The sequence below is a fragment of the Manis pentadactyla genome, chromosome 2 (genome assembly GCF_030020395.1).
Source record: "Manis pentadactyla isolate mManPen7 chromosome 2, mManPen7.hap1, whole genome shotgun sequence".
Lineage (NCBI taxonomy): Eukaryota > Metazoa > Chordata > Mammalia > Pholidota > Manidae > Manis > Manis pentadactyla.
The window spans coordinates 8,109,501-8,168,327 of NC_080020.1; the positions used below are offsets into that span (position 1 = coordinate 8,109,501).

A 58,827-nucleotide genomic window follows, 5' to 3' on the forward strand; every position below is an offset into this window, starting at 1 on the left:
ACGCCCCTGGTGTGACCTGATTCTCCACCTCCCCCATGCCTGACCCACAGGAAATGAGGCTGGACACAAACCACACGAGCGTGCTGAGTGGTCTGACTTCAGATCCAGGACCACAAACCACAGACAGTTCTTAATGCTTCCCGGCAGCCTCCCCTCACGTCCCACTCTCCGGGATCATTTTACACTTCCTCCTTTCTCTGAAAATCTCCAGTGCCTCCTTCCCAAGTCCCATCTCAGAAAAGAGCTTGCTTCCTAATTCACCAAGAAAATGGAAGCCCTCAAAAGAGACCATACCCCACCACATATGCGCACGCTCAGATGCCCTGGGCCTGGACCCCCACTCAGTCTTCTCTTGGGTCCCCCTTCTCGCGGAGGCCAGCCCTCCGTGTGTGCATGGGATCCTGTCCCCTCTTGCCTACCCAAGGCTGTTCTTCATTATTCCTCGCTTTTTTCTCCTCCATCATCAGTGTTCTCCATCATTCCAGTCGGCACACAAACATGCTCTTATTTCTCTCATTGGGGAAAGTAAAAAAGACTTGTCTGGATCCTCTTGCCTCTCCAACTTCCACCTCGTTTTTCTCCTTCCCTCTACAGAAGTTACTTGAGAGAGGGGTTCATACTGTCGCCTTCATCTCTGTCTTCCTATTCCCACGTGAAAGCATTCCCATCAGCCGTTGGCCCCACCTTGCACAAAACCGCAGTGACCTCCAGTGGAAATTCTGCAGCGGCGATTCTGCGTCCTCATCTTCCTGCAGCTGTGCTTGACCCGAGTCACCCCGGGCTCGAGCACCCAGGACTCAGCCCTCGCTGCCTGCCCGTGTGCCACTGGCCAGCGTGTCCATCAGCCTCAGCCTCACTTTACCCCTACCTCTTTATGCTGGTGACTCGACTCCTGCTAACACACATTGACCACCTCACATTTTGGAAGCCTATTCCTGGTATCTTGTTTCTTCATGTATCACTTTCTAACATCCCTCGTAATCATACAGCACATTAGATGTTTACTGTCTAGACACCAGGCTCCCCCAGGGCAGGGCTGTTTGCCTATTTTATTTGCTGACATATCCCCAGAGCCGAGAACAGTGTCGGGCCCATAACGATCTACGCTGATCTTTGTGGTTGAAGCACTCATACACTGCCAGGCTGCCCACACCAAGCTGCCTGCACACGCCAGGCATTGCCTGGATGCTCTGTGACTCACGTTCTTCCTTCGAGTCCCCACTGCAGCGGTGCCTGGAGAGCTCTGCCCTGACCTGCACCCACAGGCATCCCAGTCCCATCTGTACTCTACTTGACCTCCTTTGCTCTTATTCCCCAGCCTACTGATTTTGCCTATTGCATGTCTCGTGGAGGTTCCCTGGGAACACATGGTCCATTCCCTTCACTGCTGTATTTCCCTGGCTCCCAAAACAGTGCCTGGCACACAGTGGAGGGAGGGACTTACTCAGAAAGCATCCTTGCTGGAGTTCTCTGTGACCGGCATCCACATTCATCCTCAGGTGGTAGACCGGCAGGCAGGCCAGCTGGATGCAGAGTGTCCGGCCCTCCCTCTGTACCCAGGCTTCCCAGGGGGCCCTTGCTCACCCTTGGCTGCTCGGCCTCCCAGCCTCATGCCATGACCAGCCTCAGTCAATGGCACAGCCTGTCCTGGAGGCCACAGGGCTCCCCTCTTGGGCCCAGTGCTCTCACTATGCATGCCCCACTGTGTGTGGCCTCCTTGATTTCTAAGCCTGTCCCCACCCAGCCAAACTCAGGCAGTGCCCTCGCCTCCTGTGGCCTTTGTCCCCCAGTTGAATGAATGTTGGTGTCTAGCATAGCATCTGTTACAGTCCACACATGCTGCCAATCCATTCATTCTTTCACTCTTTAAATATTTAGCCAATATATGCCATGTGCTCAGACTGATGGGATATAGGAGATAGAATCTTGCCTTCATGGAGCTTATATTCTAATGGGGGGCAGATAATAAACAACCAAATAAATGTATGTCAGATGGCAATAATTGCTTTGGAGATAAATAAAGCAGGTTATGGGCAGCAAGAATCCTGGGGGGCAGGGTGAGGTGGAGAGTACATTTCATGTAGGGGGGTCAGAAAGGCATCACTGAGCAGCAGATAATGGATTGAGCCACGTGATGTCAGAAGGGAGGGACACAAGGAGACAGAGGTGCATGCAAAGGCCCTGAGGTGCGATTGTGCTTGGAGGGTGAGCGAGGATCTGGCGGCCTGGAGCAGAGTGAGCAAGCAGGAGGGGTGGAGTAGGGATAGGGTGGCGTGGAGGATGCATAAAGGGAGGAGGATTTCCTCCCAAACCAGAAGAGAGCCTCCCTAGGCTGGGGGAGGAGGAGGAAAAGGAAGAGGACCACAGGGAGGTGGACAAAGAGCGGGTTGGGCCCCAGCAGTGGGTGTCGAGGCCCAGCCTCCAGGAAGGGCTGTCCCGGGAGCAGTTCGGCAGGAGACATGAGAGAGGGCCGAGTGGAGCTTCAGTGGCCGGTGCCACTGGCAGCCTTGTGCAGACAGCAGGCGCCACGGGGCCTGAAGGGGCCTTGCTGACAGCTTCCCACCAGTGGGCTCCCAAACAGTGCCATGGTGGTGTCAGTGGGGGAAACCCTGAAGTGGCAGATCGATAGGTGGTGGGAGCTCAAAATAGAACTGATCTCCAGTTTTGGAAAATCAAGTAACATATTTCCTGCACATCCAAAGTTACAGACTGAGATTCACACTTATCACGTCATTCTAAGGACATTAAAATAAGGAGAAACATGCGTGATCACGTCTCTGGCTTATCTTTCACAAATCTTTGCCCCTGGATATTGGCATATTTTTCTTACAACAAGACTGTTGCAAAATGGAAAGAGTTGCCTCACGTGACGATCTCGGCTCTGCGGCTGCTTCCTCGGAAAGGAGCCCTCGAGGCTGCCCCAGAGCCTGAAATCACTAACTTCTCTAAGAGAGAGAGACTCCAGTCGTATTTCTGCCAAAAAGATCCCAGAAATGCATCCATCCCAAGAATCAGAGCCCAGAAATTATTCATAGCATTCTGCAGCTCTGGCAAGAGACCAGATTCCTGGAATTCGTGCAGCTAAAACATCTCACTGTGCCACAGTAGCGGCAATACGCGGGGGCGATCATCTAGAAGGAGCGAGATTTTCAGAGAAGCTATCTTTGATTTCTTTTTAAGAGGCAAAGAGGACTGATTTTGGACTGATCATTTCCTGCCTCCTTCAGAAATCTCTCTATCTAACCTGTACTTTAAGCTCAGTAGAGGAAGCCAAGTCTCTCATCCCATTTGGGAGGCAGGGGTAACAAAGGGGAGTTTTATCCAGCCAGCTGCGGCTCAGGGACTCACGAGAGCATTTTCTCACATGCAATAACCTGAAGCTTTCATACAGGGCTTAGGACAGAGCCCCAGACCCACGGCAAGCTCAGCAGTCTGGGCCGCTGCAAGAACACAGGAGCCAGGTAGCAGGAAGTACCCGGGTACCCGGCAGTGTCTGGACTGGCTCCAGATTTCGTTTCTTTGAACTTCCCTCAATCTCAAAGCATTTTGATAAGCGAGTCAATTCTGGACAACTTTTGGTATTCTACATTGAAATGCTCTCACCATCTCCATTTGTTTTCTCTCCGGAATGCAGTAGGATAAAGTACTGAACCAATCACCTAGTTTTCCCCTTCAAAATGGAGAGAATCTCTGACTCCCAGTTCAGAAAGGTGACATGAGAGATTGAGACTAATGTCAGCTGATCACAAGGGGCCAATCAGGGCCTTTTTTTAGGCGGCAAAATAGAGGAAGACCAGTTAGATAACAGATCACACTGGACGTGTCTCCAGTTACTGACTCTTCTCCTCTGGCCTTCCAGAAATAAAGCAAATGGATCCTCAATTCATAACTCAGCTAAGGGAATAATGCAGGCCATTTTTACCCAGTGCTTGTTTGATCTGAACTAAATTGATTATACCAAGGCATGGAAGGGTAGCTGGGATTCTGTTATTATGTGAGCAGGCTCATGTGGGGCATCAAGGGGGTTGCTATTATGGGATGAACTGTGTCTTGGGGGAGCCAGCCAATGTCTTAATGTCAACTTGGATGAAAACCAATAAACAATGGTGTTGCTGACGATGTGGTACCTCAAGGAAGCTGGGAGGGAGTGAGGATCACATGACTACAAGAGCTGTCCAGAAAGGCCTTGACCTACTGGGATAGTGGCCAAATGCCCGTGAGATTTGTTAGGGGCTGTGAGCAGAGTATAATCAAATCCGAGCTTGTGGGCCAAGCTGCAGAGGAGAGACTGGAGGGAGTGAGCCAATCAACTAGAACATGGGAGAACTTGTGGGGACCCACCACAGGGCAGTGACTACAGAAAAGAGGGAGAAAGGGACAAGAATTGGACATAACCAGAAGAGGAAGGTGAGTAGGAGAAGCAAATGTAGAGAATTTCAAGGTTTGCCATTTGAAGGAGGCTGTCATCAAGACAGAAAACACAGGAAATGACGACGCAGAACTTGGGGGTGCAGTGGAGCAGGGGGCATAGTTGTATTTTGACACTTTAAGTTCCAAAGGCCTTAGGATATTCCCACAGCAATGCAGCACTTCGAATCTAGCATGTAGAGGGTCCTTGTCAAGAAGTAGGTTTTAAATCACGGACAGGGCCATAAAAAGGAAAGACAATGCTTCAAGAGGGAAAGTAGTACAAGGAGCAGGCCAAGGGGAGCACACAGGGCCTCTCAGCAGGTTAGAGGCGCCAAGAAGGGAGCAGGGGGTGCTGTTAGGGCAGGAGGTCCAGGAAGAGGGCACTGTCGCCAAAGCCCAGGAAGAGACATGGTTCACGTCACAGAGTTTGATATGATGAGGACCCAGAAGAAGAAAGGGATTTGCTTCTTAGGAGGTCACTGCGTTAGGTCCAGTGAGAAGCAGTGAGGCTGCAAAGCCTGACAGCAGTGGTGTTGTGGGTACACAGCGGAGCACCGGGAACAGGATGCTTTGCTCTGAGTGCATGGGGTGGGGTGGGGGGTGCATGTCCCACTTCAGGCCTTTGTTGCAGCTGTTCCTCTGGGCTGCTCTTTGGCTTCCTTGATCCGTCCCTCGCTTCATTTGAATCTTAGTTTGAAGGTCACCTTCTCACAGGAGCCCTACCCTAACCACCTACTTAATACTGCACCTGACAGCCCTTCCCCCATTCCCCGCACCCCCCCCCCCACATCGCTGGCATTACTTTCTTTTTGTCCATGGCATTTTTCACTTTTCTAGCACACTGTATCATTTGTCTATTTATAATACTTATTATTTCTTGTCAATCTCCCCCTGCTCTAATGAACAGTCCTTGAAGGCAGAAAATCTTATTTGTTTTGTACGTTGAAGGATTCCTTGTATCCAGAACAGTATTTACTGAGTGAATGAACAGACTAGAGAGCCCGCACACGCACATGCATGCAGGTATGGTCAACTGATCTTCAAAAAGGGTGCCAAGAACATACAATGGGGAAGGGACAGTCTCTTCAATCAATGGTGCTGGGAAAACTGAATATGTAAAAGAATAAAATGGAACGCCTATCTTAACATCACATGCAAATCAACTTGAAATAGAATAAAGACTTAGATGTAAGGCCTGAAACTATAAAACTCCTAGAATAAAATGTAGGAAAAAAACCTTAGTGACATTGGTTTTGGCAATGATTCCACGGGTATGACACCAAAAGCTAAGGCAACAAAAGCCTTAGACTCAGTGAATTAAGCCAGAGAAAGACAAATATACATGGTTCCACTTAAGTGAGGTACTTAAAATGGTCAGATTCATAGATTTAAAGAGCAGAATGGTGGCTGCCAGGAGCTGGGAAGAGGGGGGAATGGTAATTTACTAATCAACAGGGAAGCAGAGGAGTAAGTTCTAGAGACCTGCTGACCAACATTGCACCTGTAGACAACGGGAACATGTCCTATACCAGAAAACTCGTTAAGAAGGTAGATTGCATGTTGTGTTCTTGCAATAATAAAATAAAATAAATTTTCAAAAGATAATGCAAATTTCCTAAGCCTGTCATCCAAAATTACCCCCAAAGAGCCTTTCTAAATCAGGCAAGCAAAGTCAGCATTAAACAAAAGGTCAAAAACACGTTTGAGCTAATACATTGCTTGTGGCCCAATTTATAACCTACCAACCTTCTGTTTTTGCGAGCTCATGTATATTTTATATACAATAGGTTTAATGATGAAAAAATTGCCATTATTTGACCATTTTGGACCTATAAAAATAAAAACACAATGCTGGTTTATAATGTTCTCTTTCTTTGACTAAGACAGAATAGAAGTCAACTACTAAATGTTTATTTACATAAAATAAAATCCACGTAAAGTTTAGGATGCAAGACAGAGTCCTTATCAGGGCATACATCACCCCTCATTAGCAAATCTCGTCTGTCTTTCTTTTAAAGATGTTGTTCATTCCAGAGTACGTTAGTTTCTCCAAAGGATTCAACAGCTCCCATTCCTCTCCCCACCTGTGCTCACCCTGGTCTCATGGATGGATGGTCCCTTCTGCCTACAGTAGGTAGTAAAGCCTGGCACTGCCTGCTTGTCCTCCAGCCCGAAAGTCACTTCCTTGTGAAACCTTTGTCACTCAGCCCCCATCACTTCCCAGTCTGAAAAGGTGGGACCCCTGCCTGGGCCCCTTCATACCTAGTGCACATCTGTGCCTAGTACTTCCTTCTCATGTTGTAAAGGTTGTTTGCTTGGCTTATCTACCTCCCCCGCTAGGGTGCAAACATGAGAAAGGAGTGTTTTTTAAAAACCTATGCTTTAGAGCTCATTTCATGGGAAAGTAGTATCAAGGCACAAACACCCTTTTTACACGTAACAAGAATGTCTCTAATTTAAGAAGTAAAGCCAATTTCTATTTGGTCTTTTACTGGTAGACAGTTTTAACAGAAGACTCTAAAAACTTAAGTTTTTCTTCCACAGAGAAACATATATTCCATAGTAAAGTGGCTTTTTTTCTTCTTCTTCTTCTGTTATTGTTAGTTTATTTTATGTTCAAAGAGGGCAACGTCTGCCCTAGGTCAGCAGACAAATTAACAGTAGATCAGACTGGGATAAAAAATACTTATTTTTATGTGCTTATTTGTTTAGTCAAAAAATAGCTTTTGAATGTCTTCTATGATCCAAGCATTCTATTAGGCAGATACATTTATTTATCACTCATCAAAGATATTTCTCCTGCCTTCTTGTATTTTTATTATCTAACATATTTGAGGCTGAGCCATACCTAAGAGTGTGTCTATGGTGGTGTGAAGGCATCAAAATAGAAGTATTGTAGGTGAAATTGTATATTGAAGGTAATGATAGAGTGAGCTCCATACATGGCAATTAGTTTACAATGTGCTCCCACAAATGCACTCAGACATGGTGATTAATGCTCCCTGGAGTATCCAGCCCCTGTAACTAGCTATCACTGTGCTTACTAGACCTTACTTTCCCAGGAAATTATAAATACCATGTTGGTTCTAATATTGCTCTAAGTGATTAGCTCTGGGTGTGACAGGGGATGGTCAGATGAAATTGAGATAAAATGCAAAGTTTATGCTCTGATGGTTTAGCTAGAAATCTGTAAGGAACCAAGTCAACCATCCTCACGTGAGATTTTAGACATCCCATGCCTCCCTACCCTACCCACACATGCCCAGTCTGCGGGGGTTACCATGGGTTAGAAGTGCAGTTTCAAATCGGTTTTCTGTCGGGTATGTCTGTAAACTAAACATCAGAAGGTGAATGAGAGAAAGAGAAAACTAGTCTCCACATCAGAGGAACAGAGAAGCATCCAGAACCTCACTCCTAGTGCCTTGGGACAGCCCCCAACAGAGGAGGAGCCATCAGACAATGACATCATCCACAGACGGTCCCATTGGTTGATGGGACTGGTATGTGGCCAATACCACCGGCTCTATCCCAGATAACTCCCCAGCAAGGGAGGGGCCACAAGGATAGAGTGTACCACCCATGTCAGTAAATATTCACTGCGTGGACTGAATGCCTGTGTCCCCCTGACCCAAATTCACATGTTGAAGTCCGACCCCACAGTGAGGTGGTATTTGGAGATGGGGCCTTTGGGAAGTAATTAGCATTGATGGGGTCATGGGGATGGGGCTTTCATGATTGGATTACTGTCTTTGTAAGAAGAGACACCAACAGCTCTCTCCTTACACACCAACGAAAGGCCACGTGAGGACACAGTGAGAAGGTGGCTGCCTGCAAGCCACGCAGAGAATGGCCCTGCACATTGGCCTTGGACTTCTAGCCTCCAGAACTGTGAGCAAATCAATTTCTGTGGAAGCCACCCAGTCTGTGGCATTTTGCTATGGCTGTAAGCAGAGTAACATTCACAGTCACCACAGTGTGCTCCCGGAAGGCTAGGTGTCCTCTGTGTTTTGTGTTCTGAATCCCTACCCCATAGCAAAGGGCCACCTCACATGCACATAACACAGCTACAAGTCCCAGGAGTCCTGGGGCAGAACAAGGTGCTCATCACTTCCGGGGATCGCAGTGATCCCAGAACCTTTATTAATTTGGGGCGTTCTCCATTCAGCCCTCCTCTGTCAAGAGCTCATCCAGTCATGGTGATAATGGAAATCAGCATCTATAGGGCCCTTTCTGTGCGCCAGGCAAGAACTTGACAAATACTATCCTCCCAGTGAGGGGGGTACCACTTTCATTTACCAATTTTACAGACAAGGGAACTGAGGCACAAGACTTCTGATAAACTGCCAGGAACCCTGTGAGACTGGACATCAGCATCTAAGTTTTTGATTGCTTATTCATTTAAAAAACATTTATAAAAATTGAAGAGCTATTATGTTCCATGCCCCGTGATAGGTCTTCGGTTTACGGTGGGGAACAGACAGACGTGGCCCCGTCCGCCCAGTGTAATGGACAGAATTCACCATGTATACTCGTAGCCCATGACACACGCAATGAAGAAAATGAACAGGGTCGTGTGACATAGATAGAGAAGGCCATTAGGAAAGGACCATCAGAGGAGGTGAGACTGATTGAAAACGGAAGGAAAAGGTGGGTGTGGAGGGGGGCGTGGTGGTTCAGGCAGAGGTAACAGCAGGTGCACCGGCCCTGAAATGGGAGAGGGCGGAGCGAGTCTGAGGAGCTGAATGAGGCCAGAGAGGCTGGTCCCGGAGAGTCAGGGAGGCAGTGGAATGGGAGGGGTCTGAGAGCTCGGAAGGGACAGAAGCCCTGAGTGCCACCAAGCAGTGTCCCTGCTGCTCACAGCATGCTGGGGTCAAAGGAGGAAGGGAATTCAGTGTATGCAGCAGCCGCTCCGTGGGCGCTGTGTTCGGGCCTTTATCTGTGGTAGGCATTTCATCTCCAGCAGGGACCCATGAAGTTAAGTCTTATCTCCAGTTGTGGGCGGGCCACCCGAGGTGGAGAATGAAGACGTGGCTTGCCTGGATCCCAGAGAGGAGTTAAGGCGCTGAGATCTGAGCCCACCGGCCTGCCCTGCCTTCCCCGGCTGCACTGCTGGGTGCCTAGGTCTGGGGGTGGGAGGAGGGCAGGAGCATGCACGGCGGGCTGAGCTGCACTCCCTTTGCTGGGCACGAATGAGTCTTCCTGGAGGACATGTGTCTTTTTCTGTTCTCATCAAAGAGGTCTTTCTTGAAAGCAGTGATAACTCAGTGTATCATTATCAGGAAACTGTGAAGATGCCTTAAGTATAAGGCAATGAATTGTCCCAGAACTCAATCATGAGCCGCCCTCAGGGGGCCAGTCTGAGTGCCAGGGCCCCCTTAGTGCAAGGAAGGCCCCAGCGCCACCCGGGCCATCCTCGGAGCGCAGGCGGACACCGTGGCCTGGAGAGGAGCCGCCCCCCGGTGGGCTGCGGGCAGGAGGGACAGCACCGGGGAAGGGGCTGTGGTCTGCTTGTCTCTCCCCTGCTTTGTGCTATGGGAGCCCATTTGGTGACACGTTTGCTTCTCTTCTAAATCCATCAACTTTCTCTATATTTTTCAATATACAAGATAATGGGTAGAAGAGAACTGAATGAAGGACATTCTGCTGAAATTGTTGAGTAAGCTATACGTCTTCCATCTCATAAAGAGGAGAAGTAAAAGGAAGGGGGAGAGAAGGAAAAGGCAGAATAAAACTGGAGCCTCCTTTTACCCACTTAAACAAGAGGTTTCTCACTTGCTCATTCAACAAACGTTTCTTGAGAGCCTGCTATGTGCAGGTGGTGTGGTGTCAGAGAGCACACCGCAAAGACTTAGACTTGGTGGTGCCACCAGCGAGTTACTCAGGACCGGCCCCTGAGTGACATGCAGGACTGTCACAGCAAAGGCTGCGCAAGATTCCAGGGGGACTTTGGCTTCTGGGAATGAAGGAGATTCAGGGGACTCCATGCAGACAGCACTGGGGCTGTGAAGAATGGAAGGACTTCAGCAGGAACCAGCCCCCCAGTGAGACTGCGAGTGCCACTGGACACCATGTCTTATTCATGTGTGTGTCCCCATTTACAGTGACACTGGGGACATAGTAGGTGCTCAGCAGACATGGTGGGGTGGATGGACAGGGAAGGGTGCAGCCTCAGGAGTGGTGTGGCCTGCCCAGGGGTTAGGGATCTCTGTTTAGTGAGGTTAGCGTTTGGGAGGCCTCAAGATTCTGTGGGGATGAAGGCGGGAAAGGCAGGCGTGGGAAAGGATGGATATTATTGTGGAGGGGATTAGCCACCATTAAAAAGCAAAGTAACCTGTTTGGAGCTGAGTTTCAGGAAAACTAACCCAGTCACATTTAAAACCTAGATGAATTCACAATCAATCTCACCATTAAAAGTCATTTCACCTCTCTGGGCTTCACTTTCCTCGATGGTGCAGGAAGGCCATTCCTTTCTGGGCACTACTGTGGTACGTGACACAGACATGGCACAGTATGGGAGCCCCGACATCCTCTGATCGGACACAGCTGGATGTGATTGCCCAAGGAGAGCAGAAGGAAGTTTCTGGTGCTCAGACGGGAGGTGTCCACGAGGCCTCCCTGGCTCTGGCCCAGCTCTTACCTGCAGTCCAGTTTCAGAGGGACAGCTTCCAGGCCGCCAATCTGACAGTAAGGCTCCATGTTGGAGAGTTCATACAGCTGGATTTCACGGTTTCTGTTCAAAGATGAAGCATACTTGGAGTAAACTTAAGCTCCCCCCTTCACTTCTATAGAATTTGTTTATATTACACGGATTCTACGAAACAGAGGCACGCACCCAATGGAAAGCCTGCCCGACTGAGCAGCCCCTCCAGATGAGTCGGAGGTCTCCCTCACCAGCTCCACTGCGTGGGGACGTCTCTTCTGCCTGGTCTAAGCTGGCTGTGGGGCCATCCTTCTCCACCAAGAGGCTGGCACGGTTTTCCACAACTGGGCAGCAGATGGGGCATCAGACCCCAGTTACCATTCAGTTCCCACATCTGTAGAATGGGGATCCTATCGGCTCCCATCTTACTAAAGGGGAACTACAAGGATTAAATGACTGGACTTGGGAAAAAGTGATTGTCCAGCGCTTGGGACTCACTATGTGCTCAAACGTGTGAGCTGCTTGCTGCTGGGAATAAAGATGGCTAGAGCTGCACAGAGGAGGGGTGAGCCTCTTTCTGTACATGGTGGGGTCAACAGTGTGCTCCCCTAATTTCCCAGCTTCCTGACCTGTACTCTTGACCCCCCTTCCTCCTGTTAGCTTGTCTACCTTTGAGCTGATTTGAGAGGGAAACGAATAGGTGGTGGCATAAGACAGAAAACTTCCTGCTTCAACCTGCTCGCCTGGAACACAGGGGTCACTCTCAATTCCGAAGCCTCGCCTTTCACTCACCATTCAATGTCTTTTTTCTCCTTTTTCACCTGCCGTGAAGTGTGAGCGGTTCCCTGCCTTCGGGGTCCTATGCCTGCCTCGTCCGTCGTCTGATTCGTTACCTCAGAGAGTTTCTGATAAGTTACTGTTCAGTCTCCGAACTTGTGTGTAAAAGACACGACAAAGGTCCTGAGCATGGTTTTTAAAATCAAACTGGGCTGAACTTATAAATCCAAATCGGTTTCTTTCTAATAGTATTCATTATATGAATACATGCTAATATATTAATAAATATATTTTAATTACTAAACGTAACATTACATTTAATCGTATTTAAGAGCCTGGATGACCGAGGTCGGATGACCTGTTTGTCCATTAGGGCGGTTGGAGCCTAGGGACCCCGGGGCTGCTGGAGCAGACCGCTTGCAGAGGGAAATCTTAGCTCTGCGTTTGGGAGGAGGCAGGCGGGGGCGTGGGAACCCCCTTCAAGCTCCGCCCCCTGCCCTTAGCAACGCCCCTCGAGTCCCGCGCTAAGCTTCCTACTCCCCAGCCCCCACCCCTGGGTCACAGACCACCCTCGTTCAGGGTGGAACTCGTTTTTGCTTTAAGCTTGAGTGAAAATTTTCCAAGTTTCCTTCCCACCAGGCCACACCCCCTTCTCCCTCGCCCATCGCTGACGTTCATCAAGCCGCGCCAGGGCGCTGCGCGGTCATTTCCACTAGGTTGCTGTCGACCAAACCCTTTGGGGTCTTCTGAGACCAGCCTGAAGCCCATTCTTCTGAAGTTCTTCTGCAGTGAATATCACCATCTTTTTATTGTGGATTTTATTTTTTTGCATCAGTCCAAAGCACTTTGGACTGAATTTTGGTGGATAATAAAATAAGGAATATTATTTTGAATTTAAAATGAAGTGTACTACAAGGCCTTAAGACTGATTTCTTTTTTTCTCATTTGGCCCAGGAGAGAAATATTCCATTCTGGAAGTATGCCAAAAGAGGGCTTCCGTCTGTGTTGGAGGCAATGACATCATTATAACAGGCCCAACAAAGCCATTACTTGGCATAGTAGCTTTGACTGATATATAAGTTCTAGGATTTTTTTAAAAGGGTGATTTTTAAATGGCTTGAGCCTCGCACTACAAATGTGTATGTGTCTGTGTAAACTCACGCATGGAAGTGAGTTTCCTAACACAGTTGTTCACTTCCCGGTTAAAGGACGGCAGGTACTCACCCAGTCCCTATGACCAGTTTGTTGTGCTGTGGCTTGCTGATGACATCCGTCACCCACCTGGGTTTCCGAGTGGTGCACTTTTCCTAAAACGTTGAAGAGTGAAACAAACAAATACATGTCTTGTTAATGATCAGACGGTTTCAGTGGCCTCAAGCCATCCTTGTCCATAATAAGCATGCTTAGCATTATAGAATTGTCCGTAGCTGGCTTTCTCCTTCAAGTATAAAGAACTGGCTACTAGATCTGAAAAGTCAACTTTATTCCCTCTCTCTAGGGAGGGGTTATTTGGCAGCTTAGGGGGTTTAGGATGACTGTAACTTCCAGCATAGAGAATAAATATCCTGAAGACAGAGGTGGGTTCCTGTTCTGTTTCCCCAGTACCCAGCAATAAGCCTGGACTGTGTCAGAGGCTCGACTATGTGTTGCATATATTAACAAAAGAATGGCTTTGAAGGTAGAGTATATTCTGGAATGGGTCACAGTTTTATTCCTATCCTAAGTCTGCTTTTAATTCCACTCCTAAGTGCACACAAAAAAATGCTTTTTGCCTTCTGAATTTCTGATTCTGTGCTTCAGTAAATTCTGTGAAGAGAAACCCTAGCATAACTACCTGAACCGAAATAACCATTAACGGGAAAAAATGGAAAATTCCTTTCCATTTGTCAGTCATTAAGACACACGATAAATTACATGATGGAATCATATGTAATTCATCACTCCATCTGATTTCAGAAACAAAATGAAGCCTTATCCTGTCCTACATATAGAGATGGTATTTTATTTGCATTCTATAGGCTAGCAAAATCCAACATGCATATATCATATTCAAGGACACAATTTCTGTAATCATGCCACTTGAGGAGCAGTTTAAAATAGCAAATAAAATCAAACTGGAGCACTCAGCATCCTTATCAAATGAAAATCACGTACAAAAACCCTCTTTCTTCTTTTCAACTTCAGCTGCAGGGACCAGAAATAAATTGCTCCGTCTTCTCTGATCATGATGAAGGTGTCGTCGGGCATAGAGAGAATGCGCTTCATGGGACTCCTGTATGGCAGCCCCTGCAGCTCAGCAGGGAGCTGGAAGGAAACCTTGTTCCGTCCGGCCAAGGCGTCCACTTGCTCTGAATACTGTAGCTGCAGGTATGTGCAGAAACCATCCTGGAGAAAAAAGAGAAATTCATTCAACATCTACTGTCTTTCTGGCTTTCAGAAATTCTCTTTATCTTCAGGGCAAGGATGAGTCCCTTCTTGGATGCAGCGTATGAACTAGTTCATTAGTATGAACTTGGTTGCCCAAACCTCGGAGCTAATAACTGAGGTGTGGCTGTTCAGCTGGGGCTGGAAATCTGCTTCCTCACTGCTGGGGTCCTTCTCTCCTGGTCTCCCTCATTAAGGTGAAAGTGATGTTGAGGAGGACTGGATGGAGTGTGTGCACGTTCCATGCGAGGAGGACCTTCATCTCGATTCTGCCGATAACTGTGTTAGATATGAACTATTGTTCTTCCCATTTTACAAATTGGGAAACTCAAGCTTAGAAAAGTTAATCGGCCTAAGATCAAACAACTACTAAGTGGCTGGCTGGAGATTCAAGCCCCCATTGGTCTGCCTGCGGGTCCCTGCCCACCAGGACATATGTCTCATTTAGTCTCAGCGGTGTACCAGGGAAAAGAAATCTGGTCAGAGGGGTGGGGAGGGCTGCAGGGCCTGGAAATGTTTCTTTTCTCTCCACTTTCTTCAAAGCCCCACTTCACTAGAGTTGTGCCTTCTCTTCCCTGGAATCTGGAGTGTTCCTTTTCAAATCAGATGACAATGAAAACATATGTATTTGATTGGTTGGGGAATTGGCCCAAGGTCTGAAAAGAGGTGTCTTATGCTCAGTTTGTCATTTTAGAACTGAATTCATTCTAGAACAATAGAAGGACACTGAGAGACACAATGGCCAGAGGATGTTAAACGCAGGTGTCTCAGCTCCTCATCACTATACAACCCAAATGGGTAATGTTAATAGTAACAATGGTAATAATTGTTGAGAATTTAATCATCAGATGTCAGTTGCTCACTGGGTCTTCATTTTTGCTTTTGGGTAAGGTGGTAGAGATATCTTTCATTCCCTGGTTTTAGAAAACTGTTCTTACTACTTGCCTTAGCTCCTGAAATCCCTACACCATTCCAAGTATAATGCGACATTACAAGAATTTGAAAACTGTGAACGTGCAGGTCCCCTTGATTCAACCTCAAGTTGGCAGGGGTACTGAACCTACTCCAGAAAGAACCAGGCTCACAAACAAACATTTTATACATTTTCCTTACTACAGATTTGATTCACAAAACATAACCCAACTCACCCACTGGATTCTGCCCACTGCTTCATAGTCTATTTTCATGAACAGTTGTTCTATTTGTTCAATACTCTAGAAAGGAAAAAAAATACACCAGCTCCTAGGCTTCACAAGGATAAACTATTCACTAGATTGTTGGGGGAGGAGAAAGAGGAGGGAAAGATCTTAATTTTTCCAATTTATGAATTTCATGACCAAAAGTGCACAATACTCAAAAATCTTTGGAATGTATGCCCCAAAACATTAATAAGACTGTTAACTGGAATTCAGCACACTGACACCAAAACTCTTCCCCAATGGGAGCCTGGATCTCCTAGAACTTCAGTTTTTGAAATAAAGCCCTATTTTGCAGGAGCTGTATTCCAGTCATTTCCAGCCAAAGGCTGGACAGTGTCAAGGGGCCCCACTTTGAGATAACAGCAAAGCAAGTTCTGAGGACCCCCTGGGATGGTGAGGGGCTCACCTGGATGGAACCTAAGACAAAAATATGTGTAAGTCATGATAATTATCTTCAAGTAAATTTCTTCTGTGTAGCCCGGCTTCATGAGTGTTTTCCTTCATCCCTCAAAGGTCAGTCCAAGGCTCATCTCCTCCCACAGGCCTTCCTGGCCCCCAGTGTGGTTTAGATGTTCACATACACCCATGCTTAATTCTAGTGTGCTTCTGATCTCAAGGGCAGAGACCACATCTTGGCTGACTTTGCGTGCCACAGGGGCTAGCACAAAACCTTAGTAAATACTTACTAAATTGAATATTGCCCCAGGAAATATTTATTGAATGAATGAACGAGTGAATGAATGAGAGAGTGAAGGAATGAGCAGATGGCTAGGCAGGCAGGCATGCTAAAAATATTGACTGCTTTGGTTAAAAAGACCTGGGATATAGTAAAAATGCCTAATAATTTATCCATGTAAAACACTCCTGTCTCTTCCAAGCAGAAGTTCGTTGTTTAGTAGTACACAAACAAAGGGGAGACTTTTCAAAAATAGGTGCAATTTAATGATCATTTCTCACAGTAGTTGAAACTTTGAACACATCTTAACTTTCTCCATAGCCATCAAAACTGAGGGCTCTGCACTCGGAAGCGACAGTTCGGGGACCTCATCAAACTACAGCGTGTCAAGAGCATGTTTTTGTTAAAATCCCAGGGCCAAGATCATTACTTTGAATAATTTTTTATCTACAATGTAAGATGCAATCTTGAAACCTTAGCAAGTAGAGCTTAAGCAGCATCTCCTGTTATAATACATATTTTTACCTTAGGAATATGACCTTACTCATTGCTGTGATCTGAATGTTGGTGTCCCTCCCAAATTCATCTGTTGAAATCCTAATACCTGATGTGAGGGCATTAGGAGGTGGGGACTTTGGAAGGTGATTAGGTCATGAGGGTGGAGCCTTTGTGAATATGACTCGTACCCTTCTACAGGAGACCCTACAGAGCTCCAAGTCCCTTCTGCCATGTGAGAACACAATCAGAGGTCTGTGACCTGGAGGTGGGCCCTCCTCCGACCCTGGTTTCAAATGTCAAGCCTCTAGAACGGGGAGGAATTTTTGTTGTTAATAAGCCACCGAGCTTGTGGTATTTTGCAGCTCAAATAGTCTGACATTCATTAAGATTTCATATTCTGAGCTAACAGCTGGGATAAGCAAGATGTCAGAGAATGTTTGAAATACTTAAATCCAGCAGATCAGGGGTGGGAGATGGGTCCAAAATCTTTGGGAACAACACATAGAGAAATAATCAGCACCTAATAAGAGACTTTTCTCCTTTCAAAAAAAGTCCCTATATATTTTGGTGATCTAGTATGCTCAGTAATTTAAAAATCTTTTCCCATGTAAGCTTCAGTAAATTGGATAGGTCTCAGCAGAAATCACAGTTCAGAGCTGAGAGCGATCTTATAGATAGAACATCAGCGTAATTGGTTCATATGGTTAGTTTTTAACTGTGGTTTCAATGGTCCAACATTTATAAAATCCATTTACTTTATTCTGTGACCTCATACTCTGCTTCATTATGGATTTGAAAGTTTCCATATCCAGCAGCTCTCTTCCTCTCCTTTCATACTCCTAGGAGGGAAAAGGAATAATTAGCTATGAACATGGTTGCATTTTGTTTAGTCTAAGAGCTTAGGATCCAAAGAACTGAATGTCCAGTAAGACTTCCTAAACTCTATCACCTCAACTTTCAACACCTTATTCCTTTTGTTTATTTCTTTGATGCATTCACAATTTGTTTCTAATTCCATTAAGAAGTGACAACTAAAGAAGAATTTGTTCTTTATTGCTATTGGGTAAGAATTAAAAGGATTGTACTTTTCCTTGGAAAATCAGCCATCAAAGAGAGAATCAAATTACCCAGATGAATATTGGAAAGCTCACCTGGCCAATTCCTACCTGAAAGAGTGCATTTAAGTTTTGTAGCTCTTCCAGGGTCACTTGATGTTCAATCTCATCAAAACAAAAAGAAAATGAATTAAAAGCACATAATGTGAACAGTGATGCCCATGAAACGCAGTTTCTGGAAACCCATGATTTCTCTCTTTCTGAGAGCCAATGAGATAGCTGAGCCTCTGAGCAACACTTAGGATATTCCAGCCCTCGTTTTTCCTGGTCTCTACTCCAGTTCAACTGATTCCTCAGCCCCAAGTTCTCAGGTAGGGTTGGCTCAACTGGGCTGGGAGGTAGGAAGCGATGGTGTCGTAGGAGGAAGAGAGGAGAGGAGAGGTGTTGACTTGGGAGAGAGAAGATCAGGCACTGGACTGAAATGAGACAAAGGGAGACTGAAAATACTTTGCCTCATCAGGTCCTGAAGACTCTCTCTTCCCTGTCAGGGTCCTGAGCATTGCAGCTGCCTTCAGCTCTAGCCTCTGCTCCCTGCTCCATCTAACCCAGGCTGAACGAGCAGCAGGCCTTGGGGAAACTGATCTGTGATCTCTCTTTCTAGGGTACATTTTCTGAAGCTCTGGCCAGAGGTTCTGGTACTCTTGGTGTTCAGGAAACTGGTTATCTCTCAGTTACCTGTCCTTAGCTCAATAAACAGATCCCCAGAGGATGCCTCCTTCTCACCTCTAGTCTCTTAGCTGCTATCCCAGCAATCTGACTTTTATAAATGAAAATCCCTAAACTTTTTGCTTAGAATGAATGAATAAACTGTCATCAGTAGGTAGAACCGAATTAAGCTATGATGTTCTTGCAACTTTTCATGAGACCTGAGGAGAATAGCAAGGGAGGAAATTGACTATTTCCGCAAGAGGGTCATCTTCTGAAATCTTTGTGACTAGCCTCCAAGCTTCCTTTACCATAAAACTCAGACAGACTCCAAAGCCTGTGGGAGATCCACCATTTTATTAAATTGAAGCCCCTTTCAAATTCTGTCTTCAATGATCCAAAATTACCTTTCAGTGTGTTTTCATTGCAGAATAAAATTAGAAACCTAACTCTAGAATAGGAAAACACTCCCCCTGAAGTTTCTACCTGAAATCGCTCTGTAGAGCTCTTCTGGCAAAATAAAGGGTAATATTAAAAAGCTGACTCAGGTAAAGATCACTCGTATTCAAGTATGTGTGAAAGATGGTTCCACCACACTGAGGAGCCATTTCTCTTACCCAACAAAAGATATTACTCTTGAATAAAGTCAGAGTTTTCTTGGTTCAAACCTTCTCTAGACCCAAAAAGTTCATATAAGAGAGTTTGCTGAGCTCACACACATGAGAAAAACATGTACCTGAATCTGAGGCCTAATAAAATGGTGCCTCTAAGAGCATGTGACCTTTCTTCTTGCACCCTAGTTGTGAATTCCAGGGAGTGAAACAATATTTAAGGATTTGAAAATTATTTCCCTTAAGATTGGAAAAGTATAGGGAAGACATACTCTTATTTCAAATTTTAACACTGTATTTTTCCAAGCCTTTACAATTCTAAATATGCAGTATAAATACTTTATGAGTGTATATGTTACATAAGACATAGTCCTAAACTAACAAAGTGACTACTCCAAATTTGTACAAAGCAATCAAGCATACTGCATATATGTTATCCTTACTGTAAACAATCTTTCCACCCCGTCGCCCAAATATGTTTCCCTAAGTTTCAAAGTTTCCTGAAGTTCTATAATTATTTGTGAATAATCATAAAACACTTATAATAATTTTAGTATTTATTTGTAAATAATAATAACTTAATATTTTAAATAATCATAAAAATTTGAAATTTTAAATTTGCAAACAAACTCTACCTACCTTATAATGTGAACCTGGCCTTTCACCTTTCTCTACCTCCTATTACTAGAGAAGAATGAGCAACAAAAAATTGCTCTACCCCCCAGGAGGGGGCTCCCCAATCCAGAGAGAGACTAACTCATCTTCTCTCAATAAATTTACTAGAAATGCTGCTGAGAGAGTCAAGTGAAAGCCACCATTAATAACAGTAATGAAGGGCATGAAATCTGTAGCCTGTGTGGTTATATAATTTATAAAGGGCTTTCTAGTAATTTTCACTTGAGCATAACATGTAACCCAAAGCTTCACTTTCTTCCTTTACAACTGCTCCCCAAAGCCATCCCTCCATTGCCAATAAACATCCTTCCCACCCTGGTTCCTACTTACACTCATAACATGTCTGCAGCCTTGCAAACCATCCAGGATTTACTCTTTATTATCCTGGTCATTGTATTCCATCCTGGCTGCAAATACGTGTGCTTGCTGCCTCCCCTTCTCCCCCCATGTCCATAAAAATAAGGGAATGGAAGAAAGGTAACTACAGAAGCTTTCTCAGGCTTGCAGTGAGAAACTCTGTTAACTAAATTTCCATCACACTTAAGGAAACAGTTCTTAAATCTCACAGACCTCATCAAATTTTCATATGTCACAACGGAAAGTGAAAATCCAATGATCATTAGCCAATTTCCTTTGAAAAGGCAGCAATATAAATACGTTTTGGAGAAACACAGCTACAAAAACAGAGCCATTATTGTGCTTTTCCTTGAAAATATAAATCAGGCCTTCACATAATTGCATGTTTTTAAGGCAAATTTGGAACACAAAGCAGAGAAAACATATGTCCCTTCTGGGTACTCCTGTGCTTGGCAAGCCTTGAAATTCCTGACTGCCATCGACAGCAAGTCACATTGTATCACTAAAAAGCTTGAATGACTTGTTTTTCCTACAAATAAAAACAGAGAGAAAAGCCTGACTATTTTATTCCCAAACTATCATAGCTGTAATGACAACCATAAATAATTCAATCCACAATTGTGGAGTCAAACTTTAAAGATATTATCTACTGCCCATCAGTGCATTTTGCTTTACTCAAATGCAATTTCCTAGAAAACTACCTGGATAATTCTCTAATATTCTCTGTTCGAGGGGGTTCGTGGGGCTATGATTCTGCTTGTCCTTACACTGCAGTCTCCCCAAAGCAAGTGGTTTTTATGATCAGAGTGGTTTTCCCATAAGGGTTCTTTTGCCTGCTGGTAGCTCATTTGCATTGCAAATGAGCTCTCCTATTGTTAAAACCCAGTATCTCGTTGCTTCTCGCTGCAAGAGTCTCCTCAGTCGGGATGGTTTAGGGATAATTTCACATCTACGACAAGGGAATTGACTAATTAATCGAATAAACTATCCTTTTGGAAATCTGTTCCTTGAGCTGTTGTCTCTATAGCTTCAGAAAACAGATAGGATCCTGTGGTCCATCAGAGTCAGAAAGATAAAGTAACTCAAAAAGGTTTAGGGAGTTGTCAGGGTTGGAATTTAGGGGATCGCATGGCAGATGGTCCTAATGAAGAGGAAAAGGGGAGGCTAGAGGGAGTTCTCCAATGACACTAGTTGGTGGAAGCAGTTGAGTGAAAAAAGATTATCTCACAACCAAGGGAAGAAAAAGAACAAAGCCCGGGGGGGTGATTCTGCCTGGAACTTTCAAAATCCAGTAAGCCACAGCTTTAAACATGATTGCCTTTTTAGCCATGTTAGGAGCAGGAAGATAAAAAAAGTGGCTTCCCTTTAAGGATAATTAATGCAGCCTTAGGCAAAGCTGTCACTAACATCTAACCTTCACTGAGCTTCACTGCAGCCGCTGGGCTACCTGCAGGGTTCCAGTAATCTCCATAATAATTTTTTAAGGGGGTGGTACTGACTTGATCCCCATCTTGTAGGTCAGGAAGCTGAGGCACAGAGAAGTCAAGGAACTTGCCCAGTGTCCCATAACTAACTGCTGGAACCAGGATCCCAACACAGGCAATCTGTGCTGTCCTCCGCCCCTCCAGGCCACTCACCACATAGCCTCTCTGCCTGAGGTCTGGGCTGGCTTCAGAGCCTCCTGACCTATAAAATCAGGATAAAATAGTGCCACGGCACTAGAGGGAAGAGTTAGAATGTAAGCAACGTTTCTGTCCATGAGCAAAGCAACAGGGAGAGAGGCAGAGTAGGACTGAGCTGGAAGGGATCCTCGAACACAGTCACCCCCCTTCCTTTTCAGTGGGGAAACGGAGAAGATTCGTGACTTGCCTAAGGACGCATTACTGGTTAGCATCAAGACTAAAGCCTGGTTTCTTTCTACAATAGAAATGGGACCACCACCTCTTCCTGTTTCTGAAACAAGTTAATTGAAACTTTCCTGCTGAACCGAGTAGAGGGCAGGAAGGACAAGGACGTTCCTCCCTCCTGTCCAAGGACAGGGCCCTCCAGTAGCGCCCCTCATACCCTCCCTCCTAGCTGTTCTTGACCCCGGGAGATGCCAGGTCTCTACACTCACATCCGTATCCCCTTTCTAGCCTGTCTCCTGGCTTACCACCTGTACCTTTTCTACCTGTTAGCCTACAAGGGAAAAAAAGCTCTCCCCACACCCTCTGGAGTTCTAGGCACAAGGTTGGCCAATCCCGAGGACAGGCTCAATCAAAGCAAATCTGGCCTTACTGTTCCATGTTGCGGTCAGCGTTAACAATGGCCCACACTCCTTGCCAGGTAGCTCGGGGTGCCTTCCTGCCTGGTCTCTGGGCTTGGCTGGGTGATTTGCTTTGGTCAATGGAAAATTAGAAACGTGACACAAACAGAAGCTTAAAAAGGATGTGCACAATTGGAACGTCCTCTCACTCATGCCAACAGCAAGAGAAAAGCCTAGGCGAGCCCACTAGAAGAGAAGGGACACTCCGAGTAAGACAGACTGCAGTCGTCCCAGCCACTGAGATCTGAGATCAGTTGACAGCCTACTGGTTTCCAGAGGTGTGAGCCAGCCAGCCCCCATCAACACGCTTTCCAACTGACTCCTCAGGCCGGTGAGCAGCTGGCCCTTCGTGTTGGACGCCACTGAGTTCATGTGGTTGTTTGTTATGTGGCATGACTGTAGCAATAGATACTGATCCACTACTTATTAACTTATTATTGGTTGGGATTCTACCACAGGCACACAGCCTGAAATGTCTCCTCCCAATATTATGTACTGTAAATCATGAGTTTCAAACTTTCTTTCACATCATAATCCTTAGTAAGGCTTTGTTAAACATACATACACATGCATGCTATAAATTATATACATGTATGTATATACATATAGAGTTTATATTTATGTGTGTATATGTGAATATATGTATGTATATATGTATGTAATTTATACATGTGTGCATATATGTGTATGTATATATAATATATATAATTGCATATATATATATATGACAAATTCTTACTGAGGACTGTGATATAAAAGAAAGTTTTAAAGTCATGATTTTGGGAAACACTATTTTTAATATGTGCAAAGTACTCTATTTTTCATTCTATTCTATTCTGTTATATTGTTTCCTTTTTTCCTCCCCTTCTGTTGTGTTTATTACCCATTAAACTGACTTCATGACCCATTGGCAAGCCAGGACCTGCAGTCTGAAAATCAAAGCATGCTGTGGCACAAGACCTTCTCGTGTTAGCAAATGGGTCTTGTTCATTTTTGTGCTCTTGGTACCCTTCTCGGTAATGGGCATGAATAGGCAGGCACTCAACAAATGTTTGTTGAATTCACCTGAATTGAGAGAGACGCTTATAGCTGTAACATTCCTTGGTTCTCATCCTTAATCCCTGCCTCCTGGGTCTTACCTTATCTGCCACGACTTCAGGGACATGAAAATTACTCTTCTGGAACATAAAACTCCCAGATCCATTTCTTATCTCAATGGAGACCCTTTATGAGTCACTATTCACAGCTCTATCAAATTAGAAAGTCTTTTCCAACACCGCCCACCCTGACGCCCTGTCTGCTGCCCATCTCTATGACAGATCAGCCTGCAGAGACGAGGATCCCACGTGGTCTGGGTGGATGCCCCACGTGGCCTTGGGAAGATGAAGGGCAGGTACCATACTGTGTTCATCGTGTGTTCATGTGTCAAGCGTGGTGTCTGGCATACAACAGGTGCTCAAGAGATACCTGTTCAGTTGAATTTAAGTTACTTCATCTCTCTGGGTCTCAATTTCTTTACCTCTAAGATAAGGAAATTCAACCAGTTTCTTTCCAGCTTTAAAAGTCTGGTTCTAAGTAGTGCCAAACCAATCGGAGTGTGTGCGCAGGTGAAATAAGCTGCTACCTACATATTGTGCTTTGACCACAGCAGGGAGGGTCCACTGCCCTGGGAGACCCTCTCCTCACTCACTAACACGAGTCCAGTTGGAGCATCTCCTTTGCATCAAGGCATTCAGCCTTGGTGAAGTACAAAAACTTCTGCAAAGGTCAATTTAAGCTGTTATCAGTCTTTTATACCCTAGTAAGAAAGAAAGTTCGAGATCTTTGCCTGAGAACAAGCCTTGGTGGAGGAGTATCATATGAAGAAGCTGACCTAGGGTGGTACAGGAACAGGGTTGGAGCCCCTAAGATGAAATAAGTCTGGAGACAGTAATGATAAACTGCAACTAGTTCACAATGCGCTGGCCCTCATGCCTACTGTCTTCCCTGGGCTCTTTCCCACTGTCTGTCAGCAAAGAAGTTAGTAGGAGAGCTGAAAACATCTTCATTTCCTATATCCCAAGTCTGTATTCTATGCTGTGAGCACCTCTGGCTCATAGTTCTTAATACAAATTAAAAATAGCTTCTGTGTGCCTTTTTTCCCACAGCTAATTTAAATATGTGTCATTTAGGCCATCCCTTTTGCTTTGAAGTGACATTATCCAGCATCTTCCTGCATGGCCTTGATGCTGCACCATCCCCCACACACTTCATGCCAGGAGCTTCAGATCCTGTCACTATTCTGAGATGGCAAAGAGGAGCCGCAGGCCTCGAGGCACCTGCCAGACGGAGCCCAATCACAGGCAATGCAGCTTGGGTAGGTGCAGTCTCCAAACCTGTTAACCCAATCAGGTAAGGATCAGAACTGCGGCGAGCTGCAGCCAGCTAAAAGCTCACCCTCAAGCACAGACGCCCCACACAGCTCTGCCACCCTCTGACAATGACTGACACTTCCTCAGTCACTCAAGAAGGGCCATCGCTACGGTGGGAGAGGGGTCTGCATGGCTGAACTCTGTCCTCTCTGGCTGACAAGGGGACTAGAAAGAGATTGTTTATGAAGTTCCATAGTGGCTAAGAGTCCCATCACACAGGGGCAGCTGGTCTCAGAGTTTTCTAACTGCAGCCCATTTCCCATCATAATTCAATGCACACTTAGAAACAAAAGCTTCACAACGCACCCCTTGTGAGTTTTCTGGAAGATGCGTGCTGATATTAACTATTGTCTGTCATGACTTTAGATGCCAGTCACATCCCAGAAAATCTATCTCCTGACCCAATAGTTGATCTACCTGCCCTGAGGAAAGCGCCTTTTGGTTTACCAGTGGTATAGATCACAATGACAAAAAAACCAAAATCCAATTCTTTACTCCTCGTGACCCATTTCCAACCTCGCTGCCCGGCATTCATCCCATTGCAGTGTGTTCTTAACACTTGTGTGTCTGGGCTTATACTGTGTCCTTCATGGGACACGCATGGCCTTTACGTTAGGCAACCTGGGAAAAACTAGCTATCCTTGAAGGCCCATCTCACATGTCACTTTCTTCATGAAGCCTTCCTTGTCCCCAAGCCGGAAGTAATTTCCCCCTCTCTGCTCCCTGTTAAGATCACATGCCTTTTGTATACAAATCTTCCTCTCTTACTGAGCTCCTGCTTCCTAAAAATGAGCCATGAGTCTCTATCATCTGCACAGATTTTTGTTATTTCTCTTATGTACACAGTGTTTTTCTTTAAACAGACCTGCTTCATTTATAGACTACCTTCTTTAGCCTTGTTCTGCACAACCGCAACCAAGAAATCATGGTTTGATGTGCTTGTTAGATTTCTAGATAACATAAATATATACTATTATTAAAATTTATTTATAAAAGCTCATCCCGGTACCATCTAAAACACTTCCTTTGAGGAAAAACTGCTGTGATATAGTCTTGAAGGGCTATAAAGAAATAGTTTCTCTAGGGCTCAGTACATCATTTCTCCATGAATGTTTGGTGAATTGAAATCAGATGAAATGGATTAATTGAAATTTATTCAGACCCTTAACATGTTAGGGTGAATCTAGATTTATCCAAAGAGGCAATTGTGACCTTGAAAAGCAAAAGAATGGTGCTGGGAAGGAGTTGGACATAAGACAGGAAAATGTTGATGGACCTGGTGAGGAAAGAGAGGAAGAAAAGGGGGGAAGCTGGCCGCAGTGGCTGGAGCAGGTGCCTGGGAGGGATGCGCACGCGGTGCGCGGTTAGGAGGCAGCAAGCGGGGGAGTGCGACCCCACGTGGGGAGGGAAGCGCAGCACACCTGGGAAGGACCCTGGCTTTAAACGGGGTCGGTGGCCGCGGACTCGGGGGATCCCAGCCCGGTGCCAGAGCTCGGCCGGAGAGAGGCCGCACAGCCCGTGACGGCGTGGCCCTGCCTGCTGACCCCTTACCTCTTCCGCCCGCAGGTGCCGAGCCAGGTCCGCGCGGCGGGGCGGGGTCCTCCCCTGGGCCAGGTCCTCCATTCCGACGGAGTGGGGGCGCCTCCGCTGCCGGGTGAGGCAGGCCCTCGGCAGCCAGGACGGGGGCTCGGCCCTCGGCAGGCCCTGCTCCCCCGACGGCCTGGGGCCCGGCCCAGCAAGTCTGAGCTCGAAGCTCCGGCTGCCCCGGGCTGGCCGCTGCGTTCAGGAGGCTGCCCGGAACCCACCCCGAGACACAGCCCCGTTAGGGGTCTTGGTAAGGAGTCTGGGTCCCACTCCACCCCCGTTGTCTGTCCCCACTTGCGGATTCCCTTTTGAGCAGCCCAAGCAGCCACCGTCTCAGAAGTGGCACCAAAAGTAAGAAAGGACTTTGGGGCATGAAAGGACCTTCGGGGTCGTGGAGGCAGCATCTCTGCTTTAAATGACCCGAATGAAGACATCGAGCTGAGCCCCTCCCACTCCGCTTTAAGGGAATAAAGAAAGGAGAAGAGCTAGAGCTCCAGAACTACCAGTTTCTTAAATACTTTCAGTTCAGAGCAGGCAATGTAACAAGTAAGCAGTTAACTAATAAGACATATGGAAATTGAGGATTGTAATTAAATAAAATCTACAGCAAAGTGAATCTGTCATAGTTTTTATTGTAGTGCACGGTAATTAGATATAAATGAGAAGTTGCTTAAGCAATAATCCTAATTACTATTCATTTTACAACGATGTTATGGGGGCTGCTCAGAAAAATCCCCAAAGGTGGTGAAATCACTGACTTTTTCCATGTAAGTGCTTCCACCTTAAGAAAAAAGAGGCAAAAATAGATTTTAGACTTTTTTCTTAAGAACTGTGCCTTTTATATTGTTCTCAGAGGGAGTAACAGTTCCTTGCTTAAACTTCCTTGGTTTAAAGATCTTACCGGATCTTTGTGAAATACAGGGATTTGGGGGGAACTCATCTCTCTGGTCCTCCAATAAAGCAAAAGGCATTTGTAATCTCATCTCATCTCACTGGACCCATTTTGTGGGCTCTGGGACAAGGGACAAAGAGGTAGACCAGGTATCGCCCTCGGAGGCTCAGCGGTAGCTCCAGAGCAGGCCGTGGGTCCTCAGCAAGGCTAAGGATTAGTGGGTAAGGGGCCCCTTTCAGAACCTCCCGGGTGTTGCTTGGATGCGGCTTGTAGGACCTGAGTCTACAGAGCCTGTGAAGTCCTTTGAAGGGTCTCTTACTCTTGGAGCCCTGAAATTTTATTTCATGTGACCCTCTAATAATGGCAGGCCCTACTAGACAAACAGCCGAACAGGCTTTTCTGGGGTACGGTGGAGGGAGGGGAGAGGAGGTAAGGGGAGGAGCTGGCTAAGGAATCTCTAGGGTCCATTTAAGATCCTCAACACTATTGTTTCCCACTCATCATCCAGCTCAGCAGACCCTGTCTCCTCAAGTCTGCAGCTGGTCTGGGGAGGGTGGTTCACTCCCGAGTCAGACCCCGTGTTCTGGAAGCAGTGACACTTTAGAATGGGGGTGCGCATGGTGGCACAGCATCACTGCAACTCCTGGTTCCCTTCTTCATTCCTTCTCCGACCCTGATCAGCATTTATTAAGTCCATGACCTGCACCAGACCTTGTGCTAGATGTTGGGACAAAGAAGACACAGCAGAGGACAGAAGGGAGCCAGTAATGTTAACGCTGCAATGCTGCCATGTCCGAGGATGTCCGCTGGGGCCCTACAGCAACACAGAGCGGAAGCACTCAACTCTGGCTGCAGAGGTCAGGGTGGGGAGGTGCTCCCCAAAGGAGAAGCCGTTGGAAAGATGAGCATCAGTTTTCCAGGCAGACTAGGGAGGCAGGGCCTTCCAGGAAAAGGCAGAGCAAGTGAAACAGTGCGGAGGCAAGAATGAGCTTGTAGTCAAGGAGCTGCAAGTAGTGAAGCATGGGGGGTAGTTTTGGTGCCAGCCAGGCAGACGAAAGAGGCCAAAAATTAGTGGGAAGCAGATCCTGAAGGAACGTGTACGTCATGCTAAGGAGATTTCATCCTTTAACAAATGAAGAGCTATTTCTGCCGGCCGTCATGGAGAGACTGTTCTCTCTGCAGAGACTGTTGGCCGCAGTCCAGAGGACGGCAGAGGGTCTGAACCAGGGCCGTGGAGGGAATGGAGCTGCCCGTGGGTGCACACAGCGACAGGCATCCATGACTCCGCAGGCTGCAGGGCTGTGGGTGGCACAAATGGGGAAGGAAAACATGGGGAAAGGAAGAAGACGTGCCATCTCAGATCACACTGAACGGAAGCACCTGTTGAGATACCCAGATAGAGAGGCCCACCAGGCAGTTGAAGACAGAGGCCTGGAGTGCAGGTGACAGTCATGGGGGCAGTGCCAGGAGACATCTGGGAGGTGATTGTGGGGGTGACGTGACTCAGAGAAGGCTCATCTAGAGAGTGTCCTGTTTTCAGAGATTTCGGAGTCTCTGAAGTGCATGTGCACAGGGAGATGGTCACAGCTAATCATTCAGAGGAGATTAAGTGCACATGTTAAAAAAAAAGGATCTGGGCAGATACTGGGATATACAAAGCCGGAGGATTTAAGAGCAAGGGAGATGAGATCAAGGGGTAAACTCTGGTGCTCAGACATGAGAGCACAGACACTGGCGATTGCCCTCTCATCCTGTTGTGAATGGGATTAGTGTCCTTATAAAAAGACACACAAGAGAGATGATCTCTCTGCAATGTGAGAATTCAAGGAGAAGCTGACTGTCTAGAGACCAGGAAGAGAGCCCTCAGCATGATCTACACTCTGCCCACCATGTCAGTGCCCAGCGCTAGGGCTGCCAGCCTCCAGAATTGTAAAAAATAAATATTTGTTGTTCCAGCCACAGCCTATGGTGTTCTGTTGCAGCAGCCCAGGCTGACTAAGACTCCTTTGACAATGAATATAGGTTTGCACCAACATATTTAAATGGAAGCATCAGGGGCCATTCCCGTGTGCCCTGCCGGCCCCCAGCCCTTCTAATGGGACCTGCCTCCCCCATGTGGCTCTCAGTGTTTGCGTTTGCCCAAATTACCTTCTCCCTCCCTTTCATGCCTTCCTATTTCTTGCTCTTGTTTCCCAACCAACATACATCGGCTCCCAACATCTGATCGGGCTGTCTTTGGCGAAGACCCACTGGCCCACTTCTCTAGTTCACCAGTCAGCCTGCCCCCTCACCTCTGCCCGTTGTTGCTCTGACGCCAGCAGCTGTGGGTAGAGTTTCTTGCCACCTGCTCTAGTCCACGGAGCTCCTTCAGTGCCTCTCCATCCTCCCACCCCAGCCCGCTAAAGGCAGGCAGAAGGGATAGTGGAGAAGCCCTGTGCAGACAGGAGTTTTAAAAAGCTGAGCAGTTCAGACAAGAACTAATCTAAGCCAACAGAGGGGGGCATTTGTGTGGCGGCCAGATCAGAGCCAACACTGGCATCCTTGGCTCCCTTGGATTCTGTCTGCAGAATGTGCTTCCCAGGCTGGGAGAGACAGCAGCCTGTTCCAGATCACGAGCTGGCGTGTCCCGGTTGCGCATGGCAACCCAGCTGCGCTGGAGTGTTAGCATGTGTAAATGTGTGTGGGCTTAAATTACATTATTGATTCTGTCTGGAAGACGATAGTCTGATTTGTATATAGCTCTGAATAAATTACTCATTTTCCTTTACAGCCATCAGGGTAAGAGTCTCTCTTTCTCTTTCTCCTCTTTTTGAAACAATTTTTAGAGACGCAGCAAATTGTGTCAAGCAGATGTGAAATGAAATGTATCCCATAACAACCGTACCAGAGGAATCGACACCCAGGGCACCAGCCCGGGAAGTAGTGTCTGGCGTTACTGAACAGATAACGCATGGGATGGATTTGGAAGGGATGGAACCTATAGTGGGTATTCTACTCCAAAGGAACCACAAGGTGCAGTTTGAAATTCAGTGAGAAGCAGCCAGGAGCAGAGGGAGATGGAGCCCCATCCTGGGCTTGAGCAGTTCTAGCTGAAGCCAGGCTTCCTGTTCTGTTTTCTCAAAGAAGAACAACCCCAGCACCACCCAGCCTGGATGAGCCACTTCAGCCAAGCTGTAGATGCAGGGAAATAAATGCTCACTGCTGTACGCTACCGAGATTGTGGGGGCTTGTTGTGCAGCAGCAGCTGACGGATACAATCCTCCATCTTTCCAACAGCATGGCTATCGGCCTCACTGATGATAGAAAAGGCAAGAAGAGGACCCCTCAGCTCTCTGTTTCTGCAGTCACTGCTCACAAGCCTTATCGAGAGAAAATGCGTTGCATGTATCATAACTTCGGTTCGCATTGGGCCCTCCTGTGCACTGTGCCATCAAGCGTGGCGTTGCCACCAGAAGCAATAGGGAGGCCAATTCCTCTGAGAGAGGCTCTAAGTAAATTGTAAGATTCCATCTCCACCACTTCTTTAGTGTTCATGGAAGTCCTGTTAGAAGATCGGTGAGATTATGTTTGAATTGGGGAGTGGTGTTACAACTCTCAGAAAGCATTGTAAATATTTCCTTCCATTCATGCCAGAATGAACACTGTTTCAGAATGCCACACATTATCACCCTCCAGCTCTTTCTAACCTCCATGTATCCACTCTCCAGTCAAGGTATATACCATACCGGCACATTCAGTCAATTTCAACAGTATTTATCAAGCACCTGCTATGGGCTGGACCCTCAAAGTGGCACGCTAGATGTCATGTTGAAGGAAAGAAAAGATGGTTATGACGATGTTAGACTGGCTCTCAGGCATCTGTTCTGAAAGTCTGGGCAGCTGAGCGGGTGAAAGCCCCAGGATAAAGATCTGTTTGGGGCATACATGTTTGAGATGCTTCTGAGACACGCTGTCACGGGGGCAGTAAGGTGTGCAAATACGGAGCTCAGAGGAGAGGTCTGGGCTGAAAATACCAGTCCGGAGGGGTGCCAGCATGTAAATGGCATTTAAAGCCACAGGACTGGATGAGATTTCCCAGGCAAACCGTACACGAAGAGAAGAGGACACCGGAGGGGAGCTGAGGAATCCCAACGTTTTGAGGACAGGCAGAAGAAGAGGGGGAAGCAAGAAGACTACCAAGGAGCAGCTCAGAAAATAGGAGGAAGCCAGGCAGTGCAGTGGAAAACGTGGTGCTTGCCCACGCATTCCTGCCCAGCAGCCATCTCTCCGCGCCCTTCCCTCGCAGGCAGGAGTCTGCTTGTGCGTGGGGGTTGGGGTTGGGGTTGGGGTTGTGCCCTTCATGAGAGGCGGGGCTTCTCTCTGGTCTCAGGGGATGAATCATGGGATCTAAGAGAACAGAGATAAACCACTGTCCTTGGTGGTTCCGGTCCAGTCATAAGTAAGTTACACAGCTTTGGCCAATCATACGTGAGAGGAAGTCCACTGGGTGGTTTGGAGAAAGCTTCCCATGCTTTTAAAAAGTGAAGAAAAGGAGAAAACTGAATTCCTTTCCGGCCTCTGGATGGCGATGCTGCAACTATTCTGGATGGCGATGCTGCAACTATCTTGCAGCCAGGACACTTGAGACCAAAACCCCAAACAATGAAGATGGAAAGAATATTTGTGTTAATTACACCTCTCAATCATTGAATTAAATATCTTTGGAGCACTCCCTATATTAAAGGTAATCAGTTTTCTGAATGTTTAGGCATTGCGGGTCTTTTGTGACCTGCAGCCCCAAGCATCCTACCCGATATCTGTAGTTTCACAAGACAGACAGCGAGGGGACTCACACTCACTGGCAACGTGATTGCGCCAAGGCCTCGAAGGTGAGGCTTGGTCCAAAACTTGAAGGTTTCCTTGACCTTATTGGGGGATAGGGGAGCAGAATAGCAATCACCCAATCTTTTCAGTGTATTGTTTGTCAATCTTAATAGTAACTTAATGTTGTTGACAGTTTGTATCTTTCAACAGTCAACACAAAAATTCTTCTACCAAGCTAAAAGGATGTTTTATCTTAGCTATCTCAGAAGGAATGGATCACTTTTAACTATGACATCTCAACCACCCTTGGCCAGGAAGAAGGATGGGTTGAAAGACTGAGATAGGAGTAGTCTAGGGCTATTTTCCTGCCAACATGGAAAAGAAATGATTCATGAGAAGCCAACGTGAGAACAGTAAATAGATACCTATGGTCAGGACCAGGAAAGCAGATAGAAACTTGAATATAAATTTAAAAAATCTAAATATAAATCAGACGCCAAACTGTTTGATGATACTTAGCACCTTAATTAACCAGATTTTGAATTAATGACTGTAGTGTCTGCATCTTCAAATGGTTTGGGACGTCCTTACAGCTTTTCAGTAGTGTTCTTTTTATTCAATTAATGCTTCTGAAAAAGCTTTAATTTTACGTTAATCAAAAGCCCTCATGATTTGCTCAAATTCAAGGTGTTTTCTTTCCTCAAGCACAGTTATCAAAGCAGAGGCTCTGATTACAGGGACAAGATTCCATAGCAACAGCCGGCTAAGCTCACTGAGCCGAGCTGTCCACTGACGTCTGAGCCAGGCTGAGGGGAAGTCGGGGCAGGTTCGGCGAATGGGACAAACTTCCCTTCACCTTCCTCCTGAGGAGCAAAACCTGCTTCCTTGACAACGTAAACAGTTCCCTTATGATACCCATTTTTAAGGCAAACAGCTCTCTGCCTGAACCCCAAGAAGAATTCTAGAAAATTCTATGACATTAAAAAAAAAAGCAAGAAATGAAGATGGCTTTTTCTTACCTGTTAACCTGAGATGTTTCTAACCTTCCCAAAGCAGAGCTTGGTTTTCTTCCTTTCCAGTTCATGGTAACAGACAGCAAAACCTGCCAGGTACTCCTGTATTGATCAGAATTATGTCCCCTGAATGGCTAGTGATCAGAGATGCCTGGTGAAGAACGTCTTGCTGGGCGCAGCCACGAGGGTGAACTCTGCTCGCGGTGCTGGCTGCTTGCTCCTTGCGGTGCCAGGGTTCGTAACTGGAGCACCAGGTGAGGTTCCTCCTCTCCCCGCTCCTCCCAGGCACGTGAATCCCATCACAAGGGCAGGTAACTGATGCTAACATGAAGTCGGGAGGTGGAGCGGCAGGAAATGCCCGGGGGCAAACAAACAGGAAGACAGCTCTGGTATTAAAAGCACTCTTTTATCACCTTTCCCTGCCAGGGTGCGATTGACAATTATTATATCTGGGGGCTCCTCACGGTCCAAAACTGAACCCTTGATTACCCAATCTTACTCTTTCTCCACCTTCCCTGTCTCAGATGGCAGCTCCATTTTTCCAACCACATAGGGACTTGGGGTTACCTCCTACCCCCTTTTCTTGCCCAAACACATGCTCAGTCCACCAACAAATCCTGTCGGTTCTACCTTTGAAGTATCTCCGGCATGATACGGCCCCTCACTTTCTCCACTGACACCTGTGTCTCTCACCTGGACTTCGGCAATAGCCTCCTGATTGGTCCCCCTGTTTAAATTTCTGCCCCCCTGCAATAGAATCTATGTAGAGACTGACCTTTTACAAAGAGAAGTTAGATAATAATCAATCCTCTACTCAAAATCTTGCCATGCTTCCCATTCAAAGTAAAATCCACAGCTGCAGAGGTTTCTGTGATCTGTCCTTTCCCTGTCTGACCTCATCTCCTGCCATTCACCCCTCATTTTTCCAGGACCATTTTGGCGTCTTAGAACATGCTGGGCTTTTCACTGTTGTTCTGTTTCTGGAAGGCCCTGCCTCCAGATATCCATAAGTTTCTCCCCGCCCGTATCTCACTGTTGACCAGGAATGGGCCATCTTACAGAGCCGTCACTAACCCCCACCTAAAACAGCCACACTCCCTCCCTCTCTACCCTTTGCCTGCTTTTTATTTTGTGAAGTGTTATAAAATCACATTCAGAAATCATAAGAAAGGTTAGCTGGGTGTGTTGGTTATACGGTTGACTCTTGAACAGCACAGGTTTCAACTGCATAGGTCCACCTATAACTGGATTTTTTTTCAATAAATACATTAGAAAAGTTTTTGGAGAATTGTGACGATTTGAAGAAACATTTTCTTTTCTCCAGCTTACCTTTGTTGTAAGAATACAGTATATGATACGCAGGGCATACGAAATATGTGTTCATCCACTGTTTATGTAACTGGTAAGCCTTTGGTCAAGAGTAGGGTATTAGCAGTTAAGTTTTTGGGGAACTGCAAGTTGTAACTTGGATTTCTGACTGTGTAGGGGTGTGTGTGTTGGGCGGTCAGTGCCCCTAACTCCAGTGCCCCTAACGCCATGTTGTTTAAGAGGCAACTGTATTCTGCTTGGCCTCCAAATCCCCTTCTGCACCTTTCTCCAGCCCCCTCTGTATTCCTGGAGGCCGGCCCTTTGGTCCCCATCTCCCTCAATACCTTCCTGGTGGGCGCCCACAGGGTGTGGCCACTGGGGGCCACTGATGGGAGGTCAGATTATACCAGAGAGAAGGAGAAGACCAGAGTGGAGTATTTCTGTTTCATGTCTGACTGTGGCTCTATCCCTCCCAGACTATAATTCCCAGGGAACAGCAGCTTGTCCACATAGCTGCGTCTCCCTGGGCTCCAGCCACATTGTCCATTCCAGCCTAGGGAAGCTAGTCTCTGCAAGCCTCACTTCTTTTAAACCCTGGCATGTGAAGCGACTGTGGTGCCTTCTGTTTGCTGCCTGGACCCTGACTGAGCTATCAGCTTAGCCTTAGCAGGTGCAGTTTGCCAATGAGGTCCCTCCTTTTGCTCAGTGGGTCTTCCTCTTTGTCACCCATTGGAATCATCTGGAATCACACTGGAATTAAGTTTAGCACAGACTGCTGCTGGGTTCCATCCTCAGATTTTCAGATGCAGTGACCAGGGAGAGGCCTGGGCATCTGGATTTAAAAGAATCTCTCCAGGCCTTTGTATTGTGCAGCCAAGGTTGAGAATTATTGCTCTGGCTCATGCACCCGTACAGAGGAGATGCTTAGTACCTAATGAAAACTCACCTATGTATACTCCCTTGTCATTTTTTTCCTTTTCCTTCTTTCTTTCTTTTTTACTTTTTTTTCCTTTTTACAAATTATGGCAGTCGCTCAGTGGAAAATGATATTATTTTTCTATCCCATTCATGAAAGCATTTTTCAACGCAATAAAACAACTTTGAGCATTTATATAACAATTTCAAGAGGTAAAAAACAATGAACAGATGTTTCTGGAAAGTACAGAGATCTACATTTCTTTTCACTGGGTGTATGGAGGAGTGACTTTCGCAGGAGGGTAGAAAGGGGATCGAAAGTGCCATCAGGGGACAGACACCACAAGAGAAAAAATTCAGGACTGTTATCTGTGTTGAAACATTGCTTTCCTTGACACATAATAATAGAGGTACTAGCATTACATAATTAACTCAAATCAGGTGCATGGACTGATTGGTCCTGACAATCTGCTCTGAGAAGGACACATATTAGAGAATCATTCACATCCTTTGGCATGTTAAAATCAGCAGTGGCTACTGGCCTCATGAGAACCTTTGACGTTTCTAATGTTTAAAATGCTTCCCCCATTTGGCAGGTTTTAAAACCCAGAAGATCCACAACCATACCCTCTGATTTTAAAAGACGTTCTCTCTTTCAACACTACACATTTGTTAGTGGTGCTCAAACTTAGTATTTTTAAGAGGCAGAACTGATTCTCCCAAGCCTTTCATTTCATTTTGAGGTTTCCAGCGATGTCTCCTCTAGGTAACACGATGCCTGTACCAGTTAGCTGTTGCAACATTCATTTCTGTGGCATGCAACAAAAAGCACTGATTTCTCACTCCCCACGTGTGGGTCACTAGGGCAGGTCAGCTGGGGTAGCCCCAGCAGTCCAGTTGGGCTGCTCTAACAAAATACCACCAACTGGGTAGATTATAAACAACAAACATTTATTTCTCACAGTTCTGGAAGCTGAAATTCCAAGATGGTGGTGTCCGCAGATTCACGTCTGGTGAGGGCTTCCTGGACCAGATGGCCCTCTTCTCTCTGCATCTTCTTGTGGCAGAAAGGACTAGACAGCTCTCTGGGGTCTCTTTTGTAAGGTCGCTAATCCCTCATCACCTGATCACCTCCCAGAGGCCCTACCTCCTAATATCACCACCTCAAGAATTAGGATTTCAGCATATGAATTTTGGGGGGACGCAAACCTTCAGACCATGCCAGTGGGTCTGCCTCTATGGGCAGTGTCTCACCCTCCTGGACCAGTGGGCAGCCCAGGCCATGTCTGCTAACATCCCTTTGGCTAAAGCAAGTCACATGGCCAAGCTCACAGTCAAAGGGTAGGGAAACACATTCCGTCTTCAGTAAGAGGGACTCAAAGTTACCCAGTCAAGGGTGTGGACACAGGGAGAAATAAAGACTTGGGGACACAGATTCAGGTGCCTAAAGAAAAAGTGGGTCAAACAGTACAACCCAGTGCTGTTTACTGGTAGAATCTCTGGCTTAGAGGGGCAGGCACTTTCCTGTCCTACGCCTCTGAATGTAGAATGCCTTTGTGTGTCAGGACAGATGGCTGTGCGCTCGTCCACAGGCTGCCTGCCACAGGGCTGTGGAGGTGGTCTTGGCTTTCTTGGCTGTCATGCCCTTAGAGGACTCTCTCCAGAGAAGTAATGGGAGGTTTGGGCAGCATGAGGTGCTGAATGGTTGAGTAGTGAAGTACAGAGGATTTTTTAGGGTGGCGAAACTATTCTGGCTAATAACTGCAATGTGATAAGTGTGGATATGACACTATGCTTTTGCCTGAACCCACAGAAGTTTACATCACAAAGAATGAAATTAAAAAAATAAAATCGTTGAGGAGGTCTGGGATGCCACTTAGGATTTCCAGGGTGTACAGCCTTCTCCTTTTGGAGGTAGATGGAAAATTCAAGAAGCACCCACAACGTGGCTCCCATGGCCCAAAACTCCAGTCCTGGACAAGGCTTTGCCAGCACAGTTTGAAGAAGACGATTAGCATACAGCCAGACCATGTTCATGAGCGATCCATAATGTGAATCGCCAGAAATTTATCCGATACTCTGGAATACAGAGACTAGAATGAGAGAGTCCGTGCTCTCGGGGATCAAGGCACTCAGGCCGCGAATGGTCTGAGCTCTGCTTCCTCGACCTCCTCTCTATGACCATCCCTCTGCTGCCTGTCCCCAGCCAACTCGCCGTGCTTCAGCCACTCTGCCTTCTTCCAGCTCCTAGAACACTTCAAGGTCTTTCCTACCTTAACGCCCTAGCTTGATGTTTCCCAAGCCTGGATAGCTATTGACTCATGTCTTCGTACGACTGGCTCTTTCTCCTATTAAAGGCTCAGCTTCGATGATGGCTCCTCATTGAAGCCGCCCTCTGTTCTCCATCACAGCACCATTTATACTGTATAGAACACTTACTACTGTAATTATGATGTTCAGTTTTATTTATGATATGTCCCTCCCTCTAGAATGTAAGCTGAATGTCTGTCTTTTCACTACCAGTGTATCCCCATTACCTAAAACACTGCCAGGCACATAGTAGGTACTCAATAAATATTAATTGAATAAAGGGGCTACTCTTTTTTAATCTTTGATTCAAGATCCCAATGAGTATGGACCATACTTAGGAGAGAGTGTTATGAGGACAGACAGAAAGTCCCATACCACACCCATGAAAGTGAGAATCTATGTGAAATTACTGGTGGGCCACAGCTGCAGTCCTCAGTACTCCAAGAAAATTGTCAACAGCAGCTTAATGTTTAAGCCCTGGCCCAAAATTATAAAAGCAGGGCAAACACCAACGAATAGATAGAAAATTACTGCCGTCTGGATGAGGCATAATTGGGCTATTACTGATTCCACACAAAATGGAAGCAGAAATGAGTACAGGTCCAAACCAGAGATCCGTTAAGAACAAAACAGGGGTCAGGCTGCACCTCCATGCACGTCCTGCTGGTGATTGTTAGTAGGGGCAGAGAGAAGAGGAGAGACAGCCCCACAGGACGCCCTGGGAAACGGAGGAGAGAGTCAGGCAGAGAAGCCTCGCACCCATTCCAAATCTCTCAAGAATCTGTGGTTTCAGACACACTCCAGACCGCCTCCCAACAGCCAAGCTGAACATCTCAACAACATAACCGACAGGGGCCTGGGCTACGTGTGAAGCCACGGATTCTCCGGAGATTTGGAGTAGGTACAGGCTCTATTCTCCTTGATCCCTTGTGCTGTGATGGAAGAGCGGTAGACTTGGAGCCACACGAGGAGACTCTTTGGAGCCAGTGGCAAAGATCTCAGACGTCAAGGTTCTCTGATGGGCCCCAGATGGCAGATGTGGGAAGATTCCTTGCAAAAGCACCACACCTGACCACCTTTGCTATGATTCTTAGAGAACCTGCCATGTCTGATGACCATACAAAACCTGAAGGGGTGTACAAGAGTGGGATGAACGTTCCCAGTCTGTGCTGCTGGGAGCTCTCTTCCCTGCTTGGGAGGGTGCCAGAGGGAGCATGGGGCTCTCACCTGCACTCCAGTAAGCAACGGAACGCTTTCTGCCTGCCCAGCCCCTTACATTACTGTGTGCTAAATTCCCCTGTTAAAAGACCTAAAGACAGACTTTCACAGTTATAATATAAATCAGATATTTATATATTTCTGGAAACACACTGAAATAAAGTGACCAAAAGAGATTGAAAATTAAGGGAAAGGATACTCAGATATACTAAGATTAAAGATACACTAAGTAAATGCAAAGAAAAAAAAACACCCAGCATGAATGGCAACATTACCATCAATCATTAATGAGGCCAAAGAGGAATGACATAATGGGGAAAAGTTAATCAATAAAGAAGCTCTGCATAAGTCATAAACACTGATAAACAGCATAGCATTGCTATATCAATAGATCCCAGAAATACCAGAAGACACTGATGAAAACATTTTTAGGGTGACATATTTTATTATTATTCTTTCAGAATTTGACAGTTCAAGTATACATTTAAGGCAAAGACATAAGGAACTTGAAAAATGCAATGACCTATACTTGTTACTCTTCTTATATTCATGTAATATACAAATTAATCATACGCTTGCATAAAGGAAACTTTGCTAAATTTCCCAAAACAGGTATTTTTCTTAACTTTTAAACAGTAAATCAGTAATAAATTACTTTTCTAAATCCTCTAATTACTGAAAAATCAAGAAACCTCTTCCGTATAATTCCTGGTTCAAAGAGGAAGTCAAAATTGAAACCACAAATTAAGTATCAAAAAAGAATAGGAAACACCACTATATCAAAACCTATTGCATACAATTAAAGCTATGTTGGAGGGTGGGGTAATTTAGAGCATTAAATGATTTTATTGTTTAAAAATAAAACAAAATTACATGATGTCATGAATATCATCGTATTTGGAAGAATTTGGATTTTATTTTTCCTTAATTATTGAGGAAATGACCCAGTAGGCCTTAGTACTTCCACTGATTTTTAATTTTCTTCTCTTGAACTATTTTCCTTTATCATTCTCTTTGTCAATGTCACAGTGTGAGCGAATAAAACGATCAAGAATTTGTCTGTCTGAAAAATCACGAAGAAAAATGGGATGAAAATTTCCATTTAACTAAGTGCAAACTAGAGAAATTCTAGGAAGAAGACAAATACATGATAATAGTACTCTATATACAAATTTGATGAGATCAGAATAATCAAAGGATACAATGTCTAATAGCTAAAAAGGCACAGTTGTATAATTATTAATTAAAAAGGGGATCAGCAAGGCTTTCAGGAAAGAGCATGGATTTTGGAATGAAACACACTTAAGTACTTAAGTCCCAGTTCTGCACTGGCAAGTATTAGCAAGACCTCTCCATTTCTGCATTTGCTCATCTTTGACTATGGAAACAGTACTTATCTTGTACAGTTGTTGGAATGGATTAGGAATACTATGTGTGAAGCACCTAGACAGTGCCTGGTTCATAAAAGGTACTCAATAAATAATAGCACCTCCCTTTCATTAGTGGCACAGTAATAAATAGTGATGACAAACAAATAAAAGAGATTATTGTTCTGAAAGTTTCACTGAAGCCAGGGCTGTGTTACTGACCCGCAAGGTTACTATGCTTTGCCATCTATGAAGTTGTAACTGACCATGGGAAGGCCCCTCCTTCCACTTCTTGGCCTCCATTTCTTTATGTAGAGAAGGAAGGGGTCTTGTCCGGTTCTGAACAGCTATGGTTTCCTAATCCTAATTATATATATTTTAAATAGTACAGAATAGAGCTGTAAAACGGCTCACTCTTAGCAATTGTTATCTGCGCAGCCAAAACCAAGAGGCTGAGAATGCAAGTGATAATACGTAATCACGTTCAAGGTCCATGTTACCGTGTTCAATGCTACAAATGCCAGCAGAGGTCTATATATCTTGGGGGTGTGTGTGTGTATCTGTGTTTTCCTGGTTTATTCTCCAATCATGTTTGCATTTATTTGTTTTTGTGATTTTTGAATCCTACCCTGTTCCATATCTTTTTCAATGTCAACATTTTTAAATTGAAGTATTCTTTTTGTAAAGTGAAATGCACTGGTCTTCCATGTCCAGTTGGATGGGTCGGCACTTGTATAACAGGCAACCCACATCCGTGTAACGATAGAGCTCATTTCCACCTCCCCTGTCACGTTCTCTCTCAGTCAACACCTCTTCCCCCAAGACAGCCAGTTCAGATCAACTTCATCATAACTAAATTTTGCCTGTTGTAGACCTTCAAATAAATGAAATCATACAAAATGAATTATTCTGTGTCTGGCTTCTTTCATTTAACATGATGTTCTCAAGGTTCATACATTTTGTTGAATATATCGATAGTTTGTTCTTTTTATTGTCTATGGTATTTCATTCTGTGAATATACCACGTTCTCCTGGTATGGAGATGTGGGTTGCATCCAGTTTGGGACCCTGAATAATGAAGTGGTTATAAACACTCCTGTATAAGTCCTTCAGTGGACATGTTTTCTTCTATCTTGGGTAAATACCCAGAAGTGGACTTTCTGGGTCATTGAGGAGGCATATGTTTAACCTAAATGACAAATTCCCAGATCTGTTTCCAAAGTGACCATACTATTTGATACTCCAGCCAGCAATGGATCGCTCCACATTGTCAACATTTGCTGTTTTCAGTCCTTTCCTTTGTAAGGCTAAAATGTCTCTATTTTAAATCTTATACCAGAGTTAATTTTAAATAAGAAAAAAAATCTTTCTGAAACCAAAGATAAGCATATAAGATGTATCAAGTTTGGCATGAATTAATAAAAAAGATGAGATTGTGTCAAATTTAATGTCAACTTAATTAACTGTTCATAATTCAAATGTGACCCATATTATATACATACGCAGATTCACGCCGGTCCCTCTGCTCACGAATGACCCTGCTTCTCCTTGTCTTGACAATTCATCTTTGACATTTAAAGGAGGCCTCCTCTGAGTAACCGTCCCTAATGCCCTGTCAACCCACAGTCTTGAGAGTACCCCTTCCAGGCTTCCAATATACTCCAAGGCGACACTGATTACAGAGCTCAAGACGTTATAGCTATGCATCTGTCTCCCACATCTGGCAATGAGTTTCCTGAGAAGAATTTGTATTTTCTATTTATCTTTGTTCAAGCGAGCATTATAAATACCAATCAATGGAGTTTACTGAGTGAGTGCATAAATATACTCTGAACACTATTGAATCGCACCCTAGGAAGAAATATTTTTCGGATGGCCATATGCATGGGAGTTTTAATTGGAGGAAGAGATGGGGAGGGAGTAATAGCTGAAGAATTCTGAAGAATGGAGTTCAGATCATTTTGTCTGTCACAGGGGAGTAAGTGGGGAAATGACAGCCTTTACAAAACAGATAACAGAGACCCAAAGGATAAGCTGTGGGTGGTCTAAGTCAGCGATGAAAACAATTTTGAAAATAGAAGAGTCACTAAAGACATCTAGCTCGATTTCTTTGTTGTAAATACAGAAACTCGATACCAAATAGCGACACACAGAGTCATTGGAAACAAAAAGCTAGCCTTCAGCCGCACTCCTTTCTTCTTCTCCTGCTTTATTTTCTGTTTCCTCTCTCCCTATAGTTTCCTCTAACCCCCTTCCCCCTGCCATTTTCTGCTATCTCAACCCCCACCCCTTATATAGGGCATTATACTGATCCTTCTCTTTCCCCACTATCTTTCAAAATGTCCCTGTTTGGGGCTTCTACATTGTCTACAAGGGATAATCCAGTAATAACATAGTTTAAGATGAGGTGATAATAATTCAGCCTAATATATCTGCCAGAGTTTTTATTCTCTTCACACCCACTCAGCCCTACTGCAAATGAGCCCCCTGAGATATTCACCAGCTGAGAAGCATTTGTGTCGTCCCTGACACTGCAATCTGACAAGGGTTTTGGGCATAAAAAGTGAGAGGGAACCTCCTATTTGTGGGTCAGCCTCAAGCACAGCTGGCCACGGTGAGTGGGCCATTCTAAAGCAAAGTAGGGAAGAGAAACTGAAGCCCAGAGGAGGCAGATCTGACATATGCCCAAATCAAAATGGCAAGGATGTGGGCGTGAGCATTGAGGTACCTGCCCCTGTGCTGTCCTGAGGGACCCAGGAAAGCCGGGGAGCTGAGAAGCCCAAGCTTAGACTGGCGCTAAGCTTGGTAGTCATGGGTATGTCTCACCTGCCCAGGCAGAAAAGCCCAGCTGGGTGGCTGGTGTTCACATGAAGGATCAGATGGCTTGAGGGATCTTGGAGAAAGCAGATCCCTGTTGAGCAGAGGCTGCCGGAGCATTCTGAGGAGGGCTCAGGTCACCCAAGGGCCATGCTGAGGCTTGGATGGCAGATGACACACAGACAAGACCCAGAGGTGTTGGGCAGCCACCACGGTTGCCGTGCGGGCAGAGAAGGGACTGCTCCCCCTGTATTGTGAGTCCCTGGGCAGATGGGAGCATCTGCTGCAAGGGGCAGAAACACTCATTCTACAGGGTCAAACACATGCATCTCCAAAGGTGAAAGAGCACCTTACAAAATGCAGGTGTGGTTTCATACACATGAGGCAAGGCTGGGAAAGGAACAGAAAGTAGCTTGAGCTTGCTGCACGACCGCCGCTGTGCCTCCTGGGACAGTCTGAGCAGCAGACTTCGAGGAGACTCGGCTTCCTTTGGAGTGTCAAACTGGCCCAGGGGCACCTGTTGGGAGGATGAGGCTCCCACTGAAACACACAGACTTCTGCCTCTGCCTTAGGGTGAGGCAAAACATCTGTACGCTGTACTTCTTGAAACCCAACATTCAAACTTTTTAAGGGTCTTTGGGCCATCAGCCCTCAGCCTGTCAGTGTGGAAAACGCCTCCTTTTTCCCAACACACACACGTACACAAGCACAGCCCCTTCTCAGTCTTGCCTGCAGTAGGGGTGCCAGCTTACATGGGGCAGGAAGCCCCAGATAAAAGGGTTTCCGTGAGGATTTCAGAGGAGCAAGTTCTTCTGATTGTGGCTGGGGATGACAAAGGACAGAGACTGGGGACCCAAGAGGGGAAGGTGACAGGGAGCAGCTGGAGGCTTACAGAGCAGCTGGTGCAAGTCCTGAGCTCAATCTTGACCATGGGGCACAAAACAAGGCAGTGACCCTAACCTAGCCCAGAGCACAAAGTGGGGTGCAGAAGATGGCCCACTGGGTGCAGGAGGCAATGGAGACATCTCTATTTACATTGGCTTTTTACTTCTTCCTTCAACATTGCATGTTTTATAATGTAGGTAACACACTAGTTTAGTGGCACATGGATATATTTTATATAAATACACCTGTCTGCATTAAGACATATGTTCACATGTGGGGGTGACAGGGCATACTGGCAGTGGGTGCTGGGAGACAGCTGCAGGGAGAGCTGGGATTCCTCTCTTCTAGCTCACAGTTGACGTGTTGCACACTCAGACTGACCAGTTGCCCTGAGATATTCCTGAGCAAATCCCAGTCACTAGACACTGAATTGGAGTAAGTCTTTTGCTATAGGTGTGAGCGAACACGTTCCTGAGCATGGCATTTACTCTCTTTGGGGATATGCTATGTGGGGATTCTCATGTACTCTAAAAAGCCTGTCACAAAAAAATGCCACCCAACAGGAGATAAAGATTACACAAAATAAAACAAAACCACGAGGTAGTATAAACACCCCCTGGATGAATCAATTAGCTATAAGAAAAAAGAGAATTACTCATCCTGGAGTAATTCAGCCACAAGCAAAGAGAGATCAGAACTGAGTGAAAAGCTAGATGTGAGCTTTTTAATAAATGGGGATATCGTCAGTCACCGGGGCCTCTTTTAAGAAAAACTTATTTCCAGTGGGTTGAGATCTGCACAAAACCAAGGGATTTTTTTGTTGCAACACTATTTTTCTTTTTGTGAATGTTTAACAGTGGCTAGAAATGGGAACAATTTCTATTTGGCATAAAGCAATGTATTATGATCTGTAGATGCATTAAATAGCAACTCATCACTTCAGCTTACCTTTGTAGGAGACACTTTCAAGGTACTCCGTAACTTGGCAGGGAGTAAATGAGTTTAAAATTGTTAAGAAATCCAGGTAGGCCTTCCCGTAATCACTTTGGTATGTAGTCTGCTTCTTCGTGTGCTCTTGGTTCCTCATGTGGCTGGACGGCACAGATGGCACTGGGGGCACGAGGGAGGGGAAGAAATGCAGGCTGTCACTGAGCCAAGGACCCCTGCCCTACTTGTGGGACATGCCCTGACAGCCCTGGGCCCAGCTTGGAGCTTAATCAGCATCCTCAGTGACCCTGGAAGGCGAGGCGCGCCAGCCCGCCTCCTCCCAAGGCTCCAGGCCGTGCAGAGCTGCCGGGGACTCGGGGAGGCTGCTGTTGGGAGGTGGGGTGATTGGGGAGGATAGCCAGAAGGTTGAGTTTGACCGTGGTTTTCAGAAAAGTCCCTCCCTGAAATGGACTCTTATGAAGTCAACACGTTGGCTGCATTCACCCCAGGCTTAATAAGCAAACCCCTTCAGAGAAGCTTCTTTCCCATCATGCCACCTCCTGTGCAGACGAGGACTGACACACTGAGGGACTTGGGGACCCAGGTGACTTAGGATGAGGAGTGATGATGACTACAGTCAGCACTCACTGCGCAGATCCACCCGTAGGAGGTGCAGGTAAAACCAAAATCACCTATAGTTGATGCTGAATATTCACTTAATGTGGGTTCTGATAGTCAGGCAATTATCATGAAAAAAAAAACAATGGAGACATGATATGAGGACCCAATTTCTACAACTTTGTCTTTGTAAACCTTAAGGATGCTTTAAATCTGCTCTCAGGTCCATGTGTCCCCTTTAAAGGGACCCTGGGCCAGATGGAGGGACCAGGCTGGTGAGGGAACTTGATGCTACACTGACCCTGAGAAGAGTACTTGTAGGGTCCAGAAATGCATTAAGTGGAGAATAAAGAGAGGGTATGATCAGGTGTTCATGCATAACAGACGTATACTAGTTACCTCTGTGGAAGAGGTAGAACTAACAGCTAGAAGTTTAGCGAGGCAGATTCCAGCTGTTGAGAACTTTCCAACGGCTGGAGTGCCCAAGAAGGTGGGGGCTGCCGTGGGGGTGGGGCCGTCCCTTGCAGACTTGATCCAGGGATGACATCGCCCACCTCGAGGATGGGATACGGGGGATGTGCGCAGGACCTGAGGATCTGGACTAGGTAGCTTCTAGGCTACCTCTAACCCCCAGATGTTAAGATCTATTCTGGGAATTCTGTCTAAAGTATTACCTGATTCCAACTGCATTCCGGGAATAAATCGCAATCTCAGACTGATACCAAGTTATCCTCCTAACCAGTACCTCATAGGTGGCTTGATCGTGGAACTTACAAAAACTTCTCTGTTGAAAGCAATACGCATCAGGATCGTAAAAGAACACTCAGATAGAATGGTTGCTAAATCTGAAGATACTTGAAGGATGTGCCATGGGATAAACTTCCAGTCGATAATAGACAAGTCTAATTTGATTCTCATCTAGTTTCTCCTGAGGTCACTTTAGAGCAACTTAATCCTTTCATTTTAGGAGAGAGAAGTGCCAACCCAACAACTGCCCCTCCCAGGCTGAGGATGTCCTCATGTCGTGACATGAGCGGTCTGTTCTCTTCTGAGACTCTCTCGGGCTCTGGGTTTGAGGTTAGGCCCTACACAGGGATCACCGGCATCCTGCTGCTTCCAGATCGCCTGCCAGGCTCTGTGTGTTGAGGAATCTTGGAGCAAAGGCAGGGTGTCTGGGGTTGTGCCAGAGCTACAGGCATACTTACCTACACCCCGAGAAGGAACTGGCAGGCTTGAGTAGCATCCATATTTGAAACTGAAATCCTGAAGCTCAGGAATTTTAGCTGGAATTTGGTAATTCCGTCGAAATTCAGTGTCTGCTGGTTGGGAAACTAACTTTCTCCATTCCACAGGCATCTGAGAACTTTGCTTCATCTTCTGAGCTGGGGTGGGGGTACAAATGGAAGGCAGTCGTTACTCTTTGTAAGCTATTTCTAAATAGCCTATTTTCATTCCATTTTGCTTCTGGTCGTACTTCCATTTTATCACACTAAAACCTACTATTCTATTATTTAGAGGTATGGTCAATATGCTTTTTATGGACATTATAAAGCAATAATTTTCTGCTTTATTAGGTGCAGGAAGTATATTGTCGGAAGATTGGAAGTAGTTTCTAACGAATATGTTGCATGTCAGTGAGGAGCGCTCTCTGGTTCTGCTCGGTGGACACAGGAGGTTTTCCTCACTCCAGTAGGTCTGCTTAGTCTCTGGTGCAAAGGTAGGGAGCCCAGTGAGGGATTTAAGATAGGGCTAGGGTTGCCATATAAAACACAGGACAGCAGTTAAATTTGAATTTCAACTAAACAATGTAGAATTTTTTAGTATTTTTAAGTGTGTGCAGGTATGCATCATTTATGTACCATATATCATCATTCAGATTTAATTGAGCCTCCTGTGTTTTTATTTGCTGAATCTGGCAACCCTAAATGGGACCGTGCATATCATCCCCGTTACCTGGAAAAGCACCACTTGAAGCATATCCCTTAACTGAGGGAAGGTTAGGTAATATCGTTGTCATTAATGGTCAACAGCACTATTACGTCTTTGAAAAAAACTCTGCCAATAAATATTTGTTAAATATATAATCATTAAATATCCATCAAGCACTGACCGAACACCAGGTTCCACACGCACTACCAGATACCGAGGAGTCGCAAGCTATCTCATTTAGAAGGAGTTAACCCCTAATTCTTGCAGCAAAGTATTGGTTCAGAGGCACATCATGCAGCACCAACTTTCTTCAGGACAAAGATGTTAAAGATGTGAATTACACAGTGTACGAACAGTGTCAGTGACTATTGACATTAAACTCAATTCTTGTTGCAAATTAGGTTTTCAGTAAGTCCAAAATAAATCCAAATGTACATTGTATATAGAACAATATGTGATGTCATCCACTGGCACCCAAGAGCATTTTAAGACTGATTTTTAAAAAATGGTCTTGATCTAGACTTGTATGGTGGGAGAGGGTTTCACTCCAGGCTGTCTCTTTACTTAGACAACTCGGGAAGAGAGGACATGGGTCCACAGTGGCTCTCATAACGACCTCGCAAACCACCTGAGGAGAAGACAAGGTTATAGAGAAGAGGAAAGCCTTCGCCTCAAAATCAGGGCATGCCTTAAGATATTTTGGAAAATCATTTGGTACTGTTCCTAGCGAGCATCATCTATACCCTGGATTCTGTATATTAATGACAGCTTTATAGGAGAAAAGAAGGACGTATGCATATGCTTATCCCTCTTCCCTAGATCTACCATTCAGCAAATGTTTTCAGTTCCTGTATGGGTTCTGTGCCAAGGTTAAAGATAATTAAGTCATTGTTCCACCTTAAGACAGCCTCAAACTATGCGATTAGTAAGATACACACAAGAGAAACAGATATGAAATATGTCTTATAACCATACTTGGAACTGTGACTGTCACACAAAGATGATACATCAGAATCACTTGGCAAGATTTTTCCTAAATACGTCTGCTGAACCTCGTCCCAGACATTAAGAATCTCTAGAAGTGGGACCCAGGCACTTCTGTTGAGAACAAGTTCCCCATGTGCTAAAGAATCCCTGACTCAGAGCCATTGAAGGAGGTGCTGCAGGAGCCCCGAAGCAGTGTGGTCAGTTCTGTTAGGGGAAGGAAAGGAAGACAAGCATGAAAAGCCACAGCAAAGGGGTGCTTGGAAATCGGTCAACACGGAAGCTAAAGGTACACAGTGTGTGTGTGAACTGCGCTCTGCCTGGCAGGGGTGCCCGGCGTGCGTGGCAGGGAGGAGTAGCCGAGGGTGAAGCATGGGAGGCAAGGTGAGAACCAGGCTGGAAAGGGTCTCGCTGGGCTGGTCCCTGGGGGTCAGGATGGGCCACACGGAAGTGGGGCAGCTGGAGATAAGACCCAGGAGAGACAAACATCAGGGCCAGCATTACTCTGAGTTCTTAGGAGATAAAGTCTTATTCTTCATCGGTCCTCCATACTTATCACAGTAATAGACCCCGTTAAATATTTACTAAATTAATGAGTGAACAGAAGAAAAAAATTAGAAACACAATTGCTATGGGTTAGTAATTAAACCAAACCATACTCTAGTGACTGCCTATGTGATATGTGCTTAAAGTAACTCTTGGCTCTTCTCAAGTAGTGCTTTTATTGTTTTTATAAAATTTCATGTTAATGAGTTCCTTCAGCATTATTAAGAAAAAAAGTTCCTGATACACAGGGACCCAACCAACACCTGAAGTCCCCACACTGCTGATGATGTAGGGGACAGTTAAAATAACCGTGACTCAACTAATCATGCCTCCAAGGCCTGGACTTCTCCCAGGGGCCACCCCTGCTCCTCAGGAGCGCAGGTCCCACGGGTTTCTTTACCACTTAAAACTGTTGGAGTGGTTATAGCCCAGAGAGAGAAACTGGCCCGCTTATGGTTAGGTCTGGCACCAGCAGTAAGTCCCAACCCAAAAGTAAATCTACAGTAAGGACTATTCAAAACCACTAGGACCACTGACACACAACCTAAAGCCACGTGAAACCTAGCTGGGCTGTCTTCACCTGCTGTTCTAATTCATCAAAGCCAACTTCTCCTGAATGAAAACAAGCGCCTTTTAGCGCTTCTCACTCATTCACCTTAAAGCCGTAATGAGGACACAAAGATAAGATATGGCCCCTAGGCTTCAGAAGCTTCAAGTATTAGAGAAACAGATACAGAAAAGATAGTTACATTATTACGTGATTAAATGCTGCAGAAGAGGTAAGAACAGGATCTATAAAGACATGCAGGAGGGTCACCGATCCGAACTTGGGGGACTGAAGAAGGCTCCTGGGAGAGAAATGAAGTTTACATTTGACTTACACTGTGGATAGACACAGGCTAAAAAGAAGGGAGAAATGGTCCACAGGGAGGAAGCAGTATGTACAAAAGGCACAGGGCTCCGGGGGGAATGGGGGGTCTGGAGGGTGAAAGGCAGTCAGTCTCCTAAGAGTGTTGGGACTGGCGAGGGGGAGTCTGGAGTGGTAAGCAAGGACCATATCACATAGGACTCGTGGTAAGGCACTTAGCTTTTATCCTGAGGACAATGGGGAGGCATTGAAGGGCTTTAAACTGGAAGGTGACATCAGTTTGCACGTTGGAAACTCCATATGGTTATAGTATGGACAGTGGACTGGAGGAGACAGAACTGGAGAAGGGTGTTGGATTAGAGGTCATCCAATAAGAGACACTGGTAGCCTGAACGAAGGCGGTGGCTTTGAGGGGGGGAGGAGCAGATGGAGTTAAGAGATTGAGGAGACAGTCTTGACCAGTCTTGGTATTTATCTACACATGGGGAAACGGTGATTTGCTCCTGCTGAAAGAACAATTTTCATTGAAAGTTTGAAGACACCTTTTAATATACTGGCATTTCAAATATTTTTCCCTGACTCTAAATGTTTATCTGCAAGTATGGAGATCTTTCAATCCCATACCCATCTAGCTTCAAAAAGTGTACTTTTCATACATTCTTTCCATTATTCAGAAAATATTTACAGAGCATCTCCTATATACCAGGGCTAGACGATATGTAATGCATTGTATTTTGAATGAATAAAGACCTTGGAGTGCTTACTGAATAATGGAGGAAAGAGCAAAACAAAAACAAAAGCATAGAATAAGTAAACAAATGACTGCAAAATGCAGAGTGCTTGAAAATAAAAAACGAGGTGGTGGCCGAAAGTTCTCACAGGAAAGGTGATGTTTAAGCTGAAGTGAACAAAATGACAACGTGAAAACACAGAAATAGCTGGGAGAGGAGCATTTCAGGCAAAAAGGGCAGCCTGCGCACTGGGCAAAGCTGGAGAGGAAATTGGCATCTTTTAGGAATTGAGAACAAGGCCTGTGTGTCTGGAGCCTAGGGAATGAGGGGGATGGAGCAAACAGGAAAGGTGGACAGGTGAGCAAGGGCCAGGTCAGCCTTGCAGGACCTTATGAATGAACCAAAAAGAGGGACTGGAACTTGGATTTTCTTCCAAGTGCAATTGAAGGCCTGTGTGAAAGAAATCAATAGGGTAATAAAATCCAATTTACCTGTGTAAAATATCATGTAGCTTCCATGGGGTGATGGAATTAGAGGGGACCACAGATACCGTAGGAAGATCAGTTTCTAGCAGCAGAAGAAGATGGTGACTTGTGACCCTCATGAGACTTCTGCTCTGCCCTCAAATATACAAAACTGGGGGTCCAAGAAGAGGTTTGGGGAAGAGACACAAGTGTGGAAGTCCTCAGTTGCTCTTTAAAGGAACTGAGGTCTCTCAGGAACTCTGTTAGAGGTCAAATAGAAAAATGACCAGAAAGAAGAAGCCAAAGAAGCAAGGAGAATGAAGAAAGTATGGTGTCCCAGAAGCCCAAAGAGAGGAGTGTTCAAGAAAGAGCAAGCAGCCAAAAACATTTAATGCTGCTAGGAAAAACATCCCCCTTGAAGGTCATTGGGGACCTTGACAAAAGTAGTTTCAATGACATGATGCAGGCAGAGAGCAGATTGGAAGGGGTTGGAAAGTTAGTGGGTTAGCAGTGTTTCCCATGAAACCCAATGGATTGTCTCTCTTCCTAGATGTCATCAGAATGATAGTCAATGAGAGGTTAGCACATTTTTTGAAGATGGAAACCAAATGGAGATGCAGCAATTGAATTAGCAAAGTAGAGGAAGCTGCAACTAAGTGCATAAAGGGGTAACAAAAAAGTGAGTTAAACTACAGAATTTCAAAAGGTTTCTGTAACAAGCTTTACATGAAGACTTATATGCAGAGTGGTTAGAGTTCCCTGGATCACCTTAACTTCATGCCATCATATGTGTATCCCTTCTAAACAGAAGTTTATTCAGCACAAAACTGAACCCAAGAAGCTCTGGATTAGGGGAAACCAGGCACAAAAGAAGGCAAGGGTAGGGAGATGGTGGACTGGAAAAAGAGGGGTCCAGTGAGTCTGCAGCAAACAGGAAGATCCCAGTCCCTTCCCTAATCCTGCTCTCAGAACGTCAAGAGCCAAGTGTTTACCTCTCTGGAGAAACTCATCTACAAATAATGGCATTTTAGGGTTTCTCAACAAAAAGAGAGCTTATCACCTACTCAGCTAAGTCAAGCACCAGCTAACAAACCCCATCTCTGTACTTAGTCTCCAACCATATTCGAGTATCCCCATGTAGTTTTTATGAACCATAGAGATTAATATTTTTGGTGCACCCACTTAAAAAATAAAAGCCCACAGAAGTGAGGCAAATCTTATTAGCATCACAGTAAATATGCCACTGTTCCCTTGTACATATGAACAGAAAAATAAGCTTATACTGGACCATTAAAACATGGAGAAAATAGAAATGATGCAAGAAACAGATGAAAATACTGAAAACTAACTATATAGTAAATGCCCTAAACTTTATAAGAGAATTACTAAATGTATAAAATAAGAATAGAATACTGTTTTAAAAAAATAATCAGAGAGAGGAAGAAAGAGAGCTTGGAAATTAAAACTTTCATAGAAGAGTAAAAAAAAATTAAAAGTAAAGAGTTTTCCAAGTAAACAACAAAAATACAAAGAGAAAGATACTACAAGAGAAAAGGTAATAAAATAGGGGATCAACTCAACTAACAAGAGTCCCAGAAGAGAACAGAGTAAAGAGATGGGAGAAAAGTAGGAAAGGACCATACAGGTAACAACTCCAAGATTTGAATGACATGAATCTCTGGATTGAAAAGGCCCCTGATTGTCCAACAATGAATGACAAAAGATTCTCACTAATGCTTACAATCATGAGTTTTAAAATGTCAGGAATAAAGAAAGGATCTTGAGAGCTTCCAGGAAAGAAAAATACAAAAGGGTCAGGAATCAAAATAACATCAGACTTCTTTAAGGAAATCCTGAATGCTAGAAGACATTGGAGGAATGCATTTTGAGGGAAAATGATCATCATCCTCGAATTCTATATCTAGACAAACTATCAAACAAGCATAAAGAAGAAAAGGACATTTCTGAATTGGGAAGAACACACTCAAAATAGTTATGCCTGTGCATCCTTTTTTAGGAGGCTACTGGAAGATGTGCTTCAGCAAAATGAGGGAGTGGGGACAAGAAAGGAGAAGACACTGACCCAGGAAATGAGATCCAACCCAGGGAGAGGACAGAGAAAAGCTCAGAATAATAAAAAAGGAATTCCCAGAGCACAGTTGGGCAGCCCACCACTAGAAACCAGTTTAGATTAGAGGAGAATGATGCAGGTATCAGAGGATTCCCAGGAAAAATACTAGAACTGATAGAATGTGTGAAACTGCTTGGAAAAAAAATTGGTAAATGCGTGACAAAGTATTGGGCAAAAATTAATGATAGGCACATAGAAAACAGCATATGAAAAAAAGTCAATTATTAACTCTGCTAAAAAACAAGTTAAAGAAGAAAACAAAAAGGAAACAATCATAAAATACCACCTGGCTCAGCAGTAAATGTTTACAAGTCATAATATGTTATCCTAATCATAATATAAAAAATTGAATTAACAAAAATTTGTAATAGAATTATTGACAGAATGGATGGAAGGGGAGTGAGAAAGAGTGAAAGGATAACTGAATCCTCAACTATCGTAACAGGAAGTCAGGAGTAATGTCTAAAATTGATGAATCAAAAAACACAATATAAGAACATTTTTTAAAATGTTGAGGATCACTTGAGGAGAAACAGTAGAAAGGACTGACATTGTCGAGAGGGCCAGGTCAAGAAATGCTGTTGCTTTGTGATAAGCCTTTATGTAACTATTTGATGTAAGTACCTGCATATGTTAGTTTAATAAATGTATTTTTTAATAGCAAGGATTGGGAGCAGTATGTTTGACTGGAATCCTTCGTCTTTGCCTGGTTCATTTGTTCTCATCCTTCAGACACAGGAAGCATTTCCTGACCTCCCATCCCACGTTAGGCTAGATGTCCTACTGTTGGCACCCACAGCACCCTGCATGTCCCACAACATGCACTTTTTTATACTTGACTGTTTTTTTAATTAAATTTCCTTTTTCTGTATCTATACTGTGAGTTCTTGGGGGAAGAAAACACATCTATGTTGCTCACTACTGTGACTCCAGTGCTTAACATATTGCCAGGAAAAGGAGAAAAACGACCATGTTTACCTTTCTCTCTGTCCACAAAGTCCCTTCTAGCATTGGAAACAAACTGATTGGATATCGCCTTCTTAATGTCTTCCATGGAAGCAGTGATTTTCCAAGGTAAGTAGCTCTTTATTGTTGATTGAGTTTGAGGGAGTGTCCAGAGAAAGAAGTCCTATCAATACAAACACAATTTTCAAGGAAATCTATCTACGTTCTCCTAATGAAGGAAGAATAGGTGGGCTTGTGGGACTCATTCCTCTGAGTTCTTTACAGCCACCACACCACAGTTGCCGTGTATGCAGAAGCCTGTTAGCAGGAGCCACTGTTTACGCAACTGTAACACAGGTACTGTGTCATTTCTTTGATTTTTCACATTGATAACAAAAGAATGTGACTGTGAGGTCCGGAGAAATGTGCCTCCAATCAGAAATCTCCAGACAAGACTAGAGGAGGAGAAGATGTGTGTCAATTGCAGCTCTGGCTGCATGTGCCCAAGGAGTAGTTGCTTCCCCGCAGAGCCCCAGGTCCCAAGGGACACCCTGCCTTGCCGCCGAGGCCTCAGACGCTCCTGCGGGATGGGAAGGCCCTCTCTGCTCTTTGCCTCCAAAGAGACTGGGTGGCCGTGAAGCTTGCAACCTCCGCCACCTCTTTCCGTCTTCCCTGTCTGCCATGACTTTGCTTCCTCTCTGGGAGAAATTGAAGCCATCTGAAGAGAACCTCCACAGCCCACCATCTCCAGCCACCACGTCTGCACCCAGTCAGGCTGTGACAGGAGAGACCAGGCCCCCCCAGCCCCTACACCAGAGCCCATTGTGTTTAGTCCACTCCAGCACTCACCCAGCAATTCTCCCTTCTCTCCAGAAACTTCTATTTTGCCCCTTCTGTGGGGTGCTGCCAGGCTTGCCCTCATTCCTCCTATCTTAAAAAGAAAACTTCCCTCTGCACTCTACTTCCCCTCTAGTTACTAAGATATGACTCAGTTTCCCTAGACACTGAAAGGCCTCAAAATAGTTACATACACACGCTGTCCCAAATTCGTCTTTCAAGTCTCTTTTAATCTTTAGGTTCCTCCTCATGCCCTTCTTTCCAGCAAATGGGGCCACGCACAGAATCAGCTGCAGGGTCTCACGACCACTTGTCAAGTCCTCCTGGCCTCCATCCCGTTTCCCCCACCTGCCCACCGCTCCACGCACCCAAGCTGCTGCAGATACGGGCCCCTGTCTTCCAGCACCCTTCCCTGAAGGAGCTCCGAGCCGCCCGTCTGCATTCTACTGCCACGGCAATAATCCTCCCTTGCTCCCGAGCAGCAGGTCCTCTCTCTTAGCAGAGGGAGCACCTTGCTAGTGTCGTCCAGGTCCTGAGCCACTGTCAAAACTGTTTAGCAGAAAACAAAATAAATGAAAGCTAGAGAATCCTCAGCAGAGTAATCAATGTACCACGTCACGAGCAGAGCTGGGAGGGTCTGCAGTCAGGCCTGGGAACACTCATTGGTTGACAGTGCACAGAGCCTGTCGGCCACATGAGCTCTCATTGGCTGAGAGAGCAAGGGGCACCCTACCATGCTTGCCCCTCATAGGTCTGTGCTGGTGTGTATGCATATGTATATCTATACAATATTGCAACCAACTATTTTACATTAATTTAAAAATCTTAAGGAGAATATTTAGATGGTAGATTATGATGAGTGGGTGCCATGAGGAACCAAGTTGTATGGTGTGTGTGTGACTGTTCTAATGACTCCCAAGTCTACATCGACAGCTCACCTCTTCCACGCGAGCTCCAGACCTGTATCTTCAACTGCCTATTGGACATATGCTCAACCAGCATATCTTCAACTGAACTCACGTTTTCCCCTTTGCTTTCCCCACCAAACCTGGTCCTTCCTCATGTTCCTGCTCAGCAAACAGTACCAGCATATGTCCAGCCTTCCAAGTCAAAAACAGGGCCATCACCTTTTATTCTATCTTCTTCCTTGTCTTTTGCATCCTTTCATTCATCAAATGCTATCCTTTCTACTGCCTTCCTATCTCCTGAATGCATTGAGGTGGCTCTATCTCAGGTGGCACCTTTGCAGGTTAGAGATAAATGTGAGGGTGCGGACAAAAACTAGTCTAAGAAAGAGCATAAATCTCTAGATGAGGAACGATCTTTGGGATATACTCAAAATCTCATTCCTATGGCTTATTGATACAGTATTAAACAGATATATAGATATTATCTTACTTGTATTCCTATGGCTTACTGATACAGTATTAAATTAAACAAATATGTAGATATTATCTTACTTGGTTAGAGTGAGGTTCGTGGCTCTTCTTTCCTCTTGAAACCCCAGTTTTGATAAAATCATCTTTAGAATATGATTTCCAAACGTATTCGTCATTGTAGTGTGTCTGATTGGGAATGGGATCACTGAGAGAATATGTATATCCTAATCTTCTGATACTCTTTTGACTATGAGAAAAGATAGTATATATTAGAATAAGGGATTAAAGATCAAATCTCACAACAGAGCACATGTCAAATAATTTAACTCATTAACATTTTTTGAAAGATTAGCTAGATTGATCCCAGAAATAATTTAATTTCCAGATTGTCCTGAAAATAAATAATCCTGTATCTTAGGAAGGTTCTTAACAAAAGTATGGGAGGTCTAACATGAAATTTAAAAGAATAAAAATTTGAAATTCATTAATTTAAAACATTTTTTGAAGAGTTGAGTACTCTCTTATATAAAAATAGTACTTCAGTGTTATAGAATACTTGAAGTTTCTCTCTATAGAAATATTCCAGACTATAGAAGTAAATAATTAGGATATCACTGGTTTGCAAGTATCTAATGAAATCAGGCATCTAGGCAGTGATCAGCAATCGCCACTCACAGTTCAAAAAGGGGGACCACTAGACATTATTTACTCTGGATGGAGATACACACCACCTATTAAATATTTTTGTCAAAATACCCAACCTGAATCAGATGAAGTCTTTGGAATCTCAGATTACAAGAAATAGGTGAGAAGAGGAATATTTTAAATGACGTGGTGGGGATGAAATCATAAAACTCCAGAAACAGTGATCTGTTTTTTCAACAAATAAATTTTTGAATAAAGAGGGGAAATCTGTAGATTAAATGAGGCAAGAGTCATAATAACCAAATGCAATGGATAGACCTTATTTGGATTCAATTTCTAACCAACTGCTTTTTTTTAAATTATGAGAATTGGGGGAAGTTTGATTGCTGATTGGCCATTTGATATTAAGGAATTGCTTTCATTAAGTGAGAAATGGTATTGTTACATGTTTATAAAGATTTGTTATCTTTTAGAGAAATACAAAAAATATTTGGAATTTAAATGATACAATGCCTGGAATTGTTCCACCATTATCCAGTGGGAAGGTTGGGTGGAGGGTATTCATAAAAGTGTCCATGTATTGTCGATTATTATAGTTGGGCGATAGCTGGGGGTTCGTTGGATATTCCTTTGTATGTGTCTAAAATATTTCATATTGTCTTTTTTTAAAAGAGGTTCGGGTTAGATTGAGGTTAAGTCTGTAAGAAATCAAACATCTGGAGAGTGGGGCACATCTGGATGATGGACTATTTTACTTGTCACTCAGATGTGTAGCGTCAAGCAGGACCATGTTCCTAAATACAACTGAAGTAATCAAAGGTATGTGACGATTTGCCAAAGGGACTCAGCGCAAGATCGCTGGAGGGAATCCATTTTCATATCTCCATTTTTCAATATACTCTTTCTTAACGTGTATCTGCCTGAGAACAAATGGGCATATCTGGGCAGGGTTTTTCCTTCCCCCACTCCTTTCTCCCTTCCCCATCTCACTGTGGGATCTTACTAAAGTGCATCACACCTCAAGTCATGAGAGGGGTGCCCAGCAATGGGGGACTTCCTTAGTGATTTCAGCAATGCCACCTGCCACCTTGCAATCTAGTTGCCTAGGGCTTGCCATCCTAGGTCCTGCATGTTTCTGAGAGAGGTCCTGATGGTGCTCTAACCAGGGCATGATGGCCTCTGTGGGGATATTCTGAATTTAGGTACATTGCAGAGTACTGTGGCTGAGAGTAACACCTAGTTTTCATCTCCTAATACCTACAAATTGTTATCCCTCTTTGGGAGAAACTTTGAGAGCAAATAATACAGAATGCTTAAAATGTCTCTTCCTTTCCCCCGTATTTAAAGATAAGCATTTTGTCAGCTTTAAAACAAAAATCCCTAGGACACGTTATTATCTGGAAAGATAGACATCTTTGAGTAGATGGAAGCATTACAGGGTGGTGATGCTGATTCTTTTAAATATAGCTGGGACTTTCTCTGAGACTACCAAATTTTAAAAGATTTACTGGATAAAAGTGGTACCTAAAAATCTTATGATTTTTTTTTCAGGTTTTGTGTTCACCATTTGATAAGACATTTAAATCTTATTTTTAAACCCAGTTATATTAGAAATATTTACTCCAATATAACTAACTGGTCCTCACTTTATTTTATGCTGGAAAATATTGAACAATACATGAAACTATATGCTGATTTGCCAGACCAATTAATTTTCACTGTATATAACTTTCCCTTTCATTAAACACATAGTGAATGTTTACTTTGTGTCTAAAGAATTCAAGAAATTATTTCTGATTTTTAGACATTATTATTTGATTTTAATTTTATTCCCCAAGTCAAGCACCAGAGTTCTACACATATTAGGATCTCTTTAATTAAGGAACATTGCATTTTTTTTGTCACACTCCTTACTTCACAGATAACTTACATATTTAGCTACACATTTCATTGCAATATTTGTATTAC

General features: G+C 44.9%; 1 protein-coding gene across 1 annotated transcript; it reads right to left on the reverse strand.

Moving 5' to 3' along the window:
• Positions 1 to 39,778: 39,778 nt before the first annotated feature.
• Positions 39,779 to 54,227, reverse strand: TEX26 (testis expressed 26). Its single transcript, XM_036917430.2, has 4 exons — positions 54,032 to 54,227; positions 46,606 to 46,782; positions 44,804 to 44,965; positions 39,779 to 39,849 (listed from the first exon to the last, which is right to left on the reverse strand). Exons 1-4 carry the CDS (start codon positions 54,105 to 54,107, stop codon positions 39,779 to 39,781), a joined length of 486 nt encoding a protein of 161 aa, XP_036773325.2. The 5' UTR covers positions 54,108 to 54,227.
• Between the last annotated feature and the right edge of the window lie 4,600 nt (positions 54,228 to 58,827).

Excerpts from the sequence above, each read along its gene's own strand:
- TEX26 (XM_036917430.2), bottom strand. The coding sequence starts at position 54,107 with ATGGAAGACATTAAGAAGGCGATATCCAATCAGTTTGTTTCCAATGCT. Across the intron at positions 46,783-54,031 it reads CTTTGTGGACAGAGAGAAAG|CTCAGAAGATGAAGCAAAGT; the intron begins GTAAACATGGTC and ends CCCCCACCCCAG. Across the intron at positions 44,966-46,605 it reads AGTTCCTTCTCGGGGTGTAG|TGCCATCTGTGCCGTCCAGC; the intron begins GTAAGTATGCCT and ends TCGTGCCCCCAG.